Source organism: Cibotium barometz, chromosome 2 (genome assembly GCF_041138505.1).
Source record: "Cibotium barometz isolate CiBa-2024 chromosome 2, ASM4113850v1, whole genome shotgun sequence".
Classification (NCBI taxonomy): domain Eukaryota; kingdom Viridiplantae; phylum Streptophyta; class Polypodiopsida; order Cyatheales; family Cibotiaceae; genus Cibotium; species Cibotium barometz.
In genome coordinates, this window is record NC_141047.1 from 17,528,110 (window position 1) to 17,600,198 (window position 72,089).

The window sequence follows — 72,089 nt, forward strand, 5'->3', positions numbered from 1 at the left end:
GTTAGAACTTCCAGTTATGCACCCTTCATAAGCAGGCTATCCAAGCACAAAATCACTTCCTTTCTTACAAGTGTAAGATCCAAACTCCACTAAAATCAAAGACTACTTTCTGAGAAAAAGCTAGAGATTTTGGCAAAGTTTTGGTATGATTTGAGTGTGCAAGGGATTTTGTAATACAAATGCTTACCGCCGCCACTTACCAACCCTTCTTCACACTTGTCAACTGGCTTGTGGATGCTGTGGTGCTTCTCAAGGACCTTCCTAGTAGTTGTTTGTATGGCACCAACACTTTCTCTTGTCCCTTGAAATCCTCACCAAGATTTTTAAATTGCAAGCAAAAAAGAGTATGTTACTGAATGGTGTCAGTGGATTCAAGGATGTAATACAAATGCTTACTACCACACTTACCAACCCTTCTTCACACTTGTCAATTGAGTGTGGTGCTTCGTATAAGGACCTTCCTAGTAGCTATTCATATATAGCATGAACACCTGCTCTTGTCCCCCGAAATCCTTACCATGATTACAAGCTAAAAAACACATAAACCTATCAAATTTAAACCATTATGCATAGAATCAATGAAACTTCAACTAAGAGATTAAGCATATATGAGGTGTGGGAGGGTAAGTGAAATTCATCATACTAAATCCAATGGCATAACCAGCTTCTTGATCCGATGCTCATTCAAGCATTATTATCTTCAAGAATTTTGTTCTACTCACACTGCTAATGAGTTAACAGTGTTATGCAAAAACCTAAAAAAAACTCACAAAACCTTTCAAGTGTAAATGAGAATTATAAAATCACAAAATGACATTAATCTCAGATATTCACTCGATCCCATGAAACAAACCACTGCTCAAAATTCTTAAAAAGTCTATTTAAGCTTAATTATCTCTTAATTATACCATTATTTTTGGCAAAAATAGTATAATTCGGGAACAAGGAATCCAAATCTATAATTATTTTTAGAAACTAAGGCTTTTTGAAGGAGCTATGAGCAATTAGAGCTTACTAATTACCCTCTGTAGTGTAATTAGCATTAATCTTCACTAGCCCTAAAATGTGATTTGAAGTCATAGTAGCTAGCTCAATCTAATTGTCGAGAATCCAAATCTATGCTTAGTTTTGAATTCTAAGTAAGATTGAACAAGATATTACTCCCCTCTAATCTCATTCTATAGAGAGTTTAAGAAATCCATTAATTATTTCCTAAATACCTAAATACAAGATTAAACCAACTAAGAATGATCTTAATATAAAGCCAAAATACAATGTAGTAACTAATTAGACTAATTTTTTACTAATTACTCAATTTTCATACTAATTAAACAATGTCAGTAAACTAACGAGAAGAAAAACTTTTTTTTTCTTTTTTCTCTTTTTTTTCACCCAAAACTCATTTGACACACATAAACTCACAAGCCAACCACCATCTACCACAAAAATCAAATTAAAATGCTCCTAAACACAAATCGCAACAAAAAAAGAAAAAAAATCCACCATTCTCCTTCACCTTCCTCCAACCTTATCTTCTCCAATGTCCACTCAGAGAGCTTAGAAAATGGAGAAAATGCAACACAAGCTCAGTGTGAATAGTCATACATGCTAAGGCAAACCCTGTTCCCTGGCAACTAGCGGCGCTACTATTAAGCCACATAGACAATCTGTTAATAAAGATTAGAATAGAAAGACTTACTTGTCACATGCGGATGCTTGGTGATTCCCGTTTAGAGCTTCCAAGGAAGGCCCTCCAACTGCATAATGTAGCTAACCAATTTAGACTGCTCCACCATCATTGTCACTCCAATGTTGGTATGCTTGCATATTGGACACTATCCCCTCACACAACATAGTAGCCATGGGGTAGAGATAAGTAACCAAATGTCTCTCTCACTCACATGCTCTCAACCACACAAGAGCAAGAGGATAGCAAGAGAAAGTAAGAGCTCGCTAATCTTAACAAGGGAAGTGTGTGTTCTCATTTTATTTATATAAAACTTAACAAGGTAAGCGTGTGTTCTCATTTTATTTATATAAAACTTATAAGTGGCTGGGCACCCAAACTAGGGCAACCATTGTGTATAAACTAAGCACTATGGTGTCTAGTGCTACTGGTGTACATGTGAATGATGTGATCCATGCCCTAAAGATTTGGAAACATTATTTGATGGGATCGGAATTCATCGTTAAAACATACCAGTAGAGTATCAGGCACCTGCTTACCCAGCCTTTGATATCTGACCGACACATCAAATGGACTGCTTTTATTCAAAGTTTCCATCCTACTATTCTCTACCAGCCTAGAAAAGAGAATGTAGTCACTGATGCCCTTAGTCGACGGCCTAGTGTTCATCCCATCACGGCTATAGATAGCTCGACTTTCGATGCTATGAAAGACTCTTATGACCAAGATCGAGACTTTTCAGAAATGATGTAAGATAATGGCAGTACCTCTTGTTAATCCTAGAATTGGATTAACACCTATATCACCTTCTCTGCCACATATTGAATCATTCCCTCTTCATCCATAGGAGGAAACTCATCAATCACTTCCAATTGAGGAAACACATTGTGGATCCTTGTGGTAGAAGGTAACAACAATTGGTAGGCAACCTCACCAATTCTTCTCAACACCTTCTAAGGTCCATAAAAGCGATGAGCAAGATTTGTATTGGTGTCTCCCTTCAATGAAGTATACTTTGACTTAGGGATTCTCAAGAATACATAATCCCCTTCCTTGAACTCCACATGCTTCCTTGACTCATCGGCATATTTTTTCATTTGGTTTTGTGCCTTAGCCATGTTATCCTTGCACCTTTGCAATATTGCACACATCTTCTCAATCTCCTCTTTGGCTTAAGGATACACATTTCCTCATTGAATGCAATAGAAGGTACATGCACCTTATACCCATACATGTCTTCAAATGGAGACATGCCAATACTCATGTGATAAGTGTTGTTATGTCAAAATTCAGCTAAATGCAGCCATTTATCCCATGAAGCTTTAGTGTCATAATAGTGTCTCAAATAGATTTCGAGCCACTTGTTCACCCTCTCGGTTTGGCCATCCATTTGTGGATGATAGGCCATACTTGGAGTGAGTGTAGTCCCCATGGAATCAAAGACACTCTTCCAAAAATGGCTCATGAACTTTACATCCCTATCACTCACCACTTGCTTAGGCATTCCATGCAACCTAAACACATGCTCCATAAATTGATGAGACACCATAGAAGCTGTATATTGCACCTTTGTGGGTATGAAATGAGCCACCTTTGTTGATCTATCCATTACAACATAGGTGCTATTCCACCCTTTCTTAGTAGTGGACAGCCCGGTAATGAAATCCATGGCTATGTGTGTCCACTTTCCTTTTAGAATAGGCAACGGTTGCAACAATCCTCCCGTTGGTAATTGATTGGGATCCTTGTTTTGTTGGCAAGGCAAATACTTTTGCACATACAAATAGTGATGCCACTTCTTTTTACGAGATGGCATGTGTTAACCTATGGACGGACATTAAGTATTCTGAGTCATGGGCCGGGCTTGTCAGCATCACATGTAAAGGATAAAGGGATTGGGTGATCGCCGATGAGAGGCGCATCTCGAATATCATTAGGATAAGGGTTAGGACCGGCCGGCCATGTGTGGACGCCCATGTGTGAACGGCTAGGTCACGTATAAGAGTCAAATGTAACCCTAAAAACATTTATTCTCAATGTGTTGAATACAAGGAGTGCTCTTGCCTTATCTTCTCCATCCCATTCTCCTGTGTGTGTGTGTGTGAGAGAGAGAGAGAGAGAGAGAGAGAGAGAGAGAGATAGCGATCGAGCACTACGTGGCGGCACGGCGGCGGCGAGGCGGTAGAGCGGCGGCGGCAGCTCCTTCTTCACTGCGGCACGAGAATCCTTCATGACGGCGGTCTGAGCGGTGACACACCTTTGCTCCTTGTTGAGCTTTCTAGTTTCTGGTTGTATGCTTGCAGCCATTCATGGCTCGCTTACGGTGCCTGGCAAGTCCCCAGCTCCGACACGTGCGGCAAAAGCGCACAGCATACAAAAAGATTTACAAGGCAAAGGAGGTAAGAGCTAACATGATCTTTGAGGTGGTTGAAGATGAAGAGGCACCATTAGATTAAATGAATGAGGCTGAATTCCTACATCGGGATATTTCTCAATGAAAATTGGAAATATGATCTACACACGGAGACTCTGACTGACCTATACACGGGTTACACATACCATGTAGGTTGGTTAGAAGTCATACGATCTACATCTAGATCTACATCTAGTGCCACCAATCTAGATGAACAACAACAAATGATATGTGAGGTTATTCATAGAATTATCCAATTCGAGAGGTAAAATAGGGACGTGAACCTAGTTTCCACAGGCCCTATGAGATTTTTGGATATGAGCAAGACCAAACAACCAACCCTGTCACAATTGGAGACTCCCTCGGTGAGTCCCATAGATCCTTCGTATGTTGTTTCGCCTGGAGTCTCAATGCAGGTTGAGCCCACGAGCAGTAACTTTAGCTTTCCAACTTTGGCTCAACTTTCCATTAGGGAATCCACAATGCCTACTCCGATGATGAGCATGACGAAAAGTGCACCCGTTATCCCACTGTAGTTAGTACAACACCGCTACTTATTGGTACAATACCTACAAAACAGCCCGTACCAATGCATATCGACCATATGTACCTATTGCTACTCATGCTCAGGTAGCTCCTACACCTCCTCTTATGCCAATGGCGTATGCTCCCCGAATGCCTTACCACAACCCTTATCCAAGAGGAGCTAGGCCTAGTCACATATCCTATCCTACATCAGCTGCATACATATCAAGACCACTGCCAACTCCTGTCAACCAGGGCATCCCAAAAGTGCCTCCACCAGCTATGCCTGCTCACTTAGGTGATTTAGTAGCGTTTGCTCAAACGATCGGACGATCTATTGTGGAAAACATGCATGGCATGCCTGAGAGAGAGCCTAGAAGCAAGGCAGTACAAGTTGCCAAGCTCACTCAGAACTTCAGTGGTAACGAAGATGTTAGGAAGCACATTGAAGTTTTTGAACACGTGTGTGATTCCTTTGAAGAGCACAATGAGCTACATAAATGTAAAGCCTTAGGCTTAACCTTGAGTGGAAAAGCCGAAGATTGGTATCGAACTTTAAGGGTTGAAGAGCGTCCTCACTATCCCACTCTCAAGAGATTGTTCTTGAAAGAACACACACGTGAGGGTGTGCTTTGGGAAGTAGCATCTCAACTCCAAAAAGCTGAACGGGAGGAAGGAGCGTTAGTGAGAGACTTTATTAGTCGACTAAAGCATCTAAATTCTCACTGTACTCCTGATGAGCGCTTCAATAACAACCAACTTCTTGATAGATTCATTCGAGGATTGCACCATGAGGACATATATAATGGCCTAGTCATTAGAGGTCTTCAACAACATGGGAAGTAGTCACTGCCAATGCAATCCAGTTAGAAGACAACTTGATGATTGCAGGTAAAAAGGTGTCTTCGGAGACAAAGTCTGTCAGTTCGCAAGTATCTCGGCACGAGCCAATGACTATAAAACCTATTGCCAAGGAGCCCAAGATATCCGAAATGTCTGTAGAAGCTGACCTTACTAAGGCTCTCCAAGAATACTTTAGGGGTAATCGAGCTCCTCAACATTAGGACCTCAATGGAAGGCTTCTTGGGCCCTTTTATTTGGCAGTTTAAGGAGTCAAACCTTTTCTCTTAAGAAGAAACGTTTTCTAATTAGAAGCTTCAAAACGGCTAATTTATTCGAATTTGAATTTTGGAGGGAAAATGGAATTTAAAATCTAGCGGACAAAACTATATCATGTAACATATCTATGGAAAGCTCTTGATGCGTAGATCACGGATCTATAATCTCCGCTCAAATCAGAGCTTGTCTATAGAAGTTATGGAGGTCCGAAAATTGTAAAATTGCCTCCCTCCCTTTTTGGGAAAAAAAGTGCATCCTTTGACCACTCTTACACCTCTCTTACAAACCCAACATTTCAGTCCACATGGCAACCCCCCATTTGGCTATTCCTTAATCACCTTGATTAGGCTTGGGCAAATTAAAGGGCCCAAGAAGACCCCATTCACTTTCTAATGAATAGCCATATGTACCCAAGAAGAGAGCAACAATGGTGTTCGGTTTGCTTAGGACCACATAGCACAAGTGTTGAGAGATGTAATCGTGGTGTTGTGTGTATGTGGGAAAGCACCCTAGAGGTGCAAGATATTGTGGTGAGATAGGAATGCCACATGTAATATTGCATGGTGTGTGAGAGTTGACCAAAAGAGTGTAAAAGGAGTTGCCACATGGATGATGACATGTAAAGTGGGATAAGGCTAGAAAGCCTATATCATTGTATGGTTCATGGAGAATGCAATGAAAGAGATGCATGTTAGAGCTCAAATTGGGGAGCTCTTGAGGGCCATATCAATGGCTTATGAAACCTCATAATAGGGGTTTTTGAAGAGGAACATGTAGACAAAGAATCGGGAAAGGAGGTAGCACAGCCAACATGTGGAAGAAGTGAGCAGCGCAAATTGGTGGCAAAAAGGAAGAGTCCTAGAGAGGACAAGCAGTTATGGCGAGCTCAAAGGAGAGGAGCTCAAAGAAGATGACCTACATGGTGGGTCCTATAGCTGCATATTTTGGCAGCGCAGACGTTTGGTCAAGGCCACCAAGGAATCCATAGAGAAAGAAAAGCATCAGTCATGGCATAGGAACTCCAAGCATCAAAGCTCCTCAAGCATTTGGCTATGGCGGACTACTGTGTGCAATAGAGAATAAGCAGCTTGAAGAAGAAGCTAGAGGAGCTGATCAAAGTACGCATGGCGAGCTCAGCTGTTGAAGCAGTGATGAGGACGGTGGAAGCTACAGAGCAGAAGGCCCAAAGATGGCTTGGCACTGGGTAATGCAATTGGACGCAAAGCAAGAGAGAGGCAACACAAGCAGAGGCATCGTATAGCCAGTAAAGAAGAAGGCAACGCAGTATAGGAAGCCAGGCGATGCAGGCAGAGAAAAGCTTCCAAGCTGTGGCTATGGCGGATATCTGCAGCATAGAGTCGACCAGAAGAACAGTTGAGGTGAAGAAGACGAAGACCCAAGTGGGGTCCGTATCTGTGAAAAGAGAAGCTAGTACAGGCTAGTAGAGGCCAGGTTTGATAGATGAGAGAATTAATGGAGTCTGGCTGGCATCTCTGCATATCGGCGCTGCACTCTGCAGAAGACGGCCCGTGTGGCATGTGTTGCATTGCAGAGGAAAACTTTAAAGATTATAATTTCAACTCCACCCTTATTAATTTGTAAGGGTGCATTCATACCTTTCAAAATGCAGCATCTATTTGTTCTCATAAGGTATCCATTTATATGTGTTCACACATGGGTTCACTGCCCGGCTTCGGCCAAAAATGATTGTATTTTTTCTCTCACCCATGAATGAGAAGGGTAATCGTACTCGAGCTTGAAGCTCAAAACGAGGATTTTTTTTGTAATCATCCATGGTATGAGGGTCGCCCTGCCCGAGCTCACCTAGAAGCTCGAAATGGTAGTTGTTGTGATGTGTGCAAGAGCGATGTACGTGTGAGGTGCATGCGCATGGGTTGGTGAACTTCTATGTTCAAATCGAACGCAGTGGTTCCGCTGTGAGCGAGTTGGCTCAAAATGGACTAGGTGTCTAAGATGGTAGACACGCGCACACATGATTGGTTGATGGACACTCCAATGTATCATTGAGGGGGAGTGTTGAGAGGTAGCGATTGCGGCTGTGCAATGCTACATTGATATGGGTGATGGATGATGGGTGAGTTGTGGAACACCTCGATTGTTGAGAGATGTAATCGTGGTGTTGTGTGTATGTGGGAAAGCACCCTAGAGGTGCAAGATATTGTGGTGAGATAGGAATGCCACATGTAATATTGCATGGTGTGTGAGAGTTGACCAAAAGAGTGTAAAAGGAGTTGCCACATGGATGATGACATGTAAAGTGGGATAAGGCTAGAAAGCCTATATCATTGTATGGTTCATGGAGAATGCAATACAAGAGAGAATAGTGTTGAGTGTACAATCTCTCTCTCTCTAGTTATGGAGTTCTTAGTGTGGTTTAATCCACCTTAATCTTATGCTTAATCTATGTCCTTCACCATGATCAATCCCATTTCTAGAATCTTAACAACAAGTGAATGTCCCACATTCAGAGTTAAATTCAATGGGAATCACAATGCATGTGGTAAGTATGGCCCCATCAATCTAAGGATTGTCTCTAGTACTTAAGCGTATGTTAGCAAAATAGGCACCACTAGCCTGGTCAAGCACACCTCAAGTACCTGCATTGATGCTTGCACCACCTGTGGAGCAACCGTTCATAACGCATAGTTCTAAGGAACCCAAATGTAGTCCAGTCTGTGCCGTTACCACCGTCAGTGCTAAGACCACAATCTCCACATCCGAGGATTACCCCTATAAATCAAATGGGTTGTGAGTCACATAGTGCGTGGGGATTATGAAGAGGATATAGACCCTACTATTTCATATGGGATTGATACGTTTGAAATGACTCCCCAGTACTACATGGAGGATCATTTCAAGCAAGTCAAGCCTGTATATCACAGTGGCTACTCTCGCCCCACAAGAGGGCAAAACCTTAATACCATGGCCAGGAGACCACCTCTTCAATGCTACGATTGTGGTGGACCGCATCGTGTAGTGGAGTGCCCTAATAGGCTACAGAAGATTGCTTCTCAAATGTAACCAAATCAAGGGAGCACATCGGGAATGCCGATACTTACATGTAATCGTTGCGGCATAGATCATTTGATTGCTCAATGTCCACATAATCCGAGTGCACCCAAGATTACGCCATTGAATTTGGTTGAGGCACTAGGAACCACACCTGTTGTACCTGCGAATGTAGTCACACGATCAATGCTTCAAAATCAAAACTACGTTCTTGAAGAGAGGGATACTGCATCAATTGCTCGAGCAAAGAAAAAGAGAACGCGACGGAAGAGATTGCTTAAGCCTAGTTCAAAGCCTAGTTCAAAGACTAATATAGGCATAGGAGACAACCCCGTGTATATGAATGATCTTGAAGATGATTCTGATTCAATAGAAACCATGGGGACCAAAGCCACTACTTTAAGGGAGGAACCCACTCGGGAGCTCATCGAAGGAGAATCAAGCGAATACATAAATCAGGGAAACAAAGGGAAACTCCTCCGGCCCCACAACCAAATCAGCTAATGCCCTTTCGGCTACACAGACTGACTAAGACTCCCAAAGACAAGCCACGTGGGCCAAAAACCTGTTGAAATTTGAGCATTGTGATGAGCTATAGTGGATCAAACACTAGAATCAACATCATTAACAAAGTGATTAGCAAATAATTAAGATATAATTAGTGGGAATTAACAAATAGATTAATGTAGGCATGGATACTCAAAAACCAGCAAATTCTCATTAGGGCAATGCCTCAATTTATAAAGTTTACATCAAGCATCAAATCCCACTGATTTCTCCATGATTCACTCCACCTCTTTTCCCTGATTCTCTCTACCTCTTCACTTTTCCCAGAATATCTCCATACTTCCCAGAATATCTCCACACTTCCTAAATCTTCTCATGCTACCCTTTATTCTCTCCTAGTAGATTCTTCTCACCTTTTCACAGGTTCTTTCACATTTACTCATTCTTCTCACCTTTTCACAGGTTCTTTCACATTTACTCATTCTCTTTTACAACCTCTAACCAAGGGCTTGTTCCCACACACACCCTATTCACTTGTATTTTCAACACCTCCCCTCAAGTGAATACTCCTAGAACACCTAGACCCTATACCAAGTTTGCCTCCCCTTACTTTTGATAGTCCGCGACTAGTGCCTACACCTCTCCTCAAGTTATCTTAGCATACCTGGACCCTATATCAAGTTTCTCTCTTACTTGATAGCTTGCGACCAGTGCCTCGAGTCCCTAAACTCATAGTCCTTGACACTCTCTCTCTATGTGTCCAAGGCTTACTATAGTTGCCCGTTGACCTTGACTAAAGTGCTCACACATACATCTATCTACCACGTGGCCTACATCATCGGTGGCTCAGAGGTGGTTTTACTTTGTTGGGGCAGGTTACATTGGGTTGTGGGGTCTCTCTCTCTCTCTCTCTCTCTCTCTCTCTCTCTCTATCTCTCTCTCTCGGAGATTTTCACATGGCTCCTCACTCTTTGGAGCCTCACATCTTCTCTTTTCTTCAGTCTTCTTGTCGTGGCAGCTTCTCTCCACGCGTCCGTCTCTTCTTTCAGTCTTCTTGGGGCAGCTTCTCTTCTCGTGTCCATGTCTTCCTTCAATGCTTCCTTTAGATCTTCTTCTCGGTGTGGATCCTCTTCTTGGAAAGAGATATTCTTCTCCTTCCATGGCTGGGGCCATGAGCTTGTCTGTCAGGTCTTCTTGCTCCATGTGAGCAACATGTTTAAATGTTTTGTTGACAGTTCCTTTGGGTTTTTGATGTTCATCTTGTGTCATTATGCAATGCAAACCCAAATTTATGCGGGAGGTCTTACCTCTTGCCTTATTCTGGACAAGGGCAGTGCCTGATCCCATTTTTACACTGATGTAATGTGCCCAATACATAATGCGTATAGCATCCATTCTTATGCACATTCCCAAATGCAACTCTCGCTGTGAATAATCTTAAATTTGAGTGAGATTTACAGGCATTAACCAAGGGTTAAATGCAAAATGATGATTATCACAAATTTATCAGCATAATTTTCCCAGAAATTACATTAAATCAAGGGTAACCAATTTGTACGGGATGGTTGGAGTATCAAACCAACTCCGAATTGCAATCTAAAGTTATAAGGATCTGTATTAGATACCTAATGGTTAATTTGAACCCTCAAATGTACCAAAATATAGTGATTAGTACTAATTAATCACTGATTAATAAATTAATCCACTATTTTGTGTGCAGAAAACAGAGTATGCGGGGAGTCCAGATCTGGTGCCTTAGACTTCAAATGAGCTCAAATGCTTTCAAAGGAATTAATAGAAATGAGTGTAGTAGAGGATTAAGCCAATAAACACAAGATTTGACCAAATATTGAAAGCTTAATCTCTGTTTTACCAAAGTCACCTACAGATTTGATGAAGAGCTTGGATCTCACTGTAGACTTGATGAAACTGAATTCTGTCTTCACCAGCTTGTAGAGCATGCTTGAAAACACCTTGGGTTAAGAGGAATTAGAGACCTTTGATTTGTGCAAGCTGCAATGTCAATTTTTCTCAGAAAAATGCACCTGCAATTCGGGCTGCCGCCGCCGACGATTTGTGCTGATTTGCTTCAATTCCTTCAAGTAGGTTGTAGCCCCTTGAGTGTAGTTTAAGCTCCTAAAAGGGCTTGGACTAATTTGAAGTGTGCAAGGAGAATGAACTCCTCCACCGGCTGGGGGTACAGAAGCTAGTTGAAAAATAACTAAAAATTGGATTATTTTCTAATTATCTATTAATCTTGATTAATTAAATAATGGGCTCATAAACCTGATGGATTCTAGGCATGGCTCTGATACCATGTTGAAATTTGAGCATTGTGATGAGCTATGGTGGATCAAACACTAGAATCAACATCATTAACAAAGTGATTAGTAAATAATTAAGATATAATTAGTGGGGATAATTAACAAATAGATTAATGTAGGCATGGATACTCAAAAACCAGAAAATTCTCATTAGGGAAATGCCTCAATTTATAGAGTTTACATCAAGCATCAAATCCCACTGATTTCTCCATGATTCACTCCACCTCTTTTCCCTGATTCTCTCCACCTCTTCACTTTTCCCAGAATATCTCCACACTTCCCAGAATATCTCCACACTTCCTAAATCTTCTCATGCTACCCTTTATTCTCTCCCAGTAGATTCTTCTCACCTTTTCACAGGTTCTTTCACATTTACTCATTCTCTTTTACAGCCTCTAACCAAGGGCTTGTTCCCACACACACCCTATTCACTTGTATTTTCAACAAAACCCTCAAGAAAAAGATTGGAACTTACCCAAACCCAGTTGAGGAGATTGAACAGGTGCAACACTTAAGGGGTTTGGTGGAAGAAACACAAAGAGAACTGGAGCCAACAAACCCTAGAAGAATCAAAATTCCAGACACAGTGTTTCCTACACAAGTTCAGTCTCATAGGAGCCATAAACCGTTAGCTATACCTAGTATCATTCGGGAAGAAAGTGCGGATAGGACATCACGAAGTGGGCAGACACCCTTCTTGCTTGAAAGAATGTTTAGTGAGGGAATGCCTGACCCCATCGAAAAGGAAGTGATTCCATCTTCACCAGTCCTTAGTCAGGGGCCGACATCTCGAAAAGTACCGTTGAATGTGTCCAAACTAATGGATTTCATGTCCTCTGAAATCAGAACCACGATCATATCCAAGCTATACAGAGATCCTGAGCTATTCTTAGCTCTTCGGGCATTTCTCAATGGAGAACTGAAGGCAGGGTTACCACAATTTGCAAATATGGATAGACCCAACACGCTTCAAGATGAGGAGGAACATTTGGATCTACGGCCCAACCTAGATGAAGACTCGGTCGTTGAAATACCTGTTAACAAGTTGGGATAGTACTTTGAAGGTGACGAATCTAATGCAACCCTCCCCATTACTACCAAGGGATTAACTCTAAAGGGAATCCTTGATGGTGGTGTTGGAGTGAGCATTGTGACTAAAAACTGTTGGGAATCTATGGGAAGACCTCACCTAGAAGTCACAAACATAGTGGTTAAGATGGCAAACGAAACTATAGCTAAACCTATTGGAATGCTAAGGGACCTTAAGATCAAGGTTTTGGGATACAAGGTAAGACATACTTTCATTATAATGGATTTCTCTAAGCATCCTATGTCATATCAAATGATCTTAGGACGCCCCTTCATGAGGGAAGCATAAATGGTGCATGACTGGTCGAAAAACCATGTCTACTTACAATTCCAGGACTCTGTCATTCGAGTTGATCTTGAGAATGGTCGTGTGCATCCTTTAGGAAGCAAGGTTATCATCGATAATCGATCAGATACCCCTATTCACTCAGCCCCATTAAAGTATTGCAATACATGCAAAAAAGAGATTGATGATGGGAAAGATTCTCCTTATATGGATGTCCTACACCGAGCATGACTGAGTCGGATAACGTAATTGGGTACACTTAGCGGCAACCATAGACACATGGGAAAATAGAGGCACAAGTTGGGTAATGCCTGAGGGGCAAGATATGCCACCATTAGTGCCAGTAAACATGACTCCTGATGGCAAGAAAGTGGCAAACTCCCTTGACACTGACAGTAGCGAAGACTCTGACCAATGTAACTCTGAGTCTGAATCTCAAGAAGAAATCGACTCTGAGCCTGATAGGGGGTATGAATCAAATATTCACCCAAGTGTGGAAGCAACGTGCTCAAGGCCTAGGACAGTGACCTCTTGCAGTTCATCCGAAAGTGAGGGGGACATAAGTGAAGATCGACCAAGTGAGTCCGAATCTGATAGAAACAAAAATCAAAAACTTGGTAAGAAGAAAACGAGACATAAGCGACAATACTATCGAGCTAATGTACAGACTACAATAAACAAAGAGAGATCCACTGCAGAATGGCTTAGTTATGTAGGAGCTATTGATGCTCATCAGAAGTTAGCGGATAATTGGGGACAATACCTCCAAAGTGTCATGTGGTGCATTCCGTAACCTCATGACCTCACCCAATTAGAAATCGAAGAGAAGCTGAAACTAAGTCGTACTACGAGAAGGCGCCAAAACCGAGAGTTAGCTCAGCAACAAAAGGATGCAGAATTAAAAGAAAAAAGCATGGCACAACAAGAACCGGTAGACTTACACCCAGCACCCGAGCATTTCAAATCGTTTACCACGGGGGAACGTAAAGTCGTCTACACAAAAGCCCAACGAATGCCTACCAATGGGAGTAGCGGTGTCTACGATGGCCCGGCGGTAGTTAAGGAGATAGAACTAGCAGAACCAGGTGAGGAGTCTAACCCAGTTTTTATTGCTCAAGACCTCACCAAGACGAAAGAAGCTACACTTAAGAGGCTTCTTAAAGAATTCAAGGACATATTTGCTTGGACATACCATGATATGAAGGGTGTTCCACCCTCTGTGGTGCAACACATAATTCCAATGATTAGCACTGCTAAACCAATCTAGCAACGTCCCTACCCAATGAATCCTAAGTATGCAAAGATTGTGCAAGAGGAAATTGAAAAGCTTATAAAATGTGGATTCATATACCCTATTGAGCACTCAAAATGGGTTTCTCCGATAGTCATTGTACCAAAGAAGAATGGGAAACTCAGAGTGTGCGTTGATCTCAAAAAGGTTAATGTAGCCACTAGAAGGGATCATTACCCCTTGCCGTATTCTAAACATGTGCTTGAAAGAGTTGCAGGTAAGGAGGCTTATAGCTTTTTAGATGGGTACTCTGGATATAATTAGATCACAATTGCAGTAGAGGACCAAGCTAAAACAGCTTTTATAATGGAGTTTGGAGTGTTTGCCTTTCGTGCCATGAGAGAGAGTTGAAGAGTTTATGCCTTGTTTACATACTACAACTCACTCGTCTCAAGAAGAGGACAATGGGCTGCAAATACATGATGAAGGGATGGATGCCTTGCAAAGATGTGTTTAAAGCACCTAAATGCTTGCCACCTAGAGAAATTTACCATGCCATAGAGTTTGAGAAGGATACAAAACCAGTCAATAAGCCTCCTTATAGGCTTTCAAAGGTTGAGCAGGAAGAGGTGGCAAAGCAAGTGGAAGAGACATACTCTATACGGTCCCTTACCAGCATATTTGAGCTTCTTCTTTTCGTTACGCACTCCATACATCAGGACTTTATCCCTAACTTTGATGTCCTTGTCTTTCAGGTGGCGATCAAACCATTTTTTTCTTCTATCCTTCTCCACAAGGGCATTGTACACAACCAATTGTCTTTCTTCGTTTAGCCGCTCAAGGATATACAAACGCTCTACTAAGGGATTACCATCCCAACCCTCTTGAGTAGCAACACGAAGACTAGGAATGACAAATTCCCACGGCATGACTGCTTCTTGGCCATATACCATCTTGAATGGTGTGCAATTAATAGCCCTTTTGTATGTAGTACGATAGGCCCATAAAGCTGTCGTAAGCTTTGGATCCAATCCGTGCGATGAGCCTCAACAGTTTTTGTCAGAACAGAGATTAAGGTCTTGTTGGTACTCTCTTGGCTTGGCCATTCGCTTGCGGATAATACGAAGTAGATTTATAATGGGATATCATGAAATTTGTTGTGAGCTCCTTAATCACTTCATTTATAAAATGCGTACCATTGTCGCTTATAAGTTCAAAAGGACAACCGAAGTATGTGATTATATTTTCAAAGAGGAACTTGGCTGTTGTCTTCGCATCTACCTTACGTGTCGCTTTCGCTTCAGCCCATTTAGTCACATAGTCAGTGGCCACAATAATATAGCGAGATTGTGTGTTGTGGGCCGCTGGGCTAATTGGACATACAAAGTCTAAACCCCACTTTTCAAATGGTTGGTTTACTTTAATTTGATGTAGGGGCATCCGATCTTTCCGCTGGGGTGGTCTCTTATAGCGTTGGCATTCATCGCAACCCTTCACAAAAAGTGATGCATCTTGGAACATAGTGGGCCACCAATACCCTGATTGTAAGATCTTTCACGCCGTTAAGTCTCCTGAGAAGTGACCACCGGCTACACCCATATGTGCCTCTTGCAAAATATATAGATACTCATCCTCTCGGACACAATGCCTAAGAACGTCATCCTTTCCTCTTTTATAAAGAGTCCCGGCTCCATCAGGTAATAGGGTTTGCATTCTTTGATCAGCTTTCGAGCTAGGTCTTTACGAAGCTCTTTAGGTGGAAAGCCATTAACCAAAAAGTTAACAATCTTCTCACTCCATTCAGGCATTGTCTCCACCATGAACAAGGAAGTGTCAGGTAAGTCATCATCAACTCCCGTAGGAGCTTCACCACTAGGTATGCGAGACAAATGATCAGCCATGACATGTTTTTTGTCCGGTCTCACAACAATAGTGAAATCAAACTCAAGAAGAATCAATAGCCATCATGTGATTCTTCCTGTGGAGCATGGTTTGTTTACCAGATACAACAATGCTTGATGATCCACATAGAAAACAAACTTGGTGGCAAGAAGGTAATAACGAAATTTCTTTACTGCATATATCATTGCCAACCCTTCTCGCTCCATATCATAGTGGTGTAGTTCATTTCAGCATCGTTCAACTGGCGGCTGGCAAATCTAATGGGGTAGTCTAGTTTATGTTCTCCAGGTTGAGTTAGTAAACACCCAATAGCAAAGTTTGATGCATTAATATGCACATGGAAGATTAAATCCCAATTAGGCATTCTCAAGATTGGAGCACTCGCCAAGGCCTTCTTTAATAGCTCATAGGCACGGTCACAATCTTCGGTCCAAATAAACTCGATGAGAAGCTTGTACAATGGCCGAGCTATCTCAGCAACGAAGAATAAAATAAACCTTCGATAATAACCAACATGGCCCATAAAGCGTTGGACTCTCTTATAGTTGGTGGGTGGGGGCAATTCCAGAATGACATTGATTTTACTCTCGTCAGTGGAAATTCCATTTTTGGACACTATATACCGTAGAATAACTCCGTGTTTAACCCAGAATTGGCATTTGAAAGGATTCAATGAGATGCAATATAATCTACACCTTTCAAATATTTTTTGTAAACACATCAAGTGCTCGTCCCAAGAGGAATGAATACAAAGATCATCTAAGAAAGCTTCACAAAAGTCCCTTAGATATTCCTTAAAGGCTGTGTTTATCAATCGTTGGAATGTTGCAGGTGCATTAGTTCCAATTCTTTGGTGGTCATGTTCACCCCTGTGAACTTGGGAAGTGTAATATTCTCCTTCACATCTTTGACCCTTGGTGACTCCAATGTAGAACGTCCATGGGTAGTGTGTGGTATATCCATCCCCCACTCACATTGTACACACCCTTTGAAGAGCCCTCCATGGGATCTAAAACTATAGGCTGCTTTCCAAGCCTAGAACCCAAAACATGCCCACTTTGATGGTCTCTTGAAGGCATATTTGACTTTCCTTGCATACCACCAAGATTCCCATGTGGATTTGGTGCATGGTCAAACTTGTCCACACCCTTTGTACACCTAAAATTCGGTCTTCAAGAGTTGCAAACCTTTCATCCATCTTGTCCACCATTTGATGCATCAACTTGGCATTCTCATTGCCTTGATGCACAATCTCACTACTAATGTAGAGTACCTCGTTTTGGGCATCTCTTTGTGTATCCTTGATTGCATCGGTGAGACCAACCCTTAACATATCCAAAGTGATATTCCCCCAATGAGATTTGATCATGTCCACTAGTGTGCACCGGTATTCCTTCATTCACTATTTTTCCACTAATGTCATGTGGAGGTACCCTTTCTTGTTACATTGCCCTTGAGTTTTGCCCATATTCAATAATGGAATGTGGTGCCACATTTTGACCATGTGGATCCTCACCCAATGGAGCATCACCCACATGTACCATGTCATCACGAACCACCTCATTGGCATCATCTTGAACTTGGTTCTCTTCCACAGGCACTTCTGCTTGAGCTTTCGAAGGCCTTCCATGGTTTCCCATGCTACCAAGTGGCTAGTATAGCAAACGACAACCAAATTGGGAGTTCTTTAGTTTTCCACATTCGTCTTGATGAGAGGAACACTCCTATCACCCTGAATCACCACTTTGAGCACCCCTATACCTCTTTGTTTTGAAATCAACTATGTAAGGTTGACCATCCTAATGGTAACGGAATTGGGAACTTGTTGGCTCATTTGGAAGATCTTAGGTAGTGCTCTTAAGCTATGTAAACACCTTGAATTTAGTCCACACTATTTTTGACTGAATTAGGATTTTTAGTCTGACCAAACTAGCCCCTTTGCACCCTGAAATGGTGTCCAAATCAACCACTTGATGGTTTGTTAGATTTGACTTAAGATGCTCTTTTAAGGCTTTCCAAATTCCTTGACAAGTCTTGAGTGGTTTGGGACTGAATTACACTTTTGTATTCACTGTAGAGTGTAGGAAAGTCATAAAATTTTGGCCATAATCTCCCTGCAATGCGGACCAAATCTCAATCATAATCCACTAGCATTTTTTCAATGTCCAATCATGATATAATGTCCCAAGTTATCACCGCCACCAAAAGCATACACTTGCCCATGCAACTCTTATGCTTTGATCATTATCAAGCGTCCATGGCATGCTCAATCAAGTAACATTTGGCTTCCATAGCCTTGGCATGCTTGCAATGTAGTCGAGTTGTGTGTCGAAGGAGCGCTTTATGCTTGCCGATCTCCCGGCCAACAAGCCTTCCCACCCTCGTACCTAGTCCGAATCTAGGCACAAGTTGGGGCCAAGTCTTCACATCCAATGTACCTAATCCCCCTCCTTGCCACTTTTCCAAAAGCACTCACGACAAGGAGATTTCATGCCATGCTCCCCTTGGGCCTCTCCTCCAATGTGCCTGAGGTACCCTCACAAGCATACTAGATGCTAGGAATTAAGGTGAGATTACAACAAGTGAGGTGTATGTGGATGTAACTTCAAAAAGAGAAGGTAGGAGAACTTACAATGTGCATGACTCAAGCTATTTTCATATTATCCATTACAATGAGCACGTACTCATGCTTTCCTTCAATAATCCAAAGTAGCTCCAATACACTAAATCACATCAAAACATCATCCAAATAGCCTCCAGCACCATGTGAATGGCAAGGCATATGACTTGCGAGGATTAGCTTCAAGTAAGGGCCCCCAATATCAATGCAATCATGAGCTCATGTAGGCACATGCATGTGCTTGCTTTAGGCCAAGTTTTGGCACTAATATGAAACCACAACTCACTGTTTTCATGGATAGCACTTCAGCCCTTTGCCTTGACTTTATAGCTATCATTAAAGAGCAAGACAATCATTCAAATGGCATTGAACACCATGTGAGTCCAGAAGACCAATGAACTTGCAAGAAATATCTCCACACTTCAAGGAGTAGGCATAGTATCCTAAAAGTGTTCCATGCAAACACAATATCTTCTCACCAATATTGAAATGCAGTAGTTGATACAAGATTTCTTCAATGATAATGAAGTTATGGTGCTGTTAGGCAGGCTGCCATGGAATATTTCAAAGAAAAACAAAAACTCACCATTGTTCCAAGCTTTACAATAATACATGAGACCATCCAAGAGAAAGGCATCATTGGGAAACCATCTAGTTAAAAATGATCATAAAAACCTTGATTTGAAGCAAGGGTAGTCGAATGGCATGAATCGTGGTGCCTTGATGGTACATAAATTTTGTGCAGCACCTTGAACTCTTCATAGTTTAAATCGCCAAGGAAAATCAACCTCATTAATTCTATTAAGCCTCAGAAGCTTCTTATGCAACTAATTAGGCTTCAATCCCTCACGAAAACGCGCAGCATGCGGCCGATGGTAGCACATATTCCTTCACGACACCAGCAAAGGAAAAAAACGTGAAGAACAAGCTTATCCTAGCCCTCCCTAAGCTCCAAACCAAGAAATGGCTAAGCAAATCTCTCTATTTTGACTCCAAAAGAAGGCGAAAATAAGCAAATGGCGACCAGTAGATCCGCCTTCAAATGGCCATCAAACTGAACTTGGAAGGGCTCTTTGTGAAGATGAAGGTGATACACATCAAAACCCTAAGTGAATGTTACCCAATGGCTATGGATTGAAGCCTTGTTCTCTCCAAGATCAAGCATGAGGAGGAGAAGGGAAAAGCGTAAGCATTTTGATCAAGGAAATTAATCATGATTAGCAATAATTTTTTCCCAAATTTGGTCATGCCATTCAAATTTTGGAGCAGCGACCCCAAATTTTAGTCCATAGTGACCCATAGCCCCCCAAAACTTAGAACAAATAAAAAAATAAGGAAATTTCTGGCATCCCACAATCATCATGCTCCATTTCTTGATTAAGAAATCAAGAAAGTCAAGAAAATTTCTAAGAATCTCAAAAAAGATCAAGAAAATCAAGAATTCCAAGAAACTTCCAAATTTTCTTGAATCTAAGATAGAAATGGATCAAAGACAAGGCTTTGATACCACTGTAATGATGGGGAGAGAGAAAAAAAGAATGCACTCATAATGGAGTACCACACATACACTCATGATGGAGTACCACATGCACTCAAGGGAGTACCACCATAGCCATGGAAGCTTGGAGCTCCAAGAAGTATGATTTGATTAGTCAAAATGATTAGATGCCTCTAATTACAATTTGTTCACTTATATACTTGCCCATCTTTTCACACTTATTAATGTTGGGTCCCCATACTTGCACGCCGGTCATATCCATGCCCATGTGCTTCCCTTATGTTCAAAACCAAGTTACACATAGCTTGGTGTCTAATATTTATAGCATTCTAGAGAATGGGCTAACAAAACCATAGGAGCAATAAATCAAATAGGAATCAGAAATCCCCTACTTGTGAGGCTCAGGAAGTTAGAGGAAGAGGATAGCTATTGAGTGAAAAATTCAGTGGAGATCACACCAACAGGCGGGCAACCTGTAGTATTGGCAGCCCAACACCACCCTCACCTCCTCCATATGAACCTCCTCTGCCTGTCCCTACTATTTCCCCCTTGGTTTGGAGGAACCATGTGAGCCTCCCTCTCCTTATCCTTCTTCTAGTGAAAATGTGAATGCAAGAGCCACCATAGGTAAGGTAGCCATATGCCATCATGTATCCAAGACCATTCATAACTTTTTTAGAATATTTTATCCTTATTATAATCTATTATTCTCATATCCCTTATTGACTATGTTGACATAGCCGACTGTAGGGTTATTGTTGGCGAGAGAGGAAAGCATCCTTAGCACTATTTGTCACTCACACACATCATGATCCAAGAAGAGAAATACTTCAGATGCATTGGCTACTTGTTGCGCTATTATAGCAGCCATATATAGACTCCACATGGCAACAGGTGAGATGAGAGCTACATCTTGCATTCTTGGTATAGCACTATGCAATGTTGGAGATGGTTCCTTGAGGAGGCAAAGTTTAGACGTAGATGATGCTGGGGTATTTTGGGCTTCTAGTGGACATGCTCCTAGGTGTAATCATTTGATAAATGATAGCACCAAGGCACCACTAGAGAAAATTTGGGAGAAGAATTATAGAACCTTGCATGTGTTTGAAAAAGCATTGTTTGTGAAAAAGAGTCTCAAAGGGTGTGTTTCATCGAACATGGGGTTTTCTTTTTTAAGGTGAGTCAAACCAAGTTATATAATTAGTTTGTGGAGGCACACCCTTGTTGGGGATCAACGTAGCAACACACACATAGATGCAGCAAGTAAACCAAGTTATATAATCAGCTTGTGGAGGCACGCCCTTGTTGGAGTGCAGATCAATGTAGCAACACACACACATAGATGTAACAAGTAAGTAGAGATAGATAGAAGCATAACACTAAAAGTATATTGATGAGAATGAGTGAAGGACAAGTGAAGTGACATGATCAGGTCACTTACACACTCATAAGATTACATACATATGCTCGAGGGAAAAAACTCCTAAAGAGGGAAGAAGTATCCCGGCCCATTATTAGCCTACGTTCACATATCACTACTATATAAATGCTACAAATCCCCCCTATAGTAGTGATAATGTGAACATGAAATGGATCATATGTCTGATCAATCCCCAAATGGTAATAAGCCTAAAGCGTTACGAAAAGCTTCAAAATTCTCTTGTGAGAGAGCCTTCATGAACATATCTACCACATTGCCATGTGTAGAGACATAAGCCAAGCTAATCTCTCCTATAATGAGCCTATCTCCCTCACATAATGATGATAATGCACCTTAATGTGCTTTGTGAAAGCATGAAACACTAGGTTCCTCATAACGGTTAATGCACTCTGGCTATTAGTAAAGATGGAGGTGGGGGACTTCTATCTAACACCAAGATCTGCCAAAAGGCATTTGAACTATACACACTCCATAGTTGTTTGTAAAAGCTGCCATGTAATCAACTTCACAACTCAAAGTGGCCACTATTGGTTGCTTTTTACTGAGCCATGATATACATGAATCACTAAGGTGAAAGCAAAAAAGCCACTAGTGGACACTCACATGTCATAATATCCAGCGCAATCGGAACTCCTCAAAGCATGCAACTAAACATCACCCCTCTTAGCATAGAATAAGCCAAGGGACCAAAGCATGCAACTAAACATCACCCCTCTTAGCATAGAATAAGCCAAGGGACCAAGTACCCTGTAAGTATCTAAATAATCGCTTGGCTAGCATGCGAATGCTTGCTTCCAGGGGACTGTGCCTAAACATACTTAACTGGGAGACCCCAAACTGAATGTTTACCCTCGTATTACATAGATAGATGATGAGGCACCCAATAGCTTGATGTTAAAGTGATGCATCAAATGGTTCATTTGCATCAAGGAGACTAAGCCTAGCACTTGTCTCTACTGGTGTAGTAATAGGCCTACAGTCTTTAAGACCAAACTATGTAAGCAGCCTTTGTATGTACTTTGACTATGACATCATAATAGCAGCATCATGCTACATAAACTCTATGCCTAAATATTAATGCAACAAGACTAAATCAATCATGTTAAATAAAACATGTAATTTAGCCTTGAAGGTTGAAATTAGGGCTTGTAAGCAATGTGTCATCACAAAGTATAAGACAATGTTCAAAAAATATTATTTTCTCCTCTTTACATAGGGACTGTTACAAAAACCATTTGTAGCTAACTATGCATTTATCTTTTCATACCATGCTTTAAGAGACTGCGTAAGGCCATATAACGCTTTTCTTAATCTACATACTTTAAACTCTTGCCTCTTCTCAATAAACCATGAGGATCCTCATGATGCAAGTCACCATTTAAGAAGGTAGTCTTGATATATATATTCTAACCATGATGCATTGCTAATGCAATAATATACCTGATCATAGTCATATAATAAAGTACAAAGGTTTCATCATAGTTTATACATGATCGTAGTCATACGAGATGTGGATATAAAGGTCTCATCATAGTCTATGCATGATCATAGTCATATGAGATGTGGGTACAAAGGTCTCATCATAATCTATGCCCTTCTCTTGAGCATAACCCTTTGTAACAAGCCTTGTAGATCAATCACGCTACCATCAATTATGCTTGAGTATATAAACCCACTTCATACCAATAATGGCCTTTATACCAATAATGGCCTTCATATAATAAAGTACAAAGGTTTCATCATAGTTTATACATGATCGTAGTCATACGAGATGTGGATATAAAGGTCTCATCATAGTCTATGCATGATCATAGTCATATGAGATGTGGGTACAAAGGTCTCATCATAATCTATGCCCTTCTCTTGAGCATAACCCTTTGTAACAAGCCTTGTAGATCAATCACGCTACCATCAATTATGCTTGAGTATATAAACCCACTTCATACCAATAATGGCCTTTATACCATAAGGAAAATCTATTGACTACTAAGTGTCATTTTTTAGGATTGCGTCATACTCATCCTACATGGCCTACATCCAATGATCATTTTCTAGTGCTTTCTCAAAGGCAACATGTTCCTCTTCATTACATATAATAGCAATAAGAGCATGATCCACAAATGAATAAGATACATAAGAACCTGCACGCGTCCTGCTAGGTAAAGGAGTAGCTAATTTTCTATCCTACAATGTCTCCGCTAGCCATTTTGGTATGCTCTTAGATGCATGTATGGCCGCCTTTTCCTCATCCACTGCATCATCTATAATTTCCTCATCAATAGGGTTGAAATTTGAGCTGATTTTCAACTAGTATATGTTGATTTGCAGCATCCATAATTTCCTCATCAATAGGCTAATCTGTGGGTTAAAATTTGAGCTGATTTTCAACCAATATATGCTGATTTACAGCACCGTTTTGAGCATTCATTTGCTCCACATTGTATATAAAGGAAGGGGTATATCAAAGATGTCATGTGAGCATACATGTTATTGTTTTTTACATAAAAGCATGGGCTGAGCTGAGTTCTCAATAAAGACATCTCTACTCATCAAGATTTGCTTTGTGGCCAGATGGTAGAGTCTATACCCATTGCTTTCTCAACTATATCCCACAAAAACACATTTTATTTCCTTATCATCTAGGTTATTATGTTGTTTGCTCAGGTAGCACAAGAGCAAAAGCAAGACAACCAAAAACACACAAATGATCCACAGAGAGGGCTTCCTACCATTCCAAGCTTCATCAGGGCGAATTGTCTATAAGGCCTTGGTAGGGCATGTGTTTAGTACATAAGTGGCACACATAGCTGCCTCTCCAACCAGAAAACATGAGGTGAAACCTAGCCTTTAATTGAGCGATCTATTCTTCCTCTCATCCAGCAATGTTCATTGATGTTTTACGCCTTTTTCAGCCATATATACATGAAATTTCTTTGACATATACTTCCTCTGTTGATCTGTACCAACTTTATATGTAGACACATTTTTAGCCATAGAAACAAAGTTTCTAAAGCATGTAAAGACCTCCCACATTACTTGCACATTACTTGCATCTTGCCCATTACATGTTTGATAGGGGTCTCAAGCTTTGACAACTCTAACACCATCTCTTACCTAAGACACAATAAATTGCCAAAATTGAAGTGACCAAAGCGGGCATGCCATAGGTCCACCGCCTCACTCATAGCACATGTTGTAGTAATTAAACAAGCATTATGTGCCAATCTCTCATGCTTATCTAACCTATAAAGCCCATGGCTTAGATTACTAGATACCATAGGGATGTGTCCATCACTCCTATCATGAACTATACACCTATCATTAAAAATATGACCACTAGGTCTACCCTATCATGAACTATACACCTATCATTAAAAATATGACCACTAGGTCTACCCTAACAATGGCAGACTGATAGCAAGTTCTTTTTGATGCATGGTATAAACAAGAATTCAAAGAGGGAGTAGTGAGAACAACCTTACCAACTTTTCTAGTTTCATTTTTCTTTCTGCTTAGGCTTATCACCCCCCATTATTTCTAGAAGACTGGGCTGATTCTGTCTTTGGCTTATAGCTGCCCTAAGAAAAGGCTTTATTTTTATTGTTTTGATTGGCAGAGAGAATGCTTAACCTCCCACATGCATACTAGTTTGGTTTTGCTGTAAGAGTATTGCAACAACCAACTCATCAAAAGTAAAGGCATTGGGGTTACCCTTCATCGTGAGCTGAAGTGTAGATGCAAAACCTTGGTATGAATGCAATAGAGCTAAGAGAACAATAGATACTAAAGAACTATTCACATAGGCCTCATCAATACATGCTAGCTTCTTCTTGAGATCTTTAATCCTTGTGAGAAACTCATCCATTAAATATCCCTTATTCATATGCTTAGACTCTAACTAGCTGCATCACTCGTGCCTTATTATGCACCCACCACTAAAGCACAACAAGTGTATCCCAAACATATTTTTATAGTTTTACATGAGTGAATATGAGGATTTAAGGCTCCTTTTCACTAAAAGTGCCACTAATGCATGTGTATGTACATAATTTCCATCCACATGGCTTGTTTTGTTGTGGAAGGTGTAGAGGCAGATGCCATAGTTACATCAAGACTTGTATCACCATCCAAAGTACTTGTACTATATTGTTGTGTTGGTGAGACACATGGTGTGTCTCGTACTAATAAAACTATTCCAAAGCTCTTACAACTAATACATGATGCATAATATAGGATCACAATGGGTAGTTTATCCTGTCAAACTTATTCTCGGTGAAAAGCATCCCAAATGCATTCATCATTGCCTACAAATAATTAATATCTAACACAAAATAAAAATATCCCAACTACCTACGGGTACTATCAATGGCCACTAAATGTAATCGAAATGGCTACCAGTAGATCATTGATGAGAGGATGGAAACCTGAGAGGTGTAAGAAAAATTGTAGAGGGCAGAGTGTTGAAATGATACAGGAATGTAGAATTCAATAATTATGTTGACGATGTTCTTGAAGGTATTGAAGATGAACTCAAAGATACGATGCCAAAGATGACGATGGCACTATCTACACCAAATGCTACTACTATTGTGCAAAAAAACCCAAAATTGAACAAAAATAGTTTGAATTGACAGTCCCATAGGATGCCTATGAAAACCTTACAGCATGTGAACGAGCCCCAAAATGAGCCGAAAACGCTTTGAAACACGTAAAATTTTTGATAACGGCATATTATATGTCCACCTAAGATGATAGCTCAATCTGACAATCAAAAGAGAAACTCGATGACAAGGGGGTGAGATCCAAGAGAAGCTGCTCTGATACCAATTGTTGGAGTGGAGATCAATGTAGCAAACACACATAGATGCAACAACAAGGAGAAGCACAACACTCAAAGTAGATTCATGAGAATGAGTGAAGTATAAGTGAAGTGACATGATAAGGTCAATTACACATAATATTTTACATACACTCAAGGAAAAAAACCTCTCCTAAAGAGGGAAAAAGTGCCCCGCCCCATTATTAGCCTACGTCCACACATCACTACCATATAAATGCTCAACCCTCACCCCAAAATTGGACAAAGATCTTTGGAGCGATGCAAGCCATGGTTTGTGTCTACTCTTGTGATGAGCAACACATCACATGTTGTTGTTGATACCATATGGAGTTTTAGCTCTATTATGATGTGTTATAGAGTTTGTGCCTACTCCTATGAGTGGCACATTATGTGTTGTTGTTGATACCATGTTGAGTTTTAGCTCTATTATGATGTGTTATGTTCCCTTAGTGGGAATAATGGGAGGCCTACTAGTCCATGTGACTTCATAATCTCTCTTTTATGTCCACGTGAGCCAGATGCCTTATACCATCACCTCTCGTATGTCAAGGGGACGTGTGGTTCATGTCGAGGGGAGGGAGTGCTACCTATGCATGAGGGAGATGACAGGGTGCAGCTTGTGGAGAAACATACTCCACATGCATTGTTCACTACATCTTTTAAAGAGCACATCTACCCTTATATACAACACACCCATTGTGCCAAGTGGCAAGACCACCAATATTATGCATGCTTGGAGTAGTTTCCAACAACGAGTTTGGTTATATCAATGGTGGAATTTGCTGAGAACTACACATTCTCACCTTACCACTAGGAGACACAATCTAAGTACTAATTTTCAAAGTAGTAGTAGTTTCCCACGGGTGTGGTTATCTCAGTGGTGGAATTTGCTGTGAACTACACATTCTCACCTTATCTCCAAGAGATATAATATAAGTACTACTTTTTAAAGAAGGTATAATATCTTCAATTACTATTAAGTGATGTACTAGATAGTATATTAACATATTTAAGATAAAAATTTATTACACTTTTAGGTTGCTATTTTGGTGCATATAAGGTATTGTCATGTAGAGATACACTTGGATGGAGTTTCTAGCACCCTAGAGGCTCACAACATTATCAAGGAGTACCATGTTTACATTAATGATGATCGCTCACCAATGAACATTTTTGTACAACATTGTTTATCCCTACATGATACATTTATGAGGGATCGTGAAGTCACATGGTATCAATGGTGGTTTTGGTTTGATAGATGTGGTGGATAGTTCAACTTTGATAAGCTCCATTGGCTTTAGTGTTGACACTTAGAGTCTAGAAGATAGGTGGCACTGGCAGAATGGTAGTAGGCAAACAAGTTATTTTCTTGTTATTTTGAGACTCACCATGGGAAGGGGAAGCGTATGGTGATGGTGTGTGCATGAAGAATGTCTTACAACATTACCAGCTTTGGCATGATATAGAGAGGTTTAGGGATGCAGAGTAGGTGGTGGAGTGGTATACAAGGAACTTGAGTGGTGGTAGCGTGATCTTTTCTTATCCCTCACGTGGTGATGCAAGGGTGGTCATGATATATTTTTGGTGTATGGATGGCAGCATTGTAGATCGCTTGGTGGCATTTGAATGCAATACAGTCCTAAGCACTTTGGGCATCCACTCTGTTTAGAGCTCCACTCGCAGTGACTCCATTACTATCTTCACATGATGATTTGCATGCTTCTGTGAAGCATGCATGGATGGTGATTGGGTTAAGTGTGTGATGTTCTCATGGGCATATCCTTGAGCGAGGAGCGAGTGATCACACCCACACCAAATCATTTGATGTATATTGTACCTATGGCACATGATATTGGTCATGTTTATAATTGATTCTGATGAGCTTACATATTTATTGACCATGGAAGATGTCTTGGCCATCATTGCCCCTGAGATGGTATAATGAGGAGCAAGTAGACTACTATTTCTTGAGATGTTCTATGCCAAAGAGCATCATCAAAACAAGGATATCATGGATGGTCATGGGGTTCAGTTTGATGCACATAGCATGGTCATGGTAGGCTACTACATTTAAAATGTTTTTTAAAATGTTCGTAGGTACACTTAGGAGATACATTCAATTCAAGCAGTATGTGAGGTTGATTGCGAGGCCTACATCTTTGATTACGATCAAGGTTCGGCTTGATCTAGTTTAGAGCCACAAATGGGACACTCAACCTCTCTAGTGGCTTTATGTTAATGAGCATGAGAGCACATTAGACGTTTTGAGAGATAGAGAGGGTGTTGATGATTAGTTTATCTCCTTTGTTGTACCACTAGGGAGGACAAGTGTTCCTCAATAAATACAATAACAAGCACACACAACACAAGTACTGGGATGGTGACTAAACTTTACAAGTGTGAGCATGTGGATCTTCTTGAAAAGTTTGGTCACCATTCGAGCACATTTGGTTCGATTGTGTAGGTTGTGGGTCCAATTTTGAGGGGGCTCTCAAAGGCCAAGACATTAGAAAGTAGGTGTTTGGTGTGCATATTCCAACCAATTGTACTCGGATGGTGATCAAACTTTGTAAGAGCAACTCACCCTCACTCATGCAAAGTTTAGTTACCATTCAAGAACATTTGGTTGGATTGTGCAAACTAGAGGCCCACTTTTAAGGGGCTCTCTAAGGCCAAGATATATTAAAAAGTAGGCATCTGACTTGCACATTCCAACTGCTTGGATGGTGACCAAACTTTGCAAGTGTGAGGGTGGGATCCACATGTTCACTCTTACAAAATTTGATCACCATTCAACAACATTTGGTTTAATTATATGTGTTTGAGGCCCAATTTTGAGGGGGCTCTCTAAGGCTAAGACATATTAAAATTTTGGCCCACACATTTCAACCAAATGTGCTGGGATGGTGACCAAACATTGCAAGGGTGTGAGGGTGGGGTCCACATGTATACACTTGGAAAGTTTGGTCACCGTCCAAGAACATTTGGTTAGAATGTGCGGGCTAGATGCCTACTTTTTAATGTGTCTTAGCCTTTGATAGCCCTCTCAAAATTGGACCTCTAGCCCCCACAATCCAACCAAATGTGCTAGGATAGTAACCAAACTTTGCATGAGTGAGGTTCAGGTCCACATGTAATCACTTGCAAAGTTTGGTCACCATCTGTCCGAGACGAGCACATTTGCAATGTTAAGACAAGTACACTTACAAAGTTTGGTCACCATCCACACCGATGAGCACATTTGCATTGTTAAAGCAAGTACACTAAAAAATAAGGCTCTAAAGAGACAAAACATGCTTAAAAAGGTAGACATGTTTGTATAAGTTTTGTGTGTGTGTATGTGTGTGTGTGTGTGTGTGTAGGTGTGTGTGGGTGTGTGTGTGTGAATGTTTGTGTATTATCACAAGGCAAAAGACAAAGGCACGAGGGACAAGACTATGCAAAGGAGGGCGAAGGCAAGGGGCACACAACTATAGAAGAAAGGAAAGAAGGTAAAAAAAACTCTTGCAGTCGCCATCCTGAACCGAACCGGGAGAGACAAGCAAGGGCGATGCTTGTGTGAGAGCGAGCCTGCTTTGGTAGGCAGCCTATAGAAAAAAAAAATCGAGCACCAAAAAAAAAAGAAGGAAAAAATGGAGGGTACTGTTTCTTTTTCGATTACTAAATAAGAACTTACGGAAAAAAACCTATGCAACATACTCCATGCGCTGTTTTTATTTAATCAAATGTAGAGAAACGTTTTGGGTGCATATTGTCTCACTTTTACACTACCACTACATGTGGCAAGAAAATGCATATGAAAGTGAGCATGTGTTTTTAAGTTTATGAGCATTCACATGCACATTCTATTCTTTTCTCAAGGGGGGTGCTATCAAGAGAGAATCAATCAAAAGAACCAAGAATTTCAAGAAAGCAAAACTACCACAACCATTATAATACAGTTACACCTTCACGGCATACACCGAGAGGGATTTCACAAGCCTGTGGAGCTGATTGGAAACCACTAGAAGTTCACACACATGGATCACGATGTCAGAAACCCCAATCCAGTTTACATGAACAACCCCCTTCTTCCTTTCAATTAGAAAATCCTAATCCTAAGAAGTTGAAAAGGAACACGTTGTGGCAGTCTCTGTTGTCGTTATTTAAGAACCCATTTGTAAAAAAACAAGAACTAGCCTATTCAGGTTCCCCTATTGTGGACTCATATACACAGACTGTCTCACAAACTGGCCTCGCACCCTTGGACGCTGCTCAGCCAATCTCTTCCGACTCTGATAGCGTACCTGATCAAATCAAACATTCCAAGCGTGACCACACTGATTCAACAGAAAGGGATGATGAAGCTGATGTAAAATGAGCAATTCAGATTGTATGAATGCAGCCTACCTTTTTCTCAAAACACCTTTCTTTCCTCTTCTGCCTGAATTTGGTGAGGGCAGCCTCTCTTCTTGCAAAGCGACTCTGGTCCGGACCCGACAGAACACCATGTGTGAGAGTCAAGCCGTTACCTGCCCCAAACTGATTCACACCACCATCTCCAATGCCTCCTCCTGCCAGTGCCGCCGCAGCTAGACCACCATTGCTGTGACCATTGCTCCCATTGTTGCTCCCTGTGGCACTTCCATTCAAGCTTACAGCCCCATTGCCATTGCTTCCATACCCATTGCTACTACCACTCTGGCCATTGTTTCCTTCTGTCCCTTTTACCATGTTGGAAGATCCACACCTCGGCGCTCCAGCTCCTACATTTGTTACTGTTTGATCCTCTTGCTGTGGGGTCATAGGGTTCTGCTGGAGCTCATTCTGATGGTGGTGATGATAATGATGCTGAATATGGTGATGGTGATGGTGGTGAGAATGGTGATGAAACTGGGAGTTCTGGTTACTATGTGAATAAAGGTGACCCTGGCTGTGTTCATATGATACACAACAATCTTTAACCTCACCCATTTCTGAACCAGGAACTGACGATCCCCAATGTGGAGCACGTGCACGGCCAGAAAATATTGGCTCTTGACTGGAACCAAAGGCACCAGGTGCGCCAGGAGAGAGAGGAAGGGGCATTTGCATTTCTGGTCCAGTGACTGGCATGGCTTCTTCTTTGGCACTGCAAGCTGCAACACCATGTTTTCCAGATGAAAATGCAGGAGGCAGGCTGTTGTCTTGGTTGCTACTGGCATGCAATATACCTTTAAGAAAAGGTAATGCCATAGCTTCATCAGTACCACCTTCAGGAAAAGCAACCCTCTCCATCTGTGAGGTGAAAGGAATGGATGATGGACCACTACTCCCAATACAACTTCCTTGCACAAGTGCATGACCTCCACATCCGACTAGTGGAGTGTGTTTGTTGGCTGGAAGAGTTCCTGCCGGCAAGGGTGTATGGTTGCCACTGGTATTATACCTGTAAAACATTGATTCCCTGAGACCTCTATTTCCCACGAGAGAGAGAGAGAGAGAGAGAGAGAGAGAGAGAGAGAGATTTTACCTTGAGAAGGCAGAAGAATATGAATGTCTTAAACCTCCTCTGCCTTGTTGCTCTCTGTCGTCTTCTTCAATTTGGCGTGCCCGCTTCAAGCTGAGCTCCAATCGAGATGGAGAGCTAGAATCAGATAAGGTCTTTTCTTTGGAGCTAGGAGAGTTGCTTGCATGCTTTTCTAAGAGATCATCCGCATCCTCGCTATCTGCTTGCTGCTCCTCATCGCTGTTCTGTTCTTTGTTGGAAACGGCACTGATGAAATCTATGGCCCTTCGGGCATTTCCCTGGGACAAGCCACTCCCAGCACCCTCCTCCAACCGTCCACTGTCCCCGACACTTGCAGCTGCTGTCCCTGGCATTCCATGTGTTGATTCCAACTGGCCTTTCTCAATGTGGAAGGAGGTCAGTTTAGCTGCAGCTGCTCTTGAAGTTAACCTCTCATCTAGAGGTAGTGCAATATCTGAGAATCAAGTGCAAAACAACTTAAGCAATTAGCCGTTAGTAAAAGATGTTTCTACACTTGATGTTTTCTGCTTCTACACTTGCTGTTTGTTGAGGATGTTCCCATACTGGTTGTGGTTGAAAACATGAATGAAGACTTTTAACATACAGACTCTCACCCAAGGACCTGATGGGCTTTTTCTCTTACCAACAACACCTTTGCCTTCATAATGTTCGACTCCTAACACAGAACCATTTTTTGTATGGTTTGGAGAGTGCAGCAGTGAGCAAGCATTGAGGCCCCGTAAGTCACACTTAGTGCCTTGATGAAAGCTTTCTACTTCCACAGCTCTTTTGGTCCATGTGCTCTGAATCCAACAATACACACACAACAGGAGGCACGAAGTTCAACAACATACAAGCAATGGTAATTGATAGGTCTGGTTGAAGACATTACCAATTTGGGAAAGTTGAAAAATAGCTTACTTGGGTCCCACTTCCATTGTCACTTCCACCTCCAATATTCAATTCACTACTGGAATTGTCGCTCTCATCGTTGCTGCCAGAGTTGTTCAAATCGGCCACACCATCAGGTCGTGCAACTTTCTGAGTTTGACTGCCACTGCCACTTCCACTCCCACTAGACTGAAATAGTCAATGCATGCCCACAGTGAGAAACACACGCATGGATAACAGCAGCACATTAAAGGATACTTTTGGTTACAACAGCCCAACTGTTGCTGTTTCTACAAAAGTCGGTGTAACCAGGAAACCAAGAATAAGATCCAAAGAAATGCGTCCAGAGTGACTGAAATTAGATACATGAGAAACAAAACATAACTCAACGGTTTGACTCGAGGTATTGAGAAACCCACAATACCTAGGTCTTTTGTATTTGTATAGGACGATCATGGCTTTGCATGCAAAAACTCTCTCCTGTCCTCATCTTGTGTACATCAACACCGTGCTCAACACTATATAGAGTGCACAAACCAAAAATATAATACCCATATTGATCTCTCATTACCGTGCAGAGCAATAAAACAGTGAAGATCATCAGCTGGATTGGACAATCCGACCTTGCTAGGGAAGAGGTACATGGGAATTCCTCAACATCGCAAGTCAAAACTTGGGTTCTGGGAGTCATGAACCCACTATGCTTCCTCTGCGCACCACTTTGATGGTGTGAAGCTCAATGTTGAGCATCTAGCTATGCTCAGAGAGTAGAATTTACTCGAGGGAACTCCAGACACTCGTGAAAGGAGAACTAGACATACCATCTATAAAGAATGTTTAGTTAAGTGGAAAGATTTTTTCAGAAGAGAGTTCCACATGGGAGAGAGTAAGCACCATTAAGAAACGGTTTCCCAATTTTGTTTTAGAACCTTCCAATGACATTTTCGAGGACGAAAACATTTCTTAAGTTATTAGGAGACAAAATCTCTACCATAACGGATGCAAACTTACGTTTCACTTAAAGCAATTACCAAGATCTCAATATTCCGAGACCATTTCCACTCCCAAAATGAAGACTTTTCCCTGATATAATTGTAACGAGATTTTCATGTAAGATCTTAATGATTCACTTAATTAACAACAAGGTTATCCAAGAATAATATGCAATAGAGAATTAGATATGTGCTTATGTGTGCTTTGTGTTGGACGCTGCAATGGGGACCGAAGTATTGGGACAGTCCCCCACCTTTCAAGTATTTTTTAATCCTATAAATCTTGGTACAATGCTTTGCAGAGGCCTACTGCCACTGATGCCCACGCAAATTTGGATCCTCCTTCAAGGACAAATTTCTACCAGCCTTCTTCGAGCATGGGTTTTTCGCCAGCCTACTCTTTTCCAGGCTTCCAACGAGGACCGATCTTGACATCTTTCTCTTACCAGGCATTCACCAGCTTGAGGCTTGTACTCGCATTCCATGGGGCCAGATTTGTGCGAGACCAGCAGAGTCCATAAGTGATTGGTCCACATTCGGACAGCTTCCTCTATTCTCGACATTGACTTGGCCATTCCTCCAAATTGGAAGATCCCCCTGCCACCCACCCGCCCACCCCTGTGCGCATCAGTGGGTAGGGACATTTTCCTAACACAACATTCCTCTTGCAATCTTCGCCATCGGAGAGGGTACCCTCCCCTTTGAGGTAGGCAGCCAGAGCCGCCTCCACAACATACAGGACCCCCTTCGGAGGAGGGTCCAGTTATCAGCTTCCACGACCATAGTTGGAACATTGACCCTCCTCCATACAAAGTTGCAGGCGCCCCCTCTTGGCGCATGTGGCTTTGGGAGAAACGGCCTCTGTCCCATCTTTGATCCACTCTTCTGTCGAAGAACCTACGTTTTCCTTTTTTCAGGACCCCAGTGCTTAATCTTGACAAAAAGAAGCCATGAGGAAAAAGAATAAGAGAGCACACAAGAAGAGAAGAGATTGAGCGCATTTGTGGCCACCTGGAAGAACGAAACAATAGGGACCTCTCCTTTTTTTGTCTCTTTCAATAGGGACCTCTCCTTTGAATCAGGCCCGTTACACATACCCCACCACCCATGTATGGGTGGGGGATTGGGTGGGGGAGATTGCCTGCGCATGAATTATGGGCGGCGGATACCCCCACCACATCAGCATGGGCAGGCAGGGGTATGGCGATGAGTAACGGGACTCAGTCTCTACTACAATGGGCAGCCTTGTGGAGAATGACTGCAGCCTGGAAGTGACAGATGAGAATATATGTGGCTCTCTTTTTTGAGAAAAAAACTCAAAACTTACCAATTTGTTGGCTGCCTAATTATTTCAACCAGCTCAAACTTGTTCACACAACACAAAAAATTCAGGGTAAGATATGGCAGCCATGAGTAGTAGGCATAAAACCTTAAGAGAACTTTCTTTCCCAGGACAGAATTTTTCTTGTGAGCATAGAACATACCAATGTCAAGAGCCAGCCAAGGAATAGCCAATTCTGTCTGTCAGAAATCAGAAGTCCAAGTAGCGCGTGCCAGGCACAGAGTAGGGGGAAGGAGGAGGGAAGGGGGCACAAGAAGAAGGGGTTGTTACACCAGATACTCATAAATACATTCTATCTGATTTGAACTTACCCCAGATATCATTTCCTATAGAGAAGAGGGTGTGGGCTATATTAGAGCGGACGGAGGAAAAAGTATGTACACCAGATGTCTGAGAGCCCTTAGTAGGTCAAGATCCCAACAATCTCCCAGGTGAGCCTATTTCCAGCTGAATAGAGAAACAACCTGTCCCAAATACAGAATGGAGGGTTCCACAGGCAGTCTTCAGATGGCCCTCATAGAACATCTCAGAGTTGTCAAGAATGTAGCTGCGGAAATACACACACACGCACACGTAGAGAGAGAGAGATGTAGCCGAACTGTGCTTGACTTGATTAGCAATGAAGATGAGAATTACAATAGAAGGCAAGGATATTTATACCCACACAAGGGAGTTGGCCGACTCAATATGATAATTAAACCCAATAAAAGTCCACCTAGGCCAGCTGGCATTCCCACGTGAGATACTATTTTTAACACCCTCTCTGTAGCTCATAGTGGGCATAGATGAACAAGCCAAATCGATGTAGATGCAACCATGGACACTCCAGCACTGCAGTTACTGGATACACCTCAGAGAACGCACCAATCAACATGTCTTCACAAGAAATGCCATCTTGAGCTTCAGCTGCCACATAGAATAATGAATTGCAGACAACTCCACATCCATGATCCCCCATTCGTTGAACTGCGAACACACACGTTCAAGAGATCTCCTGAACATTGAACTATCAACACATGACCTCCAAAGTCCTCTGACAATGAACTAGGAACTCATCCCGTCCATAGTCTTACCACAATGAACTGCAAACAAAAGCACGTCCATAGTGTTGTCAAGCCGTTCTTCTCGCCAGATGCATGTGCCTTGAATTCCGACACTTGGATCCAAATCACCTGTTTGAGAGCTTAGATTAGCCCCCTCTCCCGCTCACGTGCCTCTCTCTCGCTGAAACATGTGAGGGGTGTATACCCTCAGTTACGTTGAAGCTGTCATCTTCCAATCCCCCTCTGCACCACTAGCCCGAAGAAGATAGAAATAATGACTGCTCCGTGAAGATAACAAAATCTGTCCACCTGGGCGTATGTACAACTGCAAAATGGTACTCCTCCATAGCAATGTCAGTGACGACCATAGAAATTTGTCAAAAGTTATCCTCTGGGAATCGGAAAGTGCCCAAGTACAGTAATCATGATCCTCAAAAACACCTCTCGGGACCAAGACTCCGAGTTCAAGACCTTGTCCTCCTATCCGCGGGTGCGGATGACTCTTCATAGCCAATGTCGAAAGTAACTGCCAATGAGCAAGGTTCGAACCATCGATGAGCTTGCCTTCTTTGGTCGAGCACGGTGGAGCCATGTTGAAGTATCTTGTCCGTACAACTTTCAATGAGCTCATCAACGCCAAAAGTGTGAAGAAACTTGCTTCAAGCGCCTTGGAGGGTGGGAACGCTAGCTTAGAAGCATTAATGTTTTAAAAAAACACTTATGTCTTTAAAACGCTACGCGTCGGCCTTCGCTACGCGGCCCAAGCCACGTGTGTCGCTTCTTCTCCTCCGCGCTCTGGCTGCTCTCTGCCGCCTTGTAGTGGCCACCTTCAACACCTTGCGCTGCCTGCACCTTGCTGTAGTGCTTGACTTCTGCCTTGTTACAGCCGCCAAGACACTCGCATTGCTGCTTGCTCTGTCTGCAAGAAAACGCAGCTGCCAATACTTGGCTGCCCTGCTTTGCCACCTGCAACAAAAAACCGCGGGCTTCTCTGCTGCTTTTGGTGTGCAAGCTTGTGCCACCCAGAAACGCAGCCTGGTGCTCACTTGCTGTCTGCAATAAAAACGGCTATCTGCTCACGGCTGCTCCCAGCACCTTCTCTGCAGTACTGCCCACCTTCGTGCTTTGTGTCCGAGGGTCGAGAGCCTGCGGCTCTGATACCATGTCAAGAATGTAGCTGCGGAAATACACACACACGCACACGTAGAGAGAGAGAGATGTAGCCGAACTGTGCTTGACTTGATTAGCAATGAAGATGAGAATTACAATAGAAGGCAAGGATATTTATACCCACACAAGGGAGTTGGCCGACTCAATATGATAATTAAACCCAATAAAAGTCCACCTAGGCCAGCTGGCATTCCCACGTGAGATACTATTTTTAACAGAGTCCACACAACTGCTCCTCAGGCAGTCTTTCAGATGGCCCTTGTAGAACACTCAAAGTCCTGAATTAGTGAGCCACACAACTGCTCCTCAGGTAACATAGTATGATCCACGTGCAATATGATGTGATCATGTGCCATACTTTCTCTAAGACTCCTTGCATTCCTAAACACAATGGTGAATTGTCTCTGATCATGCCATGCATCTATGACAATTAGTGGTGCATCCAGCACTAATCTCACACTGGTTGACGGGCAGTCTGGCATTGGCTATCAGCCTTCCGGACTCTACCATAACTGCACAGCCGCCTCCAAAAGAAAGCCGTCATGGCTCTAGGAACATGGTGATTCCCCCCTTAGTGGGATCTCAAGTGGAAGCACTAAGTTTACTTGTTAGTGACTATTGATGGTGTAGTTAGAGAAGGGAATAAATATATATATATACATACCTAGATGAATCCAGGAACATGCTCAAATTCACCTTATAAGAAAGTGCAATTTATAACCTCATGGTACTCATCCACAAGACTAAACCATCAACTCCATCATTTACAGTATGGACTAGATACTACGACATCCCCACTAACGTCATCAGTGCCCAATAGTGGGTGTAGAACTTGGTATCAGTATATGCTCCCACACACACACACCCCACACACACACATAAGAGAATACATTGATACAAAGGTCTGTGTACTGAGTTTCTGTCAGAGCTCCAGAGATGCAGGGCAGACTCAGCCATAATGAAGCCTAGCACCGAGGATCATAACAAATAGAAAGAATTATTACAACAAAAAGGTAGTTGATAGGGCATATGCACCACTTAGAAATACCTGAAGTAGGGAGGACTGAGGTTAACATATCCATTCCCTAAAAAACAACACATGCTGCGATTGCAAAAGACAATAGCATATGAAAAGACAGCAAAACCGACCAAACAGCTTCGACAGGACCATGGGCATTCATGAAGACTACAAGACAAAGGTAGGTAGCCTGATGAAAGACCGTCTATTAACCCGCAGGTACTGAATATTAAGCATCACCTGATGGAAGCAATTTCGTTCCATACAACTTCCGATTTAGTCAGATTTCAAGACTAAGGAAATGGGCTAGCATCTTTCCTAGAAAAACAGTTTGCTGCTAAGGTCAACAGCAACCTGCTGACTCCAAGGAGAGATGTGCAGGACTCCATAAAGACCAGCATAAGAACTCCTCAAGAACAAATATATAAATCCACCTTACTCTGGTAAAAGGTCATAAAGCAGGCAAGTGAGTGCCAAATCTGAAAGAACCTATATCCATATTATGGTGACACAGGCAGAAAGCAAAGGTGCCAGACATGATCAACTTACACTGTGACACCTCCTCCAAACGTGCTGCCACAAATTCTTCAACTCATTTTTTCTCACAGGCTTTACAAGAAAGTCCACAGCTCCCTTTGACAAGCACTTGAACACGATACCCATGGAGTCATGAGAAGACATCACTGCAAAAGAAGAAAATTTATGCAATGCTTCCATGAGGATACATCTAGATAACATGTCTGGATAGCTCAGAAAAGTGGATTTTAGAGCTTACTGATGACAGGAATATGCTTGAGAGCTTCATGGCTCATTATCCTTGCCAGGAGGCCAATGCCCGAAAGACACGGCATCACAACCTCTGTCAGAACCAAGTCCACATGATTGGTTTGGTCCATCAGAAGCTCCCATGCCAGTAATCCATTTGCAGCAGATGTGACTGGGAAGTCACAAGAACACCACACATTCAGTAAGTGCTACCTATTAACATAATAGAAGAAAATTGAAGGCTACAACACTTCAAGCCCTTCAGATCCAATCTATGGGAACATCGAAATGTATTCCTTGAAACCTGTTCTGAGACAAAGAGATAACAGAGACGACAGGAAGAGGGGGAGTCAAGTAACGACCTTCATAGCTGCAGTTACGCAGAAGGGCACTCACGACATGTCGAGTGGAATCGTCATCCTCTACCAGTAAGACTCGAAGCTGCCGCTGTGGAAGAAACCTTTCCCAGCGCACAACTGAAGCTTGCTGTGGCTGAGCTTGCTGATGTTGCTGGTGAAGGAGCTGCGCTTGCCTCACTCCATGGGACACAGCCTCCTGAAGAGCCCGGCTTCTGGCCACGGCAGCATCATCCTTGAAACCATCATTAATTTCTCCAACCCTAAATTTCAGGGCTTCTCCTTTCTCACTGTCTGGCTCAGTAAAGAATCCCCCGGAAACCCTAATTTCTGCACACTCTTTACTGTGCAAAGCTCCAGCTTCAGTCACCTCCTTGAAAAATTCATGTCTGTCAGTAAAAGTAAGAGTTCCCGGGCCATCATCATCTACCCTAGACCTGTACCCTTGTTCGATCCTCATCCAGTCAACACCCTGTGGTACCTTGCGTGCCAGATTTCCATCTCCATCCTCTTGTTCAACCATTTCCGTCTTCATCCTGTCGCTGAGCTACAGGCTTCCCGCCTTCAAAGTTATATTGTGCTGACACCAAATACAGATTCTAGATGGTCTAACCTTCCGAGCCTTGCCGTAGGCAGAGCCGAACACGGGGCACACCCGCAACCCTGCATTGCAGTACTCAAGACATTCCACCTGATCTGCAAAGCAACGTGGCAATCTGATGCTGCTGTAGCTCTGCGAAGGTTAAAGCCCAGGCCTAAGCATGTAAACCTGCCATTATCTGACTTTACAGATAAAGCTGTGTCAATCTCTGCCAATTGAGGAGCAGACACAGAATTCTGAAGAGTAGCTGTCGTGAAACAGAGAAGCGAGGATCTGTGCGACAGGCTATGGCGACTCAAGGTCTCTGCAGAGGCATACAAGTAGTTCCACCGCAAGCTTATGGCGAAAAGAAATTTGTGCGAATACTGTGGACGAGAAAGGGGTAATCTTCGTGAAACACGAGCAGATCTCTCTGTCTGTTTCGGTGTCGCTGCTACAAAGAGCTCAAGGAGGACGAAAAGCTCTTCTATGAAGCAAAGCAACCCGCAAATGAGAGAGACGGTGACATGGCGTCCACCATGGCAGTTCACGGGCAGACGGCGTGGCACTGATGTTCTCGGTGTTTGTCAACGTGGTGCACTGCGAGTGGTTGCCCTGCCTACGTGGCTTGCGGAACTGCTGATCTGGCCACAGAATCAAAATCCCTACCTCCCGTTGCCCCAAATCCAAAGCCCGCTTCCCAGAGGGCCTCGTGCTGCCCGCGGGCTGCGGGTAGTCTGCCCATCGAATGGGCAGCTTCCATGTCGGAAGATATTTTAGGGCATGCTGCCCGCGCCAGCGAATCATATCTTCCGCCTATTGGTAAAGGCAACAGCATGATAGGGCGGGGTCACATGGAGTGCTGCACATGTCTTTAAGAACCCGTTCCCATGGGGCATCAAGTTGATGTAGGACGGCAAGTTTTGAAACTATTCGGTACACACAAAATGCCCACCCATCCCATGGATTGAGCATCTAAGTGTATAGCCAATGATAGACACTTATATTGCTCCAGAGCATTACAAGTAAGTTCTAACAAAAATCATGAATCAATTTGAGAATCCATTATTTGTTGACAAAATGCCTTTAGAATTGCACTTTTTTTTTGTGATATTCAATTTGCCTGAAAATTATTGTAGGACCTAATGTGCACAAGTAAATGCATCATCTCTGTGCTAGTTGTAAGAGCACAAGCACATAAGGACAAGAATACACACACTTTTTCCAGGCAACGTGAGAAACAAGAGTAAGGGATTTGAGTGTTTTTTTTTTTTTGCTTCACTTGATTGTTCCTCATGTCTAAAACATCTATTGGCCCATGAATCTTATATGAAAATCGTAATTGAAGCTCATAGTTTCTCTATGAAGGGGGGTAACTTCAATCAAGTTGCTTGATTAGGCGGTGTTATGGTTAATACATCCTATTTACAATAGGCAAATAGGTTTCTTGCTTTTGTATGCCTATGATGGCTTTGTAATATGCATTTAATTAATTTGTATTAAGAATCCATTATGACAATTGCATTTAACTCTTCAACCACTTATTTTGTGACATGTGTACTCAATTGCATTTAACTCTTCAACCACTTATTTTGTGACAATTGCATTTAACTCTTCAACCACTTATTTTGTGACATATGCATTTAATTAATTTGTATTAAGAATCCATTATGACAATTGCATTTAACTCTTCAACCACTTATTTTGTGACATGTGTACTCAATTTGGCTAATGTGCACAAATAAGTGCATCATATCTCTACCCAAGGGATTCACTCACAATAAAGGGGGGCATCACCTGCGTGCATGAACCTCAAGAAAACCCCCTATATATGATGCTCATCAGATGATAACATCCCCCTATTTAAGCTTATAAGGATACCTTTAAAAATGACTATATGTCACCCCCTTCCTTATATCTATATTTTTAAGCTAGCATTTCATTGCTAAAAGTATTGCTAGAATGCTACCAAAACATTGCAAAAATAATGTACAACTATTCATCAAAAGTACTTATAATATATCCTTAATGTTGCTATATCCCTCCCCATCCCCCCACCCCCTAACTTAAATTTAAGATTTGGTATTCACCTAAATGCATGGCCTTACCCCTACCTTATAAGCTTATGCCTCATTTCAAAAAACCCCCCTCTTGTACACTCACGTGATATCATAAGTTTTCTAAGAGTGAATCCCCTGGGTATCTCTACTAGTTATAAGAGCACAAACACATGAGGAGAATGATAGAAGTGATTTTGTCAAATAAAAGTAAGTGATTTGAGTCGATTTATTTTTTTGTTGCACTGTCTACCTACCCATGAATCCAATATGGTAATCAAACCTCATAGTTCATCTACAAACGTGGGCAAGTTACTCGAAACTTGATTCTACGAGGTGATATAATCAAGTTACTTGAGACTTGATGGACTAGCAAGGGGAGTAAGTGAATGAGCGGGGTACATAAATAGTTTTCTTCATTTTGGTATGCTTAAAATGGCATTTGTTAGGTGTTTTTTAAGTAAGTTACAAGAGAAATCATTTTGGTAAGATTAAGATGGCATTTGTTATTGAAGGGAAGTTTCGTTGGCCTAGGTTCGAACCCATAGCCTCCCTTTGAGAGGCCAGGCGTCTACAATCTCGTTTAAAAAAAAAAGATGACATTTGTTATTGAAGGGAAATGTTGGTGGGTAGGTTCGAACCCACGACAATGCCCTTGCAAAAATTATGAAAATGTGATTACAAACCAACCCTAATATTTTCTCTTTCACTAATCATATTAATATTTTATTGTATCAAATTTTGCATGCTAAATGCACCACATAATTTCTTTGAGCCAAAAATCTATTATGTGTGTGTATACATGCGCACACGTGTCTACCCGCATGCATGCATGTGATTATGCGTTTATCACATGTAGTTTTTCAAATTGAAATGTCTAGTGGATCACAATTTTAATTGGTCTTATCAAAAAACTATGTTATGCATGTAGTTTTTCAAATTGAAATGTCTAGTGGATCACAATTTTAATTGGTCTTATAAAAAAACTATGTTATGCATGAAAAAGGTGAGTGGTGGAGTAGGGGTGATGTAGAGCATGAGATGGATGGAAAATTGAGGTAAGGGGGTGGGTGGTGAGTGGTGGTAAAATTGCTAGCTGGAGGTGGGAGTAGAAGTGCTTGTAATTTTGACAAGTTGTGCACCATAATAAAATTGCCATTGCTTGCATCGCCATCAAGTGGTGGAGGCCAAGATAATGCATTACTATTTCTTGGAGTGGGAAGAAGCCCATGGTACTACCACAGTTAATAATAATTCTCCTCTCCACTCCTAGTAAATGGGCCCACAAAAAATGGAGACCTTTATGGGTGGGCAAGGGTGCAAAGATGGTGAAAGCTTTTGTGCTATAAGATTATTCATCTATTTCACTTGCCTCTTGATTTTGGATCCATCCACCTCTTTCACTTGAGCCTATTGATTTTGCATTAATTAATAAGCGTTTTTTTCCTCCACACCCATATTTAACTTTTGGTCACTCAATTCTTGCTTTGCCTTTGAATTTTGTTTCATTCTTTCAATTAATAACAAAATACACACTAGATTCATTATGAATAGTTATAAGTTTGAGGTCATATTTAGTGACGATTTGTGCCAAATTTGAGCGATTGATTACTTACTTGATTTGTTGACTAAATAAGGAAAAAGTCCACAAAACACATGGGTTTATAGATAGGGATCCAAGAGTTTATTGTTGCTAAACTTTTTTACATGATGGGCATGTTGATGATAAGTAAGCTTCAATCAGGTTGTATTGAAGCAATTGAAATACACATGGCTATCAATTGAAATACACATGGCTATCAACTCTTTACTTCAAGCATAAGTCTTAGAAAAGCATGGGGTTCAACCATTCAAAGGCAACTTGTACTTGATTCATTTGCCCTTTATTGGCCTCTCCAAATGTTAGCTATTATAATGTCTATAAACTAGATGTTTGAAAAAATCTCATGGCATATTCACAAGGCATCATATGCTTAACTATTACGCATAAACCTTCACACTTAAGCACATGTAGGTGCACACGTATTCAAACACACAACAATATGCATGCATGCATGTGATGGTGCATTCATCCACACATACACATGTGTACACAAGTATGGACCCTTCATGCATGTTTTATGCACTCTTGAGTTTTAAAGTTTCAAAATTGCCACTTTACAATCAATAGGATTGTAGTTGTTGTGGATGAGTTGCACAAAACAAAAATTTGACAATAATCCATAATCTTCAACATTGTACATGTAAAATGTGACACAATGTCATCGGATGGTTTATTTTGAAATCAAAACTTTAAAGTTCACATACCTCAAGGAGATAGTATCCATGGTCTTGTTTGTTCCTTGTGCCAACCCAATGCTTCTTTTAAGTGGAAGAATATGACACTTCTCTTTTCATGATGTCTATTTGTTTGTTAATGACCTTGAAGTGTGCGAAATGAATCCCTCCCATTTTTTATATGATTAGTTATAGTTTCCTCTCACTTTCCTTTTCAAGTTCTTATCTTGTTTCAAGGTGAATTGTAAAGTTTTATATTTGTTTATATAGAATACTCCTACCAATGCATGAACCTTGGCCAACACTTTTTTCATTTAAAATCATAGCAATGACAAGAAAGGGGGTTTCATTTAATTATAATGTTTATGTCACACCACCTGAGTGTACAACATCTATTTTTTAGCTTGGAGATACAAAATGGATAGGAAGGTTTTTACATGTAGAACTTATGAATGTATGGTTAAAAGGGATAGAAACTTTTAATGCATAAAAGGGTGTTAATAGAAGTACTTTACATGTAGAAGGGTGTGAAACCCTTATGATACCATTATTAGCTCTTGTGTACCATGATAAACAACAATCATGTATTTATAACATATTACTCTTTAATATCATGTATTTATAACATATTACTCTTTAATATCATGTTTGTACATCTCATGCATAAGACACGAATAACTATCTACACCATATGGAAAAATTATTTTAGATCATATTTCTATGTCTCATGCATAAGACATAAATAACTATTTATACCATATGAAAAATTTCTTTTGGTGAGTGTTTCTTGGTGAGAAAATTTGAATTTCTACAATAATAATTATCTTTACCTCTGCATTCCTCTCTCTCTCTCTCTCTCTCTCTCTCTCTCTCTCTCTCTCTCTCTCTCTCTCTCTCTCTCTCTCTCTCTCTCTTTCTCTCTCTCTCTCTCTATCTCTCTCTCTCTCTAAAGTCTACAATTGCATACACCTCCAAAAACTAGCTAGTTTTTGTCTTTTGAAGCTCTTGGATTTCATGTTTTGAGAATTGGTATTGTTGAGATATCGAGCTCAACTAGTGCTGCGAAAATTGATGACCCACCTGGGTGATAGCTTTTGCACTTACGCCACCAGTGCGGTTGGCAAAATTATGGTTGATATGCTACCATATTTGGATATTAGATTATGGCATAGTTATAGCACGAGGCTTCTCTTGGTTGAGTATATGCATCCTATAACATAAGCTAATGCATCAATGTGCACATGGAAAATAATATCCCACCTTGGAGCTCAGACCAAAGCTTGATTTAACTTATGGAATTCTTCTTTGCCTTGCTCTATCCTCACAAAATAGACTAACAGGGTGTATAGAGGCAAATTTACCTTTTTCATCATGTGGTGGTAGCATTTACCTTTTTCAAGTTCACACACACATGGATAGTGCCATTATTTCAAGTCTATGGTCAGGGCAATGGGTATTGATCTCTCACCCATATTGGTAGCATTTACCTTTCTTTGATACTCTTTTAAGCCTATGGTTCAGGCAATGGGTATTGATATCTCACTGTGGTGGTATCATTTACCTTTTTCAAGTTCACGCACACATGGATATTGCCATTCTTTTTTGGTACTATGATCACTAGTGAAACCTAATCTATGTGCTTGATCTCATATATGAAACCTGAGGAAATAAGTCTATAGACATCTTCCTTGATATTCTTGTAATATGTTTCATTATACGTGTATGACTTTTGCTTTAATTGGCCTTGTTGCACCATCCACTAGAGGGATCATATGTTTGTAGACTTCTAGAGGGATTCCCTTGGGATCCAAGTGACTCCATGCGATTATATCTCTATACTCTTTGAGTAGCTTGATTAGTTATGTCTCCTCCTCAAGGGTTAAATCAATAGATATCCAAACCTTTTTATGTGCTTCCCCTAGTAGCTAAGTCAATTTGATTAGCATCGTCTGGTCCCATCATAAGATACCTCAATTTCTTTTGGTTTTTATCTTTTTGGCATTGGTGCACACACCTTTCTATTCTTAATTTTATAGTTCATAATGTCAGGGCAATTGTGTCCAATGCTCTTCTTAGTCGTTGTCTTGCTCTGGAACTCATTTCTTGAGATTCCTCCTTGATTTGTCCCTCGCATATAGCTTTGTCTCATCTTCTTTGTCCAGACGTGGAAATATTTTTGGAGTTGATTGAGGCTGAATCAATGGAATTATCCTTTGTTAAGGTTTTGGCAATCTCAAGATCTATTTTCAAGACATTATGATGCGGTTTCTTTATTAGATACTTCTAGTTGGAATAGAACTCCTTTGTAGCAATCTCAACACTTTGACATAGTGCAAATAACGATCTTCATCCTTGAGGCTAGGTGGGTCTCTCATTTTGACATGCGTTATCTTCTTCAGCTTCTCTCCTTTCCAAGAACTCCTTGTGTTTTTCTTCTGACACCTCCTCATTTCCTTCATCATCATCTACCAACTCTGAGGAATAGTTGAGCTTGAATCTTGCAACAAAGCCTATGTTGGTGGCACACAATGTTACATTCTCTAGGAGCTATTTCTTCATAATTTTCAATCTATTTAACTCGTTTTTGTTCTGATTATAGTGGATATGGTTCTAATAGAAATAATATCATTACCACCTTTGTCATAGAACTGGGTTCTCGCTGTTCTTCATAGTTTTCAATCCATTTAACTCCTTTTGGTTTTGAGTACAGTGGATATGGTTCTAATAGAAATAATATCATTACCACCTTTGTCATAGAATTGGGTTCTCACTTCAATCCATTTAACTCCTTTTGGTTTTGAGTACAACGGATATGGTTCTAATAGAAATAATATCATTACCACCTTCGTTATAGAATTGGGTTCTCATTGTTCTAGGATATGTGTCCATTGTAGCCAATACGTGCATTCTGTTTTCCTCCTCTTCAGGTAGGTCAGTGAAGCAATTAGCAATAGGTGGCTTTTTGGGCTAGCTCTCATTGGGTAATTAACCACTCTGTGAAGGCCTTGGCATCTAAAGCAGGCTATTGGCGCTTGCCTTGGTGCGTTAATATCCCTTGGTCCGATGCTATCTTGTATTAGGGTGGTTAATTAATGCATGTTAAGCATTAAATGACTGAGTTGGGCCACATGGTGTTCACCTCTAGGTGGACTTCCCAACTACTATGTCTGGGTACTCCATATAGAACTCATGTGCATTAGGGGGTTCATCAATTATTAGCTCAGTCTTGAATAGCCTTGTAGGATTAGTTCCTGGTAGGGCCATTTGAGGAGGGAACGCTAGAGGTGGGATCTCCGTGTCCCTATAGGGATTCCTAACAACAATAGGGTTTCTAATTGGGTAATCTATGTTGGCATAGTGGGAGGTGGTGCTAGCAAAGATAATGGTTGTTGGGGTGCCAGCAATGCTAGTACTTTAAACATCCTCATCATTCTTTGGGAATGGTATAGCATCAGTTAGTTGATTCATGATTTTGAATCTTCTATAATATCTACATCACTGAGGATTGGGCATTCATGGGTTGTATGGTTGCTTATACAAACAACACACCGCATCAATTCTCGTCTAGGAGCTAAATGAAAATGGCTTGACTCTCTTAGTCTAGCTTTGAGTACTCCTTTGAGTCCTTTGATGATAGCATTTTGCTATGTCCTCGACACTCTTGGGTGCCTCAATCTTCTTTGACTCTTGGCTTTTAATTTTGTGAGCTTTCACTAATTCTGACCATAAGCTATCTATGGTTGGGATGTCCATAAAGTTATCATCCAAGTCTATGGCATCCATGTAACATTCCACTGGTGTTTGATGCCTTATGGCATATAACACATCATGTAGTTGCTTACTTCTTAAGCCTTCCAAGAACAACAAAATCAACCTAGTTTGGCTTGGTTTTTCCTTATAGGGCACCTATTGTTCAAATTCTTGCGACGGTTGATGTAATCTCTCATGATCTCATGTTCAAGTTGTTTGAATTATTATAACTAAGTTACTGAGCTAAGCTCCTATCTTGGAGAATCAAAGATAGCTAGCTCTAAATCTTCCATGGGAATATTCTAGCAATTGAAACTAGAGTAGAGCATTATTTTCTAAAGTTCGAAAGTCGAGACTAATGGTCCTCATCCTTGTGGAAGCTAAATGTTCCACCCTGACTAGTTCTAATGTGGAGGGAAGCCTTACCTCAACTTTGAATCTGTGGTTTGTTTCTCTTATATGGAGTAAAATAAAAATTCTCCCCTTGTAGCTGTGCTTTTTGGTCTTGAGGTGATTCCTACGAATTTCACCAACATGCATACAGAAGCTTGACATTTTGGCTTTAATGTTACTCCATTCCTCTTGCTCTTCCCCTTCTGGCCTCCAATTTACTCCCAATTGAATAATATATTTCTCATTAATTTTCACCAATTTCTACACTCATAGAGCTCAACTTCCCTCTCTCTATATTCTCAATGTTTTCCTCCATATAGCCCCAATTCCCCTCAAAAATGGCAAAAAAATCATGCTCAACATTGCTTAGAAGCCTATATGGTATGTATGCAAAGATATGGAGAGTCAACACCATAGAGAGAAAAAGCTATTTTTTCTTCCCACGCTCTCTTTCCACGATTTACAAATATGTTTTGATGCTTACAAGGGTTGAATGAGGGACAAATTGCATTACTCCATAGGGAGATCCTTGTCAGAAAGACTTTACTGGTGATGAAGAACAAAGCAACATTGCTTACCTCAACTTAGTAGATATAAGCAAATGAAAGAAGGCAAGCTCTTGTATGACATGATGCCATTTATGAATGGAAATTTAATTGATGGATTTCAAAGATCCTAGAAAGAGTGTGAGGAGTATAACAGCGTCACCCCAAAATTATATGAAAATATTTTTGGTGGATGTTGTAATGTTTGGATAAAGAAGAAAATTGTACAAGGAAAAGAGGCACAGCCACTACAAGATACCAGTATGAGATGCCATTAAGGGCTACCAACATTAGATGGATAATGGGATAAAAAGAAGGTAAAATCCAATGTTCTATGAATTTCCCATGGAGTATCTATCCAATGGGACCTAACATGGAAAAAAGGCATTGAATTTTTTCATAATGTCTATCAAGATTCCATGGCATATGGAAGTGGATGCCGTACATCACAGTTGGCATTATGGAAGTGGTTATAGTACATGTCACTTTAAACATCACTTGGGATTCTTAGAAGTTTGAACAACTTTTGAAGATTCCTAATGTTTGTTATCTCTGACTTTTTGAAGTTTATATTCGTGGCCTTTGTTTTAAGAAATAAGATGTATGCTTTGTATAATGCTTTGGAAAATGTGGTTAGCAAAGTATTTTGATGGAGATAAGTAGCATTGAGACTTCAAGGATGAAATGGACACTTTTGTACTGTTACCATTAAGCTCAAGAAAGGAAGAAAGCTTTACACTTGATAAATGATTGAATTCCCCATTCACATTATCAAAAGTTGTATAATACATACAAATGGGCTTTGCTTGACTGCCCAACTTAAGTGGGTGCCCATATATACAAGGCTTATGGGTTTTGATACATCATTGGCCAATGTCCATACATAGTGTGAATAAATCCTAGGTTAGAGGCATGGATTTTGGATATATAAAAAAGAGACAACCCCCTACCTAGACTTGCTTCTATCCTTGGAAGTTGTGAATGATGGTCATGTTAATGAGAGAATCTTCAAATTATCTTTGTGAGACAACCTCATCATATGGAATTATTTCATATCCTTTAAACGTTGGAGTGGCTTCCCATTATTTCAAGTAAACACAAAGTTATAGGTTAAAAGGACGAACATGAGAACATCTCTTCGAAAGTCTACATCTTGAATGCTTCCAAAAATTGGATGCACACAAAGGAGACACAAATAACCGATAGATTTATCGAAGTGAGGCCAAGGTTGATATCGAAGGTAAGGCCCTACATATGTGATTCACTGTATTTGTGCCATTGCATGGGGATGTCTTCTCTTCCTTGAAATCATGTAAAAAACTACAGATGGTGTTGAGGAACTTGATGGCAGCTTGGATGACATCTGGGACATCTTCATATACAGTAATAAATTGTGTTATTAGTCCACACATCCATGCTTCCGTTGGGATCTTTCATTTGGATCTTGCCAAGTGGTGGAGATTTGAATTCAGGGAAGATGAGGAGGAGAGGCTTGATCTTCTCTTTGGCCTCATACTCCTTCCACCTCATGCACCTGTGCGTTTGGATCTTGCCAAGTGGTGGAGATTTGAATTCAGGGAAGATGAGGAGGAGAGGCTTGATCTTCTCTTTGGCCTCATACTCCTTCCACCTCATGCACCTGTGCGCAGTGGCATACACATTGGATTTATTCTTTGATTAAATGGCATGGCACAGTATGTGGCCCAATGGTCTAGATTGCAAAGGTGTTTATGATATGGGTACATAGGCTGTTAACCCATTCCTAGGGTTAATAAGAGTTACCACCATTATATAATATCAATGAGTCATGATAGATACAGCAAAGGGTCATACATTCAAGATATGAAGCAATAGTTTCCAAAGCTACAACTTGGACGGGCGCCCACAATGGTGTGACGGAGTATTTATAGAAATTCCCACTTCAAGAGCATGTGGTAGCAAGTTAGGATGAAGTCCTAAGTGATGTACTTCATGGATATATTATGAGAGTAGTCATTGTAATAGCATTAGGCCTCTTATGAGCCTAAAGTGCCCGGTCACCGGCCACAGTTTAAGTGAGTGTGAACACTTATGGCCATGTATATAAGTAAATATCCCTCATAATACAACATACTCTCCCATGGCCTCATCCCATTCCATCTTATCAAAACTAGAGTCCTGTACACTGTATTTTCACACCCCTCTGGCCATCACGATTCTCCTACTCTTACACCCATTTGAGCCACCCCAAGCCCTTCGTGATGAGACTATATCCAAAATTGAAACATCTTATTATTAGAAAAACCATGTGGGCCAGAAGGGTGCGATAATGGCCATTGTGCACGGCCCGGAGAGGGACCTTTTCTACACCCTTCTAGCCCTTTATTTTTTTGTTATCTCGTGAAACATGATTGAAAGCACATAAACACTTAAACCAAATAGACAATTGCAAGATAGGTTACACATCAACAATTGCAAGATGTACACATCAACAATTGCAAGATATATTACACATCGAAAATTCATTAATATCAAAAAAGATACATCAAAAATTTAGATATATCATTGAACATTCCTCATTCTTTGATCCCCTTTTTGAAATGTGATTGAAAACACATACACGCTTAAACCAAATAGACAATTACAAGATAAAGTACACATCGACAATTGCAAGACGTACACATCGACAATTGCAAGATATATTACACATCGAAAAATTCATTAATATCAAAAAAGATACATCATTGAATGTTCCTCATTTTTTGATCCCCTTTTCTTTGCGAATACGATCCTTTACCATTGTTGTGGCCCGCTTTACCTGGATGGCACACAAGTTGGTGTCCTTAAATAGATTTATTAGGTATGCTTCAGCGGCTTCCTGCAAACAAGGCCTCAAGGGCAACCGAGACTGCATCCAACATTCCATCTTGTACTCCCATAAAATTTCTTTGCACAATCGTGCAAAAGGCACCCTCTATATAAGAAGCTCTACGAACTTCTAATAATGGCGTATCTCCTGGTAAGCTATGTACCTTCAGCGTTTCCTGTGGGGGCAGGGCCATGATGAGCATGACGTTTGGCGAGATGTGCTTGGCCGGGCGAGGCTTGTAATAAGTTGACTTTCTTATGTGTCTTTTTAGGGCATGTGGTTCGTCCTCTTGCTCCCCTTGTTGCTCTTGCTCTTGTTGTGTTTTGTTGTGTTTTGTTGTGTTTTGTTGTGTGGCAAGGTCTTTGCTCCTATGGGCTGGGTGGTTGGGAATCTCCATGTGTGCCCATGTAGGCTCCCCCAAGTCGTAGTAGTCGGTGTCGGTGTCTGTTGCACTGCTATCTTTCATACTGTAATCCACCAACTTTACATTTTTCCTCCGCTGGGATGAGATGGCTTGCTCTCTTAACTTTTTCTTCAGACTGCAGTTATTTCACTCCAAATTCTTCTTTACGTTGTCCTTCAATCGTGCATGTTGTTCTTCAGTGATCTTCAATCGTGCGTGTTGTGTGTGGGCAAAAGTAGAGGCTGACCTCCCTGTAAGATTACTCCCTCCAGCTTTTGAGGAGTAAAGGTATAAGAACCTCCCCTTCTGTTCTTGAAATTATTCCCCTCTCTAAAGAAATAGAAGAAAGATCTTGTTTTACCCTATTTTGGCCTAGAGAGAGATAATCCAAAATTGAGATATCTTTGGATATAAAAATCCTCCTAGTGTCTCAAATGGATTCCCCTGAAATAGAAGTTCAAAATGAACTTTCCAAGGTGCATTAGGAATTAATTAAAAATGTGTATAAGAAGGGACCTTAGCCTAAGGGTCTACGTTTTCAAAAAAAATAGATTATGTCCAATTAAGATTCCAATGGACCAATTGGATTAATCCAAGTGTTGGGATGAGATAAATCCAAAAGAATAAAAGAAAATACCCAAAAATGAGTAAATGCTCACATAAGATGAAGAGTTGACTGAGTACAAGGTTTATTAGTTAAAAATTATGAGATATTACTAAAAAAAGAGATATTTTGAAACAATGATGCATTTTTGAGACCTTGGTAAGGAGAGGGGGACTCTTGAGGTAGGCACCTTTTTCACATGTGTGAAAAGGTTTTTAATTCAAAAAAATTATGATATTTTTATCTCTCCTCTCCTAGATCAAACCAAATCAAAAAGGGAGCTAAATTGGTCCAAATCTTGTCCAAATTGAGTCAAACTAAACCTGGAAAATTCTAGAACCAAGTTGGACTTGGTTAGTGGCCTCCCTCACCTATAAATAGACCCTTAGTCTTTTGTAAAAAGAAATTGGAGCTATACTATGCCAGTATTATATTAAAATAATCGTATTTTCTATTATCTTTTAAATTTTCCTCTCTCTTGGGAGCTTGGAGCTCTCTCTCTCTACAACAACTCTTGGAGTTGCTCTTCTCCTCTTGGTGGACCAATTGATTGGGCGGGAACTTCACTGCTAATAGAGAATCAAGCCAAACTTGGAGGTAAATTCAATTTTTATGGTTTTTCCAATTTATCTCAATAACTTTCTTCTTCTCAACCCCTCTCAAGCTTGAGAAGCTTTCTAAATAATTGTTTTAATTCAAATCAAGAGTTTTCTTAAAGTCTTAATGCTTAATTAAGAGAAAGTTAATCTTTATGCTTATTTATAATGCTTTCTTTAAGTAAATCTCTCTCTCTAAAAGAATAGACATCTTTATGTCTAAATCCCTTGAAAAAGGATGCTTCTAATGATAGTCTCTTAATTCAAAGCTAAACTCTAGGCTTGATAAGCTAGAGATTAAGAAAATAGTATTTTTTATAATTTTGTGTTAACAAAATAATGGTTATTTCTTTTAGATTATTTATAAGTAGTTAAAACTACTTTGATTGATTCTAAATGAGAAATAGATTATCCTATCAATTTGGGAAAAGAGAAATAATGGACTTAGCTTAATCTAGTGGGATAATTATAATTAAGTTTATGATTATGGTTAAAATTATGATTTAAATTTATAATTTGATTTTAAGCATAAAAGAGGAACTACTATCATATTTCCATTATAAGCTTTTATTCTTTAGAAAATTTTGAGAATTATCAGTAATAGCAGCGAAGCTATGGCAAAATTTCATAAAATAATACATATCTTATTTTTATGCATAATGCTAAAAGAGGACTTCCTACCATATTCTAGGATTGGATATCCTATGCAAAAGAATGATTTTCATCATATTCATGAGAAATAATTTTTTTGTAATTACGCATAATTAATTGATTATGCGAGAAGAGTAAATTTTGGTAAATTTATTTTTATACAAAAAGAGGAATTCCCATGATATTTGAGATCCAAGTAATTAAATGATAAAAGAGAAATTTTTGGTAAATTTATTTTATGCAAAAAGAGGAATTCCCATGATAATTGAGATCCAAGAAATTAAATGGTAAAAGAGAAATTTTTGGCATAATTCAAGTGAAGTAATGAGAAATGATGAAATGATATGAAAAGATAGGAATTTTGTTTGGAAACTCTATTTGCATATGAACTTTTATAAGATGTAAATGAATGTGAATGTGATGTGATGAGACGTGAATGTGATGAGACGTGAATGGATGAGATGTGATGTGATGAGATGTGGATCTGAAAGAATATAAATGGATGTGATGTAATGTGAATGGATGGATGAGATGTAAGGTGGATGAATGTGATGTGATGTGGATCTAGGTAGATGTAATGTGAATGGATGTGATGCGGATCGGGGTAGATGTGAATGCATGAGATGTGATGAGGATAGATGTGGATAGATGTGATGAGATGTAATATGATGTGATTGGATGAGAATGGATGAAGACGATGGGAATACATATGACTGGATGTGGAAGAAGCAATGTGAATTGATGTAGAAGAATGTGGAATAACGAGAAATGATGTGGAGCAAGGTGGAAAGATGAGAGTTCGTTAGAAACTGTATTTATGGCCTGTTTTTAAATGACTGTTTTATGTCAAGAATGCTGGGGAAGCATTTTGACCATCTTGTGAATGAGGTCGTGGACCTAAGTGATAAAGTTGTAACAGCTGACGGAGAGTCAATGGAGGACATCTCGCATAGCAAGGTCGGCCGAGATCTTGACCAGCCTCGGTTCGATTTAAATGGTGAGCTTCTGGTACAGTGGATGAGGGACCAAGGAAGCGGCCTATGAGACCGAAGCACTAGGTGACCTGCAAAGGAGCCTAGAGGGTGCTGACCATACGGTGCTTAGGCTCTGGGGGGTCGTCGAAGATACCCACACGTGCATTGATGAAGAAAAATGGAACAAGGTGTTAGAGTTGTTTTCTGAATACGGGCATGGATCTGGTTGATTGGCCTTGCTGGTCCTCAACGGATAAGTCCATGGCTCTTTTATATGGATCTGCTGGTTGATCTTGTTGATCTTCAATGGAGAGTCCATCTGGATTTTCTTATGTGATTTTATTTCCGGGTACTATGAGCTAGGAACTATTGAAAAGGCCCCTAGGTGAACAGGTGGTGTGAGCGTTCTGGTTGCCAATGATGCCCATAGGTACACCGATGAAGGAATGATTGGAAATTAGAATTCAAGTTGGATATTTTGGAGGATTATGATGATCAGTGATACTATGGTTTCATTAAAAGATTGTTTTAAAGACAGTTGAATCTGTGAAACAAGCAATTTCATATTGGGTGTGTAAGTGGTGTGACTATGTTTGCTTGAAGTGCCCGGCTAGGGGGCCTAGGAACTCTTTTCCTTGGTACCCGGGACAAAACATAACCAAATTTCTAAATGGATCCTATCACTACAGTGGTTGGGTTGTTGTGGCTAACCCATGGGATTGGATGGGGTTAGGTTGGACTGATGGATCCCTAAAATGAGACTCAATTCTATTATGTTACGATAGATGAAGTAAATCCCCGATAGTCTTTGTTCTATGGAAAAGAATCAACGGATGTGCCTCTTGATGAGAAAAACAACATTGGTCTCTATGATCCAAGTGTAAGTCTCTTCCTTGATCTAACCATGTGACTATGGGTTTGGTCGGATAAGTTTGGTTAGTTAAGGCCCTTGACTACGTTAGAATAAAAATATCCTGGAGGAATCGCCTATGTCTGCTGGGCAAGGGAACTTTTTTCGGGTTCGATTTTGGAAGAACCGAGGGATTAGTCTCTTGTCCGGATATCTGTGTGGACGAGGCCCCGAGTGAGAGGTTCTGCCCTGTGCAAGAAGTGCTACTTCTGCTCTGCTCTAGCACCCCGAAATTCATTGCGTGGAGGGGGCAGGGATATTTCACGACCTCTATTTATACAAGAAAATGCCATGATTGCAATAACCCTAAAAAATCATAATTTTAAGAGGTGACTCACGCGTGCCAACAAATCGTACACATGCTAAATGCATGTCGAGCTACATGGGGCATCATTTGAAAAAGCGTTCACTCAAGGCAATATTGAAAAAATTGACCAAATTTTTTATTGGTCCAGAAGGGTGCAAAAATAGCATGTCTGGCCACCCCGCACATGTATTTTTGCACCCTTCTAGCACAAAGCATCAAAACACATGAACATGAGGAATACAAAGCATATCACTTGAATCATGAGATTTTATTTTTTTTTAAGGACCAAATTTTTTGGGGCCTAGAAGGGTGCCAAAATTGATTGTCCGACCACCCCGCATAGTGCATTTTCACACCCTTCTAGACTATTATAACACAGCATCAAAAAACTTGAACATCATCATTGAACTCTTCTAGACCATCATAATATGGAAATATTTCAAAAATCAACATCTTTCGACTTCTTTGAGTATTGCAAAGCATCGTAAATCTTCGGGATACAATTAAAGTCATCAAAAAAACTATATTTTAAGGTATCAAAAATGAGTTGGGCTTGTTGTTCGCCCCAATCAAACCTAGCAAGGGAAGTATATCAATCTAACTAAATTGGTAATAACGCATGACTTCACGGTCGAGGATACCAAGGGGGACTCAAAAAACCGCAACAGATTTTGCACCATATACTATCGATGCTCTACAATGTTCCTAGCAAATTGCAATGCCCTTGTGTGGTCCGCTTGTGGTATGGAGGGGTCATTACGTGCCCTCCTACCTATCAGCATGGAAAAGTGATCCCTGCTAATACTGCATGCAAAAACAAAATTCTTGATGCGGGCGGCAAGGTTGTGCAAATCCCTGACTTGAGCACACACCAATTGAACCCGGTCTGGATCCTTGGCTAAGAGGGAATCCTCATCAGGTTGGATGGGGACCTCAATAGAGAATAAGTATCATGCGAGTTTGGAAGCAGTGATCGTGCCCATGAGGAGTTGAGTGCTTGTGCTCTCAAAGTGCTTGTACAAAATGGACAAAAAGAGAGGGTGATGATTTATAGTGACCAATGTAATCATTACACCAAACCCTAGTTTTAAGAGGGATGTCATGTACCAAAAAAACAAGTTTTTAAAAACAAAAGATAACATGGATCCATATTTGGAAAAAAAAGAACATTTCCTCATATTTACATTCTCATTTATAACACCTAATTACATTCGATAGATAATATCGCTATAGATCAGCTACACATAAACCCTAGGCCTCATTCAAGTCTATAGGGACCCATACTTTACCAACTCTCCTAGGTGTAACCCTCCATGCCGCATGACATGCAATTCTATAGGGACCCATACTTTACCAACTCTCCTAGGTGTAACCCTCCATGCCGCATGACATGCAAGTCCTGTCCTTGCCCTCCACCTTGCTGTTTTTTGACCCTTACTTTTCATTTTGGCAATTCGGGCCAATTTAGACATTTGAGCTCTCTCCCTTGAAAGGTTTCTTCCAAAGGTATAATGGAAGAACCAATCAAACATTTCTTTGAGATAGTTTGATCGAGTCATGCCACCTCCATGTCTTGTGTTCTTGAAATAAACTCCCCTTACACAATAATGACTTTTCTCCATTCCTTGGGTGCTCCACATGTCAAGCGACCATAGGCGTTCATGAACCATGCACCATGAGCGTACAAGATGTGCTACAGATATCAAACAAAACCACCATTCAGGATAAGTGCATTAGAAGAAGAAATTTGTTTTGCAAAACCTTTAAAAGCATTATATTACCATGTCATTCATAATTTTCAATTCACCCCATGTGCGGACCACAACTTTAATGAAGCTTTGCAACTCTGCTTGAAATTGTTTGTAGTTTTCCTTTGTTGTGCTGCTTTGACTCATCAACCGCACTACCTTATTGAAATTTGCCCACATTTGCTCACGCAAAACAACAATGATTGCATCTAAGCAGTCCAAAGTAGTACAAGAATAAAGGTCTTTCCATAGTTCCCATCTCTTTGTAGGAACATTTTCACCTTCATTAACATGTCTATCTGCATTTCTCTAAACCTTCTCCCATTTGTTGACAAGCTTCTAGAGAAACCTTCTCACCTTGCCTCCACTCATTGAAACCTTTTGAGCAACCATATGTGAAACTCCATAGGTCTTTTGGTTAACTCGTATCTCCATGTTACCCCCATATGTGAAACTCCATAGGTCTTTTGGTTAGCTCGTATCTCCACATTACCCCCATGGCAACCAATGTCATTTAAAATCTTCTCCACTCTAGCGATCGCCTCATCTTGTCAAGTTTTACCAGGCATAGTGAACGCATACTCTATGTGACACTTTAAGAGGCGGTCAAAGATACGCATGAAAGCATGCAAAGTACAAAAGTGAACATTCCTAAGAGGGAAAGGAATTATGGGGTTCTAGCTATTATTCCTTAAGTCCCTATTTGGAGGCGCCAACATAGGTGATGAAAGGACACCACCATCCCACTCTCCCTCGCAATTTCCTATTTCCTCGCATTCCTCTTCACCATTAGCCATCCCCCTATGTTTCTTCTTGGTTTTTTGTTTCAATCCATGCATGCACCAAGGGCATGGTGAGCTATTTTTGCACCTTGAGTGCAACCCAGCATATACTTATTTATCTTCATATCCTTGCTGCCAAGATGCCAATCTACCTCAAAGCTTCCTAAACCATCAACATCCAGCTTCTCACCCCCTATTTGTGACTTTATCACATCACTAATCCAAGGCAACCTCTCAAAGACCCATGCTAGCACCTTGTGTGTCTCTTTGAGAACCTCAAATGCTCCTAACCACCATATATTTTTCTCTGATTGAACACTGAATGATGGTTTAGTGTGTGAAATATTGTCATTATCTTGCTCTTGAAAATCAACTATGCTCTCTCCCTCATCATGGGGCCCCTCTACCGCCCAACAATGGCACACCATGCATGGTGATTTGAAATAATAGGATACATTGTTTGATTAAGAATATCTACTGGTTGCTCTAGGTGGATGTCTCCCTTGAAAATCATCATATTCATCACTAGGTTCATGTATTCTACTGGCACCTTTTTCTATAGACTTTGATGAACATGAAGTGAAGGTTTAACAATTGGTCCAAGGTGTATCCTTGATATATAAACATTAATGATACGAGCTAGAGAGCTAGGTGGAGGTATTGTGGGTGGGGCTATAGTGCTGTGGCACTAATTGTGGGGAACTCCAAGCAAAGCCTTGCAAGCTTCATGTCTTCTTTGTCATCATTATTTATTATAGCCATGTGGACATGTAAAAAGCCTCTTCTCTCACTGTTTAGCTTTTTCGTTATGCGCCTTGGCTTCTCATGAAACTTGTTTCTTCCTTTTATCTTCCTTATTTTTTGTGTACTTAATCAAGTGGACGTCTTCAAGTTGTTCATAGGAGAGAGGTTTGTAGAAATTTCTAAGTTTACTCACAAATCCTTCCATTTGGACTCCAATGTTTCTAAGTGGATAGCACCTCCCAAAGTCATTTCATAGATCCTAAAAGGACTCATTCCTCTAAGATTGACTTTTCATTTGTTTTTCTTGAGGTTATAAATTAGGACCAAGTCCCCAACCTTGAACCTCTTGGTTTTGATGTTTGAATCAAACCATCTTTTAGCTACCCTCAAGGTTGGGAACATGAATTGTATGGGGAGAATTGCATCTAGTCCGAAGATCAAATTATAAAGGCTTAGTCCTTATTGATGTTTTGTAGGCCATTTGTTGATATGCCCATAATATTGATGAGAGATTTTGTTCTTAGTCTGTCTTGGAAGCTTCAACTATTTTCAAGAGCACTATACATAAAACTTTGTTTGTGCTCTCAAGTTTTCCATTTGTTTGTGGATAATATGGGGAAAACTTACGATAGATAATATGGAAAAGAATTATGGTGCCTCAGCTCATTTAGTTACATATGCCATAGCTACGATGATATATCATGCTTGCATGCTTTTTGTTGTGGGCTAAAGGATCTAACAAAATCCATTCCCCATTTAGCGATAGAAATGATTGGTTGTAAGGGCATCTTATCTCTTTGTTGGGATATAGCATTGGCACTCATCATCACATCTTTTGCCATATTCTAAGGCATCTCCAAAGATTCTTGATCACCCTAATCCAACCTAAAACCTTTCCAGTAGTGATTTCACTCCCATAGTGTCCTCCAGTATCGTGAGCTTGTTCAAGATGATCAATGTACTCATCCTCACACACATAGAGTCTTAAGATATCATCTCTTCCTTTGTATAAAGCTTCCTAGAGATAAGTGTGTAGGGGGCTACTATCTTGTGACTAGTTGTCTCTTCCATTTTAATGATATAGATTCCTCCAACGGGAATCCATGGCTAAAGAATTGAGCAATCTCATAGCTCCATCTTGGTACTAAGCTGATTTGGAATAGAGGAGCATCCTTAACTTTTGTTGGTGGTTCTCCACTCAAGGTTCTCAACATATGGTCATCTCTTACATGTGCTGACCCTTTTCTCACTGAGATAATAAAATCAAACTTGAGAAGAAGCAATAAGAAGAAGAAATAACCACTTGGTGATCCGCCCCATGGCACATGATTTGTTCACTAGATAGAGTAAGGCTTGATGGTCAACAAAAATACAAACTTTTTTACTAAAAGCCAAGGGCACCATTGACAAACCCTCTCTATGTGTGGCTATATAACTTTTTCATAGCATAAACCATTGACAAACCACCCTCTCTCTGTGTGCCTACATAGTTATTCTTTGGCTTGTTGAATTGTCTACAAGTATAGCAAACTAGGAAATCCATGTTCTCTTCTCTTGCATCCTATGGCATAAATTAATGCATCAATGTGCACATGGAAGGTAATATCCCACCTTAGTGCTCTTAGAATTAGAGCTAAGATCAGATCTTGCTTTATCTTATGGAATGCGTCCTTGAATTTATCTATCCATATGAAATATACTAACGGCATATAGAGGTCTAGTGATTTTGGCATACATAATATAAATCTTTTATAATACCCCATGTTTGGATAGCATTTGGGTTTTCAGGTCTCTTGAGTTCTGTAATAGCTTGGATCTTTCTTTCATTTGTTATCCTATTTTTAGACACTACACATGTCCTAAGATTCTACCATGCCTAACCATGAATTTACATGTCCTATTTTTAGACACTACACATGTCCTAAGATTCTACCATGCCTAACCATGAATTTACACTTTTGGACACCACATGTCCCAAGATTCTACCATGCCTAACCATGAATTTACACTTTTGTAGGTTCACACATAACCTCCTATAGTACATACTGACATCTCTTGCTGAACACAAAGGCCCACCAATTATGACGTCAATAGAGATCCAAACCTTTTTGGGCTCTTCCCTTAGTAGTGCTAGGTCAATTTGTTTTGGTGTCTTCAGGTCCATCATAAGATACCCCTATTTCATTTGGTCTCTCTTCCCATCCTCAATCTTGTTGTAATGTGAAGGGACTTATCTCTAATCCTTTTCTTGGTATCTATCATTGGAATTCACTTCTTGAGATTCTTCCTTGATTTATCCCTCATGTATAGCTTTATTTCATCTTCTCTCTCTAGACTTGGAAGTCCTTTTGGAATTGACTGAGGTTGAATCAACGGGATTTTGTTTCGCTAAAGTTTTTAGCAATTTCAAGATCTATTTTTTACCCTTTCTCAAGGAAGCTTCTTTGCTTTCAAAGAATTCTCTAGGGAGTGCATCATGTTCTTTTGACACCTCCTCATCATCTTTATCATCGTCTACTACCATCCTTGAGGCATAGCTTGGCATGAAGCTTACACAAAAGTATGAGTGGTATGACTGCATTTTCTAGGGGTTTTTTTCTTCATGGTTTTCAATCAATTCAATTCCTTTTGGTTCTATGAGTATGGAAGGTATGGTTCTGATAGAAACAACATCATTACCATCTTTGTCATAGAACTGAGTTTCCATGGTTCTAGGAGAGGTGTTCATTATTGCTAATAGATGAATCCAATTTTCCTCTTCTTTAGGGAAATAGAAGTTTCCTCATTATGCTTACAACTTTTACAGCTATTCTTATTCACATGACATAAGTTTAGGCTCTCGGAGCATGCTCTTGTATCAGACCCTAAGACATTGGTAGGCATCTTGGTCACATTTTTATAGGAATGGTTCTTTAGGTTCACCTTACGATACTAGATTCCGCCTCTTCCTCATCATGGATTAACATCGTTTGGTGCATAAAAGGGCTAACTTTGTAATTGGTGGGTCTTCCAAAGTCAACCATAGCAAATGTATGCTTATAGGCTAGGCCACATGACATTACTTCCACTTCTTTCAGGATTCCTATTGGTGTTCCTAAATTGCCATCGAGACGAGCTAATTTGAGGATAATATTTGAAGGTTTTAGGGGTTCTCTCTTCTCCCATCTTTACCACATGTTTTTGGAGGCTATTCTCACTCTTTCATCTCTATCTAGGATTGCAATCATGGTCATGCCCTCTAGTTTAATTGGTATGGTGGCATTGATATCATCACATTCGAAGTATTTACTCACTACACTAATAGGCATGTCTTTGTATACCTTTAGTGGGGTTTCCTTAGTTTCTTGGTCAGTCTCACTTGCTTCCCTTAACAGCTTAAGTTGATTCTTCCATTAGTGGAATTCATTCTTCTTTTGGTTTTCTTTTTAAGTATTTAGCCACATAGAGATAGTCACAAGGGTAGATAGGATTATTCTTTCATTACTCTCAAGGATCTCATTTCTTCTTTAAGTTATGGCCTTATTAAAGGCACATTGGCTATGGTCATTGAATCTTGTTCTGAGTTGATATATGAGGACATGGTCCTTAATGAAGAGTGTTTTTTTGACTATCATGGCACCCATGCCCATTCCGGCTCATTTTCCTCGGTGTTTTCTCCTATTATAGATTCTCTGAGCGCAAACTGCTTGTCGTGAATCTCTCACACCCACACCCATGCCCATTCTGCCTCATTTTTCTCAATGTTTTCTCCCATCATAGATTCTCTGAGCACAAATTTCTTGTCATGAATCTCTCATTCCCTCAATATATGGTCATGTATAGTAGTGCTCTGAGGTTTCCTATGTCCACTCCAAAGGCTCTTATAGGTTTCCTCTTTGGTTCTAAGATCTTTTAGCACCTCCTTGTTTTCCCATTATTGTTCTAAGTGGTATTTTGATTGTTGATATTTTTATGATCCCTAGTTTGAGACACATCCTTCATGAGATGCTTCTAGGACGGGCTCTAGAGGTCTCAATGTAGCAATCTTTTGTGTAAAAACAACATGATAAGTCCTACATGACTCTCTATTTCTAGTTGGGCATGCTCTACTGAGTTTTGTACTTCACTTAACCTCAAGATATTCTCTCTTGGGTAAGGGTGTTCTTGTGGCTTTTTGGGAAGGGGTTGCTTATATTTTGGTCTCACTTTATCGCATCCTTCCATAGCTTCCTTCATGATAGCTTTTTTGGCCATTTCTAGGAGCTCATCCATCCTATCCATCAAGATTGGTCCATTTACTTTCCATCCCTTGTTCCTCATCCAAATTGATTTGAATAGGAGGTTTCGAAACATCTTCAATCTCAATATATCTTGGATCATTCCTTGGATTAGTGGTTGTTTGTTCCTATCATCCCTATGGGATTGAGATGCTTTTTGTGAAATTTCCTTGAGTTCTTTTATTCTATCCATGAGGAATAGTTCATCGGGGTTTCCCACTCCTTGCTCTTCTTTTAAGGTAATTTGAGTGGAGGAATCTGGAATATCCTTAAACTGAAAATAACTTGGTAGGTCCCTAGAGTATTTCTCTTGGGTCCTATTTATCGCCTTATAACTTTGGGAAGTTCTTCGTTTGAGTGATTCTGTTGTAGGATCATTTGGCAGTGTTGGTACGTTTCGCTTCTTATGATCCCTACTTTTTTTTTTCTTTTTTTCCTTTAGGGGTTTTTCATATAGAGAAGAAGTTATGGATAAGGTTACTTAATCTTACAATTTCTTAGCTTGGGCCATTGTCACAAGCTTCAATGGGACTTCTTTCTCATCATCTTGAAGAAGACGTTGAACATGACACACTGACTATCCTTACCTCCATTGGTAGAGGTAACGATGTACTCTCATTGAGGGATTTAGATTTATTGGCTTAATAGGGGTAGTGGTTGGTAGCTCCATTGTTGTTCATCAGTGCTACTGCTTACATGATATCTCCTTGCTTTTGCTTGATGAAGATTCCTTGTTGCTTCCTTCATGCTTTATGTCGATGTCATGTGCTTCTTTGCATTGTTGAATGTTTCCTGGCTCTTGGTCTTTGCTCTTTGGATTGACTCTTGGTCTTTGCTCTTTGGCTTCCTGGCTCTTGGTCTTTGCTCTTTGGCTTAACTCTTGGCTCTTTGACTGCTTGTCCTTGTTGCTTGTCTTCATGTCCACCTTTTGGCATTGTCTTCTTCATTGTGCCTTTGGTGTAGACTTTGTCTTTAATTCCACTTGACACTTCTGTTTGGTGGTTTGATGCTTTGTATGTGAGTGCCATGATGCATATGTATATATGCATTCATGCTAATGAGGTTCTTTGCTTGTGTGTATGTCCCTTTCCCAAAAGACTTCTCAATGCTTAATTCCATGTATCTATTTTCCATTTGAGAAGGTCTTAACATAAGCTTTTTATTAAGTCTCTATCGCAGTGTCTAATCTTATACAAGTGACAGTGAAAATGCTTTTCGAGAATAACTCAATTGTCAATTGATGAAATTTGATGCTCGTACAAGGTTAACACAACCCAAATGTGTGAGTGATATGCTCAATTTTTGCTACTTACTATTAGTTAATTGATTAAGACTTAATGATTAGCAGGGCCAAAATTTGGAGGATTCAATTGAGCAACTTGAAGAAGTTTTTAATAGGGCTTTTTGCTACTTACTATTAGTTAATTGATTAAGACTTAATGATTAGCAGGGCCAAATTTGGAGGATTCAATTGAGCAAATTTGGAGGATTCAATTGAGCAACTTGAAGAAGTTTTTAGGCTTTTTGTATAGGGATGTTGCCCTTGATGAGGGAGAGATTCATAAGCAAGATCTTAAGCTCAAAGTGGGACAAAAAACACACATTTGTGATGAAATGGGTGATTGGTTTTTCGATGCTCCCGCCTTGTGTAGTTGATGGAATGCCTTGAGATTCAAGCTATGGGTAGCTTGTACCATGCTCAAAGCTCACCTAAGAGGGCTTGGCCCAATTTTATGTATGGTGGGAGAATAGAAGAAAAAACTACTCAGGAGAGCTGCATCGATTTTCGACTGTACAACGTGAATTTGGTAGAATGGTGTGGTGATAATGGGTGCTTAAGTGAGATTGACTTGTGGCTAAAAGGATTTGGATAATGGTGTTATGAATTGAGAGAATGAAGCTTAGCAAATCTTGACCATAAGAAGGATGTGAAGATAAGGTTGAGATCAGTGAGCTAATTAGTGCTAATGAGCATGAGTTAAGCTAATAATGGAGAGGCTCATGAGGAGAGGGGAAGATTTCATACCATGTTGAGAAACATGGGTACCATGTGCATGTGCATGTGCATGGCTATGGTGATTAGTACTAATCCTAGATTAATTTGGTGATTAAGCTAATCTAAAGTGGGTGACACCTACACATAAACATGGTGATTAACTGCTAAACTAATTAAGCAAGAGACTTATACATAATTAGTTTACAAGATTAAGACTTATGCATAATTAGGTTATAAGATTAAGACTTATTACTGATATAGAGGCTTAAGAGCTTGCTTCATATTTCATTGCTTGAAATGGTTCCCTTTTATATGAGGAGGTACACCTTTTATTTTGCACATCAATATGGGATAATTCCCTTTGCTCATGTGGCTTAATGCTAGACTTTTCTCTTCTACTCATTCTCACTCCCTACCTCTTCCTTGTGCTCAATGGCATGACATTTCTCAATAGATTCATGTGTGTGCAAGTCTATGTGAGGGTTAGATACCCCAAGAATGTCATAAATTTATGAAGTAACAGTAAAAGGTTGGAATTGTGTGATGAAACTCATACAAATTGTTGATATTCAGAATGAAATTCCTAAATTGATAATTGGGTCTTCAGATGGAAGTACTGCAATTGTATGGAATCCCTGACTTGCTTGAGGCCTAGACATGATGTATTTACCTTATAGTTCCAAGGGCCGTGACTACCCGTATATACCGAGGGTATAACTGTAGCTCTTTACTGGCAGTATATATGAGTAAATCTAAGATCTTGAAATTATAAGCAAAAATACTATCCAGATGATGAATTCGAATGTGGTTGATATGATTTTAAAATTTTGATCGAGAACTGATGAGTTGAATTGGATTCTGATTGAAAAATGATGATTCCTAAATTTTTGGTTGAAAAGCGATAAACTGAGCAAAACCACAATGAGGATGAATGGGATGAGTCCCTATGTTGATGTTCACTGAAATGACGTTAATGACTTCAGCAAATTACTATGAGATTAGTGGATTGTGCTGACAGATTGCTGTTGTTAACACTTGACCCAGTGGATCAAGTTAAGGGATGATAAATTAAAAATCAATTTTTTTTTAAAAATCCCCCATGGAGGACTGTTCAGATGGAAATTTCGGTCTAATAGACCATTATTATGTTAAAGATATGAATGATATGTTCTAAATGAATTGTTATCTGATAATGTGAGTATCTTTATCCCACAATTTTGTGAGGAACTGACCTATCTAAAGAACCCCAGAGTCCGATGAATCAAAAATCGGATTTGAATCATAAATAAAGGGACTTAACAAGATTTTTTCGTATTGTAGGAACATGGATTGAGGTTGTTGTGGCAGAAATGATAACCCCCAACTCGATGAGGAAGAGCTCGACTTGGATGTTTGTAAAACTCTTCATAGTTCGCATCCTGGACCTTTCAAGGGTGAAGGGGAAAACTTGGGTGAGGCTGTGGAGAAGTGGAACGAAGCAATGGAAGAGTACTTTGATGTCACTGGGTACAAAGAGAAGAGCAAAATGGCTCTTGCAAGGCTGAAGATAGTAGAAACAGCAAGAGTGGCATGGAGAAACCACTACAAGACAAACCGTCTGGATCAGAATACCCAGACATGATGGAATGATCTCAAAATTTACCTAAGGACGAGGTTCTGTCCTCCCGGCTTTTTGGAAACAAAGATGAACAAATTCTTAGAGCTTACCCAGGGGAGCAGAACTATTGAAGTATATCACCAAGCGTTCGCTCTCCTCCTCAATTACTCGCCACCGCTGAGTGAAGAACAACTGGCCAGGTTCATTCATGGACTGAACGAAACTTTGAATATTTTGGTGAAGAACGCCAAGCCAGTTTCCATGGCCAAAACAGTGCGGATGGCGAAGGATTTCTCCAAGACCTTTAATGTCAAGGTCCCACCAAAGCCACCACCATCACCTTTCAAAAGGTTTTTAGTTCCAGAAGGTGATTCCAACCGTCCACCGCCTAAGAGATATCAGGGTCAATCCCAGGATAGGGGAAGTTCCAGAATGGAAGAAATGTCCTTTTCCCGAAACTCAATCTCGTGGAATTCAAGTACAGAAGTTCCACCCTTGAATAAGGGAGTGAAATGCTATAACTGTCAAGGATTTGGACATCGTAGTATGGATTGTCCAACTCCTTTTGGATCAAGGTTTTCAGGGTAGGGAAATTAGGGATCAAGATTCCAGACTCCAGCTCCTTCCTTCCAGAGTAATCAGGTTTCTACCGCCAAATTCAGGGAAATCTCAGAGGTAGACCCTTTAACTAACCCGTAGTTTCAAACCAAAGTAATGCAAGATCTCTGCCTTAGAATAGGGGAAGTCAAAGAGAGTTGTTCCCAAATCGACCGTCCACTTTCAAGGCAGTAACGCTGGAAGTGATTGAAGAAGAAGCAGAAGATGAAAGAGATCATACTCCACCTGCGAACTCCACTTGCGAGATGAGGACATCTCGCGTTTTTTTAAAGTGGGGTAGGATGTAAGATTCCTCCCCCATCCCTTCAAGATGTCCAGTTTCTCCCCCTGTAATCAACCCCCCTTTTCAGAATAATAACAGATCTTGTTTCTACCTACTATTTTGACTTAGAGAGAGAAAATATTCTAGAGAGAGATTACTCAATTTTTAGATATTTCTGGATGGAAAAACTTATCAAAATAAATTCCCCCGAAACAGAAGTTCAAAAAGAATTTCACAAGGTGCATTAGAAATAAATTATAATCTGTTCAAAAGGCCTTAGCCTAAGGGTCTAGATTTTTTGAAAATTTTAGATTAAGGTTCTGAGGGGCCAATTAGATTAATCCAAATGTAGGGAGGAGATAAATTGAAGAAATAAAGAAAATCCTCCCAAAAATGAGTAAATACTCACATAAGATGAAGAGTTGACTAAGGACAAGGTTATTAGTTAAAAAAAGAAGAGATATTTAGAGGAAATGATGCATTTTTGACACCTCAGTGTGGGAGAAATCCCTCATGAAGGAGATGTCTATTTTACATGTGTGGTGGAGCTTTAAATTCTCAAATAATGAGATATTTCATCTCTCCTCTCTCAGAACCAAAAAGTAAGCTAAACTGTAAAAAGTGACCAAACTGATCTGGAAAATTCTAGAATCAATTTGCTTGGTTAGAGGCTCACTTTTTCCCATAAATAGAAGCCTCCCCCTTTGTAAAAGTTTAATAGTGTTTTATGCACTGTTACTCTACTCCTCCCCAGAGCCAAAAACATTGAATTCATTGATAATTCACTTGTTTTTGACTATTTTCTCTACAAAGAATTGGTGGCCACTCTCGATCCAAGCAAGAGTAGAACCCTCAATCCATTAAGCCAAAGGATAGCTCACAAAATCCATGTAAGTTAGATATTCTACTTTTTTCTAATTCTATTCTATGGTTTATGATTTCTTGCTTCTTTTAAATTAAAATTGGATGTTATGCCTTGATGGAAAGGCTTCCCCCTCCTCTTCATTGAATTCAGCCCTTCTTTATCCAAGATGTGTAATCAATTAAATAGAGTTAAACTTTTCGTATTGTTCGCTCTTTAAAAAACAAGAATTGATTAGATTAGAGTGCTAAATTCATCTTGGGTTAAATTCTAAGAAGAATTAGAATGCAAAAATTGAAAAACGGTCGGCCATACAAAGGAGGTTATGGCAAAATTTTCTTAAATTTTGTAGAAATAAGTTTTATCTTTATGTTATTCAAAAAGAGTAATCCCCTTCGTTTGTGTATTCTAAAAGTGTTATTTTCATTCTATGGATAGAAAAATGCATATTAGATATTTTTATTATAAAAGTGTAATTTTCATTAGATTCAAATTCTATGCATAGAAAGATGCATATTGGATATTTTTTTATTATAAAAGTGTGATTTTCATTAGATTTAAATTCTATGCATAAAAAGATGCATATTGGATATTTTTTTATTATAAAAGTGTGATTTTCATTAGATTTAAATTCTATGCATGGAAAGATGCATAATTGGATATTTTTTTATTATAAAAGTGTGATTTTCATTAGATTTAAATTCTAAGCATAGAAAGATGCATAAAGAAATTCTAAGCATAGAAAGATGCATAAAGAAATTTGTTTTTATTTCAAAAGAGTTATTCTCATTTTATGCATAGAAAGATGCATAAAGGAATTCGTTTTTATTTCAAAAGAGTTATTCTCATTCATTTTCATTTTATGCATAGAAAGATGCATAAAGGAATTCGTTTTTATTTCAAAAGAGTTATTCTCATTAATTTTGATTTTATGCATAGAAAGATGCATAAAGGAATTCGTTTTTATTTCAAAAGAGTTATTCTCATTAATTTTGATTTTATGCATAGAAAGATGCAGAAAGGAATTCGTTTTTATTTCGAAAGTGTTATTTTCCTTAAAATTGAATTATGCATAAATAGATGTATAAAAGGATTTTTATAAAAGTGTTATTCCCACTGAAGTTGATTTTTATAAAAGAATGAATGGATAGATAGATGTGGTGTGAATCAGATAAATGTGAATGAATGGATGGATAGATGTGATGTGAATGAATGGATAGATAGGTGTGATGTGAATCAGATAAATGTGAATGAATGGATGGATGGATGTGGATGTATGTGAAAGAATGGATGTGGATGAGGGTGCCCAAAATGGATTTCCTAGCTCTATGTATACCTAGGCTCATTCCTATACCGGCCGCCCATTTAACAATTAGGGTGTCTAAAATGGATTTCCTAGCTCTATGTATACATAGGCTCATTACACAAGTTGTAAGCTCAATTGTGAGATCCCTGTCCCCACCGCGCAATGAATTCAGGGGTGCTAGTAGTGAAAGTAGCACTTCTTGCACGGGCCAGGGTCCCACACTCGGGGCCTCACCCACGGATATCCGGACAAGAGACTAATCCGTTGGTTCTTTCGAAACCAAGCCCGAAAAAAACTTCCCTTGCCTGGAAAGCACAGGCGATTCCTCCGAGATAACTTTTCTCTAACGTAGGCAAAAGCCTTAACTAACTGAGCTGATCTGATCGAACCCATAAGTCCCATAGTCAGATCAAGGGAAAGATTGCACTTGGATCATAGAGACCAATGCTTTTTTCCTCATTGAGAGACACAGCTGTTGACTCTGTTCCATAGAACAATTTTTATCCAGGATTTACTTCATCTATCGTACCAACAGAAATTTAGTCTCATTTTAGGAATCCATCAGTCCAGCCTAACCCCATCCAGAGTCCCATGGGTTAGCCAACTGCCCATCCACTATAGTGATGGGATCCAATTAGGAATTTGGTTAGGTTTTGTCCCGGGTACCAGGGAAAAGAGTTCCCAGGCCCCCTAGCCGGATATTCATGCAAACTTAAAGCTAGTCACACCACTTACACACCCAATATGAAATTGTCTTTTTCACAGAATCAGCTATCATTCAAAATAATCATTTAATGAAACCATTGTGTCATTGATCATAATCCTCGAAATCTCCAGTTAAATCCTTTTTTTCAATTATTCCTTCATCAGTGTACCTATGGCATCATTGGCAACCAGAACGCTCATCACCTGTCCACACAGGGGCCTTTTCGATAGTTCCTAGCTCATAGTAAACGGCAATATATTCACATATCAAAATGGAATCTCCGTTGAAGATCAGTAAGATCAACCAACGGATCCATATAAAAGAGCCATGGACTCATCTATTGTTGAGGACCAGCAAGGAATGAATGGATGGATAGATGTGATGTGAATCAGATAAACGTGAATGAATGGATGGATAGATGTGATGTGGATGTATGTGAAGAATGGATGTGGATGTATGTGAAAGAATGGATGTGGATGTGGATGTATGTGAAGAATGGATGTGGATGTATGTGAAGAATGAATGGATGGATAGATGTGATATGAATCAGATAAATGTGAATGAATGGATGGATAGATGTGATGTGAATCAGATAAATGTGAATGAATGGATGGATAGATGTGATGTGAATCGGATAAATGTGAATGAATGGATGGATAGATGTGATGTGGATGCATGTGAATATATGTGAAAGAATGGATGTGGATGTGGATGTATGTGAAGAATGGAAGTGGATGTAT

At 40.2% G+C, this 72,089-nt stretch overlaps 1 protein-coding gene across 2 annotated transcripts; it reads right to left on the reverse strand.

Annotated features, from left to right (window-relative positions):
• Nucleotides 1–30,414: 30,414 nt before the first annotated feature.
• Nucleotides 30,415–40,815, reverse strand: LOC147640743 (two-component response regulator-like PRR37). Of its 2 annotated transcripts, none has more exons than XM_086814629.1 (8): nt 39,584–40,815; nt 39,232–39,393; nt 39,006–39,139; nt 32,922–33,080; nt 32,644–32,803; nt 32,004–32,454; nt 30,902–31,919; nt 30,415–30,798 (listed from the first exon to the last, which is right to left on the reverse strand). In XM_086814629.1, the coding sequence occupies exons 1-8, from the start codon at nt 40,110–40,112 to the stop codon at nt 30,706–30,708; spliced, it is 2,706 nt and encodes a 901-aa protein (XP_086670755.1). In that variant the 5' UTR covers nt 40,113–40,815; the 3' UTR covers nt 30,415–30,705. The 2 variants fall into 2 exon arrangements, with proteins under 2 accessions (XP_086670755.1, XP_086670762.1); XM_086814636.1 differs by having other exon boundaries at nt 32,647–32,803; nt 39,584–40,809.
• Between the last annotated feature and the right edge of the window lie 31,274 nt (nt 40,816–72,089).

Bases quoted from the DNA above. Each gene is read 5' to 3' on its own strand.
- LOC147640743 (XM_086814629.1), bottom strand. From the start codon at position 40,112: ATGAAGACGGAAATGGTTGAACAAGAGGATGGAGATGGAAATCTGGCA. The intron at 32,804-32,921 runs GTAAGCTATTTT...TGTTGGATTCAG, and splicing joins ACAATGGAAGTGGGACCCAA to AGCACATGGACCAAAAGAGC. The intron at 30,799-30,901 runs GTAGGCTGCATT...TGATTTGATCAG, and splicing joins AAAGGTGTTTTGAGAAAAAG to GTACGCTATCAGAGTCGGAA.